General features: G+C 30.9%; 3 protein-coding genes across 5 annotated transcripts; all 3 read left to right on the plus strand.

Moving 5' to 3' along the window:
• Positions 1–646: 646 nt before the first annotated feature.
• On the plus strand, positions 647–2,380 carry LOC107944551 (cytochrome P450 94A2). The gene has a single exon (XM_016878366.2). The coding sequence runs from the start codon at positions 791–793 to the stop codon at positions 2,309–2,311; it is 1,521 nt and encodes a 506-aa protein (XP_016733855.2). The 5' UTR covers positions 647–790; the 3' UTR covers positions 2,312–2,380.
• Positions 2,381–14,800: 12,420 nt separating this feature from the next.
• On the plus strand, positions 14,801–18,298 carry LOC121204672 (signal peptidase complex catalytic subunit SEC11A). Of its 2 annotated transcripts, XM_041074960.1 has the most exons (7): positions 14,801–15,213; positions 15,851–15,904; positions 16,215–16,370; positions 16,778–16,823; positions 17,155–17,243; positions 17,473–17,508; positions 18,078–18,298. In XM_041074960.1, exons 1-7 carry the CDS (start codon positions 15,202–15,204, stop codon positions 18,084–18,086), a joined length of 402 nt encoding a protein of 133 aa, XP_040930894.1. In that variant the 5' UTR covers positions 14,801–15,201; the 3' UTR covers positions 18,087–18,298. The 2 variants fall into 2 exon arrangements, with proteins under 2 accessions (XP_040930894.1, XP_040930895.1); XM_041074961.1 differs by lacking the exon at positions 16,215–16,370.
• A 24,905-nt stretch (positions 18,299–43,203) lies between these two features.
• On the plus strand, positions 43,204–47,004 carry LOC121204673 (general transcription factor 3C polypeptide 6). 2 transcript variants are annotated; one of them, XM_041074964.1, is made up of 5 exons: positions 43,204–43,601; positions 44,069–44,188; positions 44,974–45,024; positions 46,307–46,358; positions 46,720–47,004. In XM_041074964.1, exons 2-5 carry the CDS (start codon positions 44,069–44,071, stop codon positions 46,917–46,919), a joined length of 423 nt encoding a protein of 140 aa, XP_040930898.1. In that variant the 5' UTR covers positions 43,204–43,601; the 3' UTR covers positions 46,920–47,004. The 2 variants fall into 2 exon arrangements, with proteins under 2 accessions (XP_040930898.1, XP_040930897.1); XM_041074963.1 differs by having other exon boundaries at positions 43,216–43,601; positions 44,029–44,188.
• Positions 47,005–72,089: the final 25,085 nt, after the last annotated feature.

Raw genomic sequence — 72,089 nt, forward strand, 5'->3', positions numbered from 1 at the left:
ATCGAACCAATGCCCCAATTGGTTCTCGATCTAACCAATTCAATCGGACTCTAACAACATGAAATCGAACTTAAACGATCAAATATACACTGCATCAACTTTTGCCAACAATAAATAGAAGTACCATGGAGGCAATTGTACTAGGAGTCAAATTGCATTTTACCCCAGTACTAAAAAAATTGACAAAGTAGTCTTTGTTTGTTAGATCAAAAAGCAAACTAGTCATTTCTATTGACAATTTCATCTATTTCTACTACTAAAAACTAGCGTAGATAAATGAATAATAAAATAGGTACACGTGGCTTGCTAATATCAAAATACTAATGCAAGGACCTCTATAGTACTTTTACTATTACTAATATCAAAATAACATAATAATTTATTTGCCTCTCTAACTTTAAATATATATATCTCATTTCAGCCTTCTGTTTAATTTTTCGTATTTTTTTTAAATTATAAAAAACAGAAATTTAAAAATTAAAAAGACTAAAATGTATTATATACCCGTTAACAAGATTAAGCGATGTTATTTTTTAGTCATTTTGAGTGATTCAAGAAAAAAAATGAAAATTAACTAATATTATTTTTTAAAGTTGGAGGGGATCGTTGTTATCACTTACCGTTATCACGCATTTATATATGTATAAATAATATATAGTGGTAGAAGTGCTTCAAAGGTATTATGCTTATCTTCTAAGCAAAAATCCATTTTTCTTGAAAACTATAAACTGGGAACCTGTCTCTGTACTCACCTCCGATTTCAAGACACCATTAATCACAGCTATTCACCATGTTTATCCAGGTATTAACCTTATCAATCATCTTCTTCCTTACTCTCCCATTTTTCTTCTTGAGTCTCATCAAAAGCTCCAGGTCCAAGAAACCATCAACGCCCAATATTTTGCCCAAGCGTTACCCATTAATCGGTTCTTATTTCGACATCAAATCCAATCAAAGCAACCGCCTGGAATGGATCACGAGGATCCTCAAGAACTGCCCTTCTGCAACTTACACTCTTCACCACATCTTGGGTTACCGTCAGATCTTCACGGCGAACCCCGATAATGTCCAGCATATACTCAAAACCCGTTTTAATAATTACCCAAAAGGTGAGTTCTTCATTAATGTTTTCTTTGATTTTCTCGGCAACGGAATATTTAACGCCGATGGGGAAGCTTGGAAGTTCGAGAGACAGGTTTCGAGTCACGAGTTTAATACTAGGTCTCTTCGTAAGTTTGTAGAAACCGTCGTTGATGCTGAGCTTAACGACCGGTTGGTTCCGATGTTATCCGGCGCTGTTACCGGCAAGACAGTGCTTGATTTGCAGGATGTTCTTCAGAGATTTGCTTTTGATAATATTTGCAAGATTGCTTTTGGGTATGACCCAGAATGTCTTTTACCGTCTTTGCCGCAAACTGAGTTCGCCGACGCGTTTGAAGATGCTACTCATCTGAGTAGTGAACGGTTCCGAGCTCCGATTACATTGACTTGGAGAATCAAACGGTTTTTCAATGTTGGGTCGGAGATGAACCTCAAAATCGCCATCTCTCAGGTACGTGATTTCGCTAAGAAGATCGTGAGGGAAAAGAAACAAGAATTAGCTACAAAATCGTCTTTGGACTCGGTTGATATTTTATCGAGGTTTTTAAATTCCGGTCATTCCGATGAGAATTTCACTACGGATATAGTCATCAGCTTTATACTCGCCGGTCGGGATACAACATCGGCGGCATTGACATGGTTCTTTTGGTTAATACATAAACACCCTGAAGTTGAAAAGGAAATCCTTAAAGAAATTAAAGAGAAATCGGATATGCTGGTTTTTGAAGAAGTTAAAGACATGGCTTACATTCACGCTTCCTTGTGTGAGTCTATGAGATTGTACCCTCCGGTCCCGACGGACAGCAAACGAGCGGTGGCAGACGATGTTTTGCCGGACGGGACGGTGGTAAAGAAAGGGTCGGTGGTGACGTACGCCCCTTACGCGATGGGGAGGATGGAGAATATATGGGGATCCGATTGGGAGGAGTTCAAGCCGGAGAGATGGTTGCAAAGGGATAAGGCCGGGAACTGGAGCTTCGTCGGAAGAGATCCTTATACTTATCCGGTGTTTCAGGCCGGACCCAGGATTTGTTTAGGGAAGGAGATGGCGTTCCTGCAGATGAAAAGGGTGGTTGCCGGAACTTTAAGGCGGTTTAAGGTGGTGCCGACGGTGGAAGAAGGGTTTCAGCCGGTGTTTGTTTCTTATCTGACGGCTAAGATGAAAGATGGGTTCCCCATCAAGGTGGAGAAAAGGGGAAAGCTTGATTAGGTAACTTAAGCTGTGTATTAACTTAATTTAATTTTTTTTCCCAATGAAAATGTTGAAATTTAAAATAAATGATGTAACATTAAATTATTAAAAATGACGTTATTATTTTATATAATTTTTTTGTCATATAAATATTGTTATGTTTTTTTTTGAATTTATATAAAAAATTATTTTTATATATTTTTTAGAATTAAGATTAAATTAAAATTATTTATAAATTTTGAAGATGAATTTATTAAAATAATGATTAAATCAATATAAAATATAAAAATTGAGCACTACATTTATTATTATATTAAAATTTTTTAACAATTATATTAATAAGTATTAAAATAATTAAAGTTGCTTAAATAATAATTTTTTTTAGTTTGAATACCTGTAAGATGCTTGACATAATAATTTATAGGAGATTCAGTTTTGTGATTAAAAAATTAATTTATTATCACTAAAATTTATAAAAGAATCTTCTGTTTTTTTTATATAACAAAACAAACATATAAATATAAATTGCTTCTAATTTTAGTCCATGTTGGTAATAATTATTTGACATTGTCAGTCAATGTCACTTGAAGAGAAAAAAAGTACAGGTTAAATCGTTTTCAAAATACCCAACATATGGAGATTTTAGATTTTTTTTTAAATATTTAATAATTTTACAAATGAATTCTATACCAATTGGGTTATGAGAATTATTTAAAAATTATTTTTTAATAAAATTGTTCTTACTTTAAGTTATTTATTTACTCAAAATAAATATTTTAATGAAAGTATTAGTCTATAATGACCATTATGGTTTGGTATTATAAAAAATTGTGCAAATAAAATAGAAATAACATAGAGGTCTATTTACGCAATTTGATTTCCCTACTTTTGTAGAGCTTAGTTCAATGAGTAATTTCACTATCTATTATCACAAATACAAGTGAATCACACTTTATCACTCATCGAGTATAGAGATCTTACCTTTGTACCTAAATATTAGAAGACTCATCTCCAAATCCTCTTAATGAGAACTTGGACAGTAAACATTTCACTAATGTTTACAGTAACAGTTTGCACTCTCTTACAAAAATGTTCCTCGATGAACAAATTAGAATGCACTAAAACTCTCATTATATAGTCTAAACAAGTCTCAAAACATATATCAATTTTGGCTTATTAATATAGAATTTAGGTGAATACAAAATAACTTCTTGAAAATAACTATTACAATAATAATGATCAAAACAAAACCACTCAAAGATATTCTTTTCAAAATCAACAGCACTATCTCGATCAAATATCCTCATTCTAGAGACTTAATTGATTTACTCAAATCCAATCCAATCTTCAAACTCCAAGGATTTGTTTTCATAAATGAACAAAAGTATCTTGAAAATAACAACACATAACCGAGTCTAAAGATCTTCTTCATTAAATTGTCAAATCAAATAAAACAAAGTTTAGTCTAAAGCTGGCATTGCCGAGTGCCGCTCAATCATCCTCAACTCATCTTGTCTCAATAAAAGTAATGATTATTAATAGGATAATATTTTTGACTTTTTTTATTTTTATATGAAAAGCTTAAATAAAAAAATTAAGAAAATGTTTAAATATTAAACTTAAAGCTAAAAAATATTTATTCGTGATTACTTTACCAATAATTCAATTGTTGAATATAATTTTAATATTAAATTTTCCTTTCACTCACATAATAAATGTTTGGTTATAAAGAAGTAATTAGGTGGATAAAACTACAACTAAGAAAACATAAGTTGAAATTAAAATTTTATACTGTTAAAAATTTAAAATTTAAAATTTATACCGAATTATTTTCAAATGGTAAAAGGGATGAAAATTTTAGTTAATTGATATTAATGGGTGAGTTATGAAGACACAATCATGAATAGAATTAAATCAAATCAAATCTTTTCCTTTTAGAAAGTGAAAACCATTTATTTTGTTTCTTATGCTTTCGTGCGGTCCAATTTCATCTGTCGTTTTCTCTTTAAGATTGGGTGCACGTGTGACGCGTGTCACTCTCCCTATGTTTTTTTCATTATCATTTCTTTAGGATAAAATCATAATATATATAATAATAAATTTTAACAAGTACGGGAAGCGTTAATGGCCGTTCGTTGTTAACGTCGGTGTGAATGATTCCGTTATGTTGACTTTGACCCTTTCATTTCTCAGCGTAAAAGAGTTTTTGGGTTAATAAATATTTTAGTCCTCGTCGCTTCAATTGGTGGATTTGTATTTAGTTGGTACTTAAATTCTTCAAATCTAATTATTACTTGAATTTATAAATTGTTTATTAAGGTGGTACTTTTGTAAACAAAAGTTAACAATGTCAACTAGGTGTTTGAAAAATTATTAATTTAGTTAACGATTTTCAAGTTCACGTAAAAAAATTAATATCATATAGATATAAGTTAACAAGTTCAAGGACTAAAAGATATATTAACCCATTTTTTGTGTGTTCTTTCTTAATGTACAATAAAATCATTGATATTTTTTTAAAATGAATGGTTGGATGTTTTCTTGTCAAAAAAAAAAGAAAAAAGAAACAGATATATTTGAAATAGATAATTCATTAATTTGAAATTACATTACAATAGAAGAGACATGATGCCCAAAACTACAGTAGAAATATTTGAAATTCAAAGCTAACACACGAAGGTAAGGTATGTATGATGGACCTAAGTTTGGCCATATTGTAGGATGAAAGGAAGAGAAACAACTTTGTTTAAGTAGGAGAGAGAATCACAAGTCACCTTAAAACTAAACTCAATAAATCAAGCCTTTCGTTAGGGTTTGAGCCATTAGCCAAGCTAATGCATTGAAGCCTAACATCTGTAGAACTTATTGTGCTCTCTAGATGACAAAATAACAGAGAGGTTGCGTTAAATCAACGCCTATCCCTTGTAACACAAAGAGGATCATATGTACTCTTTTTTATAATTGAGGAAGGGGAATAGGGTTATATAATGATTGAATCTGAACTTTTATACGTACATCATAATATTCTTGCCATTAGACCAAGAGGTTATACAACAAAATGTTCTATTATATTGTCTGGGTTTTTTCGGTAAGTTTCAATTTTTAAAAATTTTAGATTTTTTTCTTTTAGTTTATAATACAAAATACGCTACGTTTCTATACCCATCATTTCTTTTTTGCATCTTGTTACTAGATTGATTGGATTTTTGAATAACTTTTAATTTTGGATTTTTTTAATTTTTTTTAAATTTATAAGATGAATTGCTCTTTTCTTCTTCATCTTCTTCTTCTCCAAATCCACCATTTCTTCTCTCAAATTTCAAGTCAAGAGTTTACTTTCAGCTATAAATAAAACATATATATATAATTTTTAATGATTTGAGAAGAGTGGAGCTGACATCAATTTGTATATAAAAAAAAAGGAAAAAAGAAAGAAAGATGAAAATGAAGAGAGCGTGAAAAAAAAAGAATAGGATCAAAGTAAATGGATATCTAATTTTTTTTGTGAAAGTTCAAATACTTGATTTTTTATGAGATTGGATGTGGAAAACTAGCTGCAAAATTCTTAGGTTTTTCTTGCTGCAATTGATTGTTCATATGAATTTTTTATTTATTGTTACATTTTTAATTTTTTTGACAATTATTGTTAAGAAAAATTTTTAAAATATCAAAATGATATTTTAACTATATCCTAGGTACTAAATTAGCTATTAACCCTTTGACTTAAGATGCAACGTTACTTTTTTTTATGGGAGTTAACAACCAATTGATAAAAATGTAACAATTTAATAACACTAGTGACTATTATGTAACTTTTGAAAGTTGTGTGACTGAAATGTAATTTTAAATAAAATTTAGAGACAGCTGGTGTTGTTTATCTTATTTTATTTCCTTTCCCTTTTCAACTCCAAGAAGCAATGAATGGAAGGAAAATTATATTCTCTTTTCATTTTTTTCATATTTCCATCTTTCTATTTTTTTACCCTTTTAATTTTTTATCCTTCTAATTTTTTTTTTCTACCCTATCAAGCAAAGTAAGATAAATTTATTATTTTGATCATTCTACATTAAATCTAAATAGAAGGATGATGATTCTTTAATTAACATAATGACAAATTTCATCCATTGCTTTCAACTACATTGAAACACAATCTTCAATATGATTGCCACATCTCATCCCACCATCTTTCAACACTTTGGGTGTGTCCTTATTTTTATTAAATTTAAAGTACCAACCATGCCTTCATTTGCCATGTTTTAAAGCAAATAATGGACAAAACATCAAGCTATTAGGAAATAATATATAAATAAATTGAGATGAGAAAGTACACTACCTAACAATGATTTTTTTTTATAATTTTATTATTTTTGAATTCTTTAATTATTATTAAATAAAATCAGAATTAAATTAATAGGATGTGTAAATATTTATAATTAAATTTATCATAATGTTAATTAAACAAGCACCACATCATCCTTCTGTTAAGATTTAACAGTGAAATGATAAAAAAATATAAAATTTCTCTAACGATAGTTACTAAATTAATAACTTTTCAGTAATTAAAATAAAAATATGTTAATAAACTTTAATAATTATTTGCCTTTTTGACTTTCTACTTTTGAAGTTCATCTCTTAATTTATATTGCTTCGGTTATTCATTTTGCTTCAAATATTTGTATTTTACAGTGGACAATACATACTTCGGAATGAGTATCACAATATAATTCTTAAAAAAATTCTTTTATTATTGAAATTTAATAGTATCATGGAGATCATAGCGGTCATTTAAATAGAGATTTGATTTTGCGTATCTAAGAACTGTGCAGGTATTAGTGGAGAGTAATCTTTAAGTAAGTATGTAGAGAAGTGAATTTTGTTGCTGATACTTTAATTAACCATATGAAAGATTCACCCTTTAGCACGAGTTTTTTTTTTCATGTGGCTCATCCTACGGTTGATGATCAATTATGAATTGATAGATATTTTCAGTTATCCAACTCGGATCCTATTATTAGTTTGTAATTGATGCTGTTTTTTTCTTATTAAAAAAATTACAATTGAACGTCCCATATAAGGTATATACTTATATCCAACATTTTAAACCCGTAGAAAGAGAATAGGAGATTGATCTTCATCCAACAACATGGGCAAAAGTAGAAAAGAAATATTACGGATAGAATTGATTTATAATTTATAATTTTTTTAAAGGATATTAAAAGAAATTTTACTATTTTAAAAGGTAGAGGACTTTGCCTCTGCTTGCCCAGTTGCATTCACCATATTTGGCAATTCGATTAAGGGCTAGTTCTGCATTGCTTTTTAAAAGCACTTCCGAAAGAAAAGTTGTGCAGAACAAGCTGCTTTTGGCTGAAATTTTTAGCTTTTTAGGAGTGCTTTTAAAAAGCACTTCTAAAAAGGAGAATTTAAAATTTTTAGCTTTTCTTCTCCCTTAATTACTTTTTCACCCCTCCAATAACATAGTAGTTCCCTTTTTTTTCTTGGTACTTAATTACAAATGTGTTAAAATCATTAATTAAAAATAAAAAATATTTTTTAAAATACTATTTACAAATATTTAATAGTTATATTTAAATATTTAAAATATAATTTATATATTCTAATTAAATTTTATAAATAATTAATATTTATTGCTTAAAAATATTTAAAATTTATATTTTATATATTAAAATATTAACAAGAAGTTATAATATTTTTTTTATATTCTTACTAAAATATAATAATATTAATTAATTTAAATATTATTTAAATGCATATTTGTTACTTGATAATAACATGTCTAAAATGAACATTTTGTTTCTCAAAAGCACTATTTGACAGTAATATTAAACACTTAAATTTTAAACCAAACTTTTCAAAAGCACTTCTCAAAAGCACTTTTCCACATAACTTTTCAAAAGTATTGCCAAACTAGCCCTAAGAATAAACGAGAGAAAACTATTGTTCAGTGTAATCATGAATTTTATTTCTCTACTTTACGAAAATTAAGAAATTAATTAAATTGAATAACGTAGTTAAATCTTTCCTTAAATCATTGACTTAAATATAAATAATTTAGTATTTATATGTAATAAATTAGTAAAAATTAATCGTTTTGTTATAATTGAATTAATTTTTCGATTTACGTAAAATATGAAAAATAAATCGTAATAAATTAAAGTAAAGGTAGAAAAATAAAATGATAGTTTAGAACTATTTCCAAAAAATACTTTAAAAAATCAATACGAAAGTTGAAGTATAATTTTTAAATATTTAGGTTCGAAACTCACAATTTGCAATTTTACGTGTGAGTCTCAAAGTCCTATCATGTGCGGTTGTCATGTGTGAGTTTAGTCTAGTTAGTTCAATTTGTTAACTTTAGTGTGAACAGTACCAAGTTTTAGTCTAGGCGTGTTGTAATGATTTGATTCTACATTGTGATTCATCCGATTGTTTGTTTTGTAATAGTTTAATACTTGCGATTATTTAGACATATATTTGTATATGTACTTTGATGGTACTTGTCATACTTTCAAAAATAAATATTTGTGTGCATCACATATGTTTTATGATTAAATTTAAATTTAAAAAAAAAATTATTCATTAACCTTGCACGATGTGTAATTTGTGAATTTAGATTTTGTGAATTTAGATTTTTTTCATTAATTTGATCATTTTTAATCCTATACTTTTTGAATGTTGAAATCTAATCCTGAATCAAAAGGTGGTCATAAAATTCATTAACTAAAAAAATGCATATTTATGTGAATATTATGTCGAAACTATAAACTAACATGGCATTATCTATGTAATAATATGTTTCGGTATAAAATTTTGAAAATAACATAATTTGCCTTAAATGAATTCAATGATTAACATTTAGTTGATGATTGAAATTTTAAAAATTCAAAAACCATAATATAATGATTAATAACAAAATTTAATCGATAATAACATTTGGTGAAAAACTGATAGCAGGTTGGGTTCAACAAGCACTAGGTGAAGCCCAAATATTCTGGGCAAACAGGAAACGGGCTTTGTCTGAAGAAAAGGGTCCAAGCAAAAATCCAGAGGAGCAAAATGATAGTTTTCTTTCTCCCATATGATTATTTATTTCCGCATTTTAGAGATGACAATAGGATGGGACGATACACATGTTATTAAATTTATCTCTATTTTTTTTGGCACGTTTTGTTTTACCACTTGTCTCATTTCAATTTCAATATGAATGTGTAATTCAGAAAAATCATTACTATCTCTACAAATATATTAGATATAATTATCTTTGCTCCACCCTTCTTCCTCCTGTCTCGATTTGATTTTTGTTAATTATTTTTAATATTTTCAATCTATTTACAGGCAAGCAAATATTTAATATAATTCTTCAAAAGAAATATTTTTATATTTTTATCTTTTTAATAAGGCATAATATTAGATTTAGTCTTTACCATTTACTATGTCAAATTTCAGTTCGTATGTTTTTTTTTAAACTAAATTTGACTTTCAACTAAGGATGAATTCAGGGGGCTAGTAGGGCCCTCGACCCTCCCTAAAATGAAATGTTTTTTATTTAGGCCCTTTAAATTTTTAAAATTCTAAATTAATAAAGATAAAATTATACTTTACCCCCTAAAAATGATAAAATTTTGATTTAGTCTTTAAAAATTACATTTTTACTATCATAAAAATTATAATTTAATTTTGCTCTCCTAAAACAATTTTATGGCTTCGTCATTGCCTTCAACCTTTTAAAAAGAATCAAATTTAACCATCAACCTTTTGAAAAATATTTAATAATTTTTTTTAACAGAAATAATGACTAAAATATTTAATTTTTAAACATGATAGCTTATATGGCAATCCACGTGTAAATGTCAAGTTGAAAAAAATATGTAAACGTTGAAGACTAAATTTATCATCATAGATTATATATTATGATAAAATGATAACTTGTAATTTGGAGAGAAAAAAAATATTATATGTATAGATTAACAAAAATGTTTGTCAAAAATCATTGCATGTAGGGGTGAGCATTCGATCAAATCGAGTGAAAAAATTTAAGTTGACGAGTCCAATTTTATCATCCTAACTCGATTTTAAATTTTTTCGAATTGAGTCGAGTAAAGTGAAATTTGAGTCCAGTCGAATCGAGGTAAATTAAAAAGTTAAATATGTCAAATTAAAATTATTTACAGTATAACTAATTATATGTTAGAGCACATAAATTTGAAACAATATATATTTGAAAACCTTTTCAAAGAAAAATAAAAAAATACTTTAGTATGAAAAACTTGAATCATTAATCAACTTATATAGATCCCAAAATTATTATTCTAGAAAATTTTTAATTTTTTAACTTTCTTTATATATATTTTTATAATTTTTTTATAATTTTTAAAAAATATAAAATTTGAAATTTTTATAAATATTTTGAATTTTTGAAAATTATTTTGATTTTTTTTTGTAATTTTTGTTGAGAGAGATCAATTTGCTTATTTTTAAACTTGATAGAGACCAAAAGGGCATTTATACTAATCTGTTATTTCAATTATAAAATTTAATTCGATTCAAACTTAAAAATCAAATTACTTATTGGAGTTGACTCGAATAATTCGAATAACTCGATTCGATTAATTCAAATTTCAAACTTATTTTTTATTTTTTTGAATCGAATCAAATTGTACTCGCCTCTAATGATAGTATGAATATATATTATGCATGCATAAAACATATTCAATCACATGTGTAATATTATTGAAAAGAGCAACTTTAAATATAGACCTTAAAACTAAACTAAAATGGGCAAAGTCATTAAAACTTCACAATTACAATTAAGCCAAAACTTCATTAGTGGCTAATCTTTATTAGCTTTAAATAGACCCTTATTAGTGGTAATCTTTATCAGCTTTGAAGTGTGCCATACATAATCTCATTAAAGCAAATTTGTGGACCTACAAAGCGCCGCCTTCGACATAAAGGGTGTAATCATCTATTAAAAAAAACAAAAAGAACCGATGTGGGACATATCTTTCAACTCCTCAGCTATAGGAAAATGCTTAGCTTTTCACTTGTTAAAGTTGTAAGTTATATTTTGAATTTGTATTTTTTTATTTAATTTTTTTTACATATTACAAATCATGAAAGAAATGATTTTGATATTTTATTTCATTAATGTAAATTTATATACATTAATAATACATATAAATTTATATTCATTTGATTCAAGCAACTTTAGTAGAATAACATCACTCAACTGTGTTACAAGTTATTAAAGATCTATTCTAGTTATTTTGGATGGTTCGATTTACACATGTATGGCGTCTTTAAAAGCCTCTGGATAGATACATCTACATACAACCGTCAGATAAAATTCTTCAACTGCAAGCTATTAAAGATCTATTCTAACTATTTTGGATGGTTCGATTTACACATGTATAGCGTCCTAAAGGTCTTTCAATAGATATATCTACATGCAACCGTTAGATGAAATTCTTCAACTGCTACACTATGCTCTATAATAGCTTAACCATCCAAAATAATATAGTGGAAAAATTCAACTGCTACACATTATGATTTTAATCCTCTTTAAAAAAAAATCCATTAACATTGAATCACATGCTACCACAACTTTAAAATTCCTTAAAAATAAATTAAAATAATATCACATCATTCACAAATAATATATACATTTATAAACTCACAATACATTATATATATATCACTACACCAAACCAGGCTTTTAGCGGCGTTTTTAGCGGCGCTCGGGCAAAAAACGCCACTAAAAATCAAGCATTAGCGGCGCTTTTATAAAAACGCCGCTAAAGGTCAAGCATTAGCGGCGTTATTTGGAAAACGCCGCTAAAAATAGCATTAGCGGCGTTTTTTGAAAAGCGCCGCAAAAAGCCTAAACCCAACGACGCCATTTTTTGGGTTTTTTGGGCCTTTAGCGGCGTTTTTTGAATAAGCGCCGCTAATGCTCAGCCTTTAGCGGCGTTTTTGAGGAAGCGCCGCTAATGCTCGGGCCTTTAGCGGCGTTTTTGAAGAAGCGCCGCTAATGCCCGTTTTTGATTATCTCATTCTTTGATATATTCTCAAGTAATGTTTCAATTATTTTTTTATTATAAATTGAAAAATTGATATTTCGTTGTATTTATTATATATTGGTCTAATTTACATTTAAATGATAACAAATAATATTGTTTAATACAAAATGTTTTTATTAAAGAGAATTCCTAACTCCTAACTATTTATTATTATTTTTCAATCACAGTTTATTTAAACTACTTTACTAGAAAAATATATTAAATTATGAGTAAAATAAAATATCATAAAACTTAAATTGTAAAAGATACAATAGTATAAATTTTAAAATATTTAAATAATTATCATTATAGTTTAGGGTTTAATATATATGGTTTAGGGTATATGGTTAATTTAGGATTTAAGGCCGGTTTAGGAGTTATAATTTTAATGTTTATAGATTATGAGATTAGTGATTATGGATTAGGAATTCTGGTTTAAGGGTTGTAATTTATGGGTTAGGGATTATAGATTAAGAGTTAGTGTTTTAAGGATTATGAATTCAGTGTCAGGTTAGGGTTTAGGGTTTAGATTAATTAGTGTGTTCTAATTTATATTGAATAAGGTGTAGGGGTTAGGGATTTGGGTTAGGGTTTAGGGTTTATGGTCTAGATTAATTAGTGTTTTTAATTTATATATTAAATAAGATTTAGGGGTTAGTAGTTATGGATTAGGGGTTAGTGGTTAGAGATTAGAGGTTAAGAATTAGTGATGTAGGGTTTAAAGATTTGAGGTTAGGTTAAGGTTTAAGGTTTAGATTAATTAGTATTTTTTTAATTTCTATATTAATTGTGTTTTTATATAATTGTAAAAGAGGGGTGAGGGGTTTAAGGTTTATGAATTCAGTGTGAGGTTAGGATTTAGGGTTTAGATTAATTAGTGTGTTCTAATTTATATTGAATAAGGTGTAGGGGTTAGGGATTTGGGTTAGGGTTTAGGATTAGAGGTGCTCATGGGCTGGGCCGGGTCCATAAAAAAATTTCGGCCCGGGTCCTAGGCCCGAGCCCGACCCGGCCCGAAATATGGGCCTAAGATTTTGCCCAGGCCCGGCCCGGGGAAAAAATCATAAGCCCGGGCCCGGGCCGGCCCGACCCATTTTTATTTTAAAAATTTTAAAAAATTAAAAAAAGTATTTTAAAAATATTTTAAAAATATTTTAAAATTTTAAAAAAAATTTAAAAAAGTATGTAAAAAATATTTTAAAATTAAAAAAATATATATATTTATTGAATCGGGCCGGGCCGGGCCGGGCCCGGGCCAAAAAAGTGGTGCCCGAGGCCCGGCCCATTTTCTAAACGGGCCTCGTTTTTTTGCCCAAGCCCATATTTCGGGCCTATATTTTTACCCAAACCCTCCCATATTTCGGGCGGGCCGGGCCGGGCCGCCCGGCCCATGAGCACCTCTATTTAGGATTTACTGTCTAGATTAATTAGTGTTTTTAATTTATATATTAAATAAGATTTAGGGTTAGTAGTTAGGGATTAGGGGTTAGGGGTTAGAGGTTAGAGGTTAAGAGTTAGTGATTTAAGGTTTAAAGATTTGAGGTCGGGTTAAGGTTTAAGGTTTAGATTAATTAGTATTTTTTAATTCATATATTAATTAAGTTTTTATATAATTGTAAAAGAGGGGTTAGGGGTTTAAGGTTTATGTTTTATGATTCAGGGTTAAGATTAATTGGTGTTTTTTAATTTATATATTAAATAATTTATTATATAATTATAAAAGAGATAATTTTAATTTTAATATATTAAAATTATGATTATAGTTTAAATTATATAAGAGATAATAGATCAATTTTATACATATTAAATGGTTTAGGATTTAAGGTTTTCTTTAGATTTGTTAAATGATAAAATTTTATACAATTAATTAATGTTTTTATATTTAAAAATAGTTAATCTAAATTTAGATTAAATGGTTTAAATCATTTGATATATTTAAATATAAATTTTAAAACAAATTGATACATAAATAAATTAATGTAACAAATTAATGTAACAGATTGACAATAAAAGAGATAATATGAATTTTAATTTATTAAAATTATCATTAATATAGTTTTTTAAAGTTTTTTTTTCATATTTTAAAATTTTTTGTTTTTGTTTTTGTTTTTGTTTTCTTACATAAAAAATTATATAAAAAATTTAAAATTTATCTAATTCTTTTAAATATTACTTAAATTTTCAAAATTTATTTATTTAAATTTGACATGAATTATATAATAATTAAATATAAAATTGTAAGAAAAAGTCAATCATTAGCGGCGTTTATGAGAAAAACGCTGCAAAAGGTAAGCCATAGCGGCGTTTTTCATAAAAACGCCGCAAATACGCATTAAATTTTCAATAAAAATTTAATTTTATTTTTAGTGGCGTTTTTTATAAAAACGCCACAAAATTCATTTTACTTAAAAAAAATTGGAGCTGATTTTTTCCCAAATTTCCCCCTAAAACCCAAAAACGAAAAAACCCCAAATTTCCCCCCAAATTTTTTCTTAGTTCTCTCATCCAAAAGCACAAATTTTGAAGACCAAATGGCAACAATTTCAGCATTTTCAACTCCTTTGCATTTAATCTCCAAAACCCATTTTAAATCTCCCAAAAACCTTTTCTTTTATCCAAATTCTATCCATTTTCAGACCAAAGTTTCCACCTTTTCTTCCAAAAACTTAACCTTATCCTTCAAAAACGGTAAAACTCTTTACGGTACTTAGAAACTCAAGTCTGCAGAAGAAGAAGAAACAACTGTTGTTGAACAAGAACGAGAAGAAACAACTGTCGCCGAACAAGAGTCTGTTTCTGTTCCTGTTTCTCCTTCAGACACTCTCAGAATGTACTTCCAAGTATGTTCCTTTTTTTCAATTATTATAATGTTTATGTTATTTTGGTCTGGCAAAAGGAAAATTGAACCATTGTTCAGAGCTGGCTTCTTTTATTAGTGAACTATCAAAGTACCTCTTTTGATGCAATGAAATATTGTTTTGGTTGAGTGATGATATAAGTTTGGGATCTAACTTCTATTTTACTACTTAATTATGTAAAAGTTCAAATTGCTTTGTTAGTTTTTTTATTAAGTAATGGTGAATTGTTATGTTTTTCAAATGGATGATGCTGGGTCTTGAACTTCTTTCTGAGTTTATGTTTGTTACTTAATTCTGGAAATATGTATAATGTTTTATAGCACTTAAAAGAATCTCCACTGCTAATTCACATTGCACCCGAACTCGAGTTCGAAATTTAGAGACATCATTGTCATGAAAGGCAGCCACCAACCCTAAAAGGACTAGTCTCTAGGGATGCATCTTTGTGTTACGTATTCCATAGAGTTTGAATTCTTGAAATCAAGCAAAAAATCGATTCTATTTGACTAGTATTGCTTGAAATTGTATATATGGTTAATATGTATATTTGTCTGTGAATTTCTTCCCTTGAAACTATTCATTAATAGGTCATTGATAATTGATCTTGTTTGTTTTAAAGGCAGATGGAATGTTGAATGAAGCTGAAATTCCGAAGGTGACCAAAGCATTAGAGGTATCAAAATGATCATTTTGATAGGCAGCTGGTTAGATTTATCTTCAGATTGAATGGAGGCGGGAAATCTAACTTCTTATTTATGTTCTTCCTATGTCCGGAACCCTGAGTGTAGTCTAGTGTTTCACTCAATCCCTTAGTTAAATTCTTGTTCTATATACGGAGCCCCCAGCTTAGTATAGTGTTTCCCCCAATCCCTTAGAATGGCTTATTGCAGAGAGAAATATTTTACATAATCTTTTTGTATTATCCCTCACTAAAAACAAAACTGTAAAAATCTAATTATATGTCTGTTTAATGGCACAACTAGGTTTCCGTCGATATTCTTTATTGCAGAGAGAAATATTCTAATGGAATGGTTATTTCATCGGCACTGATAATATGGAAAGGATTGATTTGCATTATTGGGAGCAAGTCGCCGGTGGTGGTTGTGCTATTTGGGAGTATGGAACCCGGTTTCAAACGAGTGAGCCAATTTTTTACACGTATTTAAAATAAGTATTTAAAAATTTTGAGCTTTGATTTGTGATAGTCATATAAATTTAAATTTGTTAAATGCAGGGAGATATATTTGTGATAGTCATATAAATTTAAATTTGCCAAATGTTGAACTGCTTGAACGACAAGTGACAGAAGGTTCTCATGTTCTGATGTAGAAAATCTCTAGAAAGTAGAAACAAATAGTTTTGATAAGGTTAACACCATGGTCAACTCTAACAGTCTTGTTCATGAGCTGTGTACTAGTGGTTGAACATTTTCTTTCTGAAATTTATATAGGTGTTATGGCTGTAAATTATTTGAATTAACGGGTCCCCGCCTGGTTATTCTGTATGCTGGATTTAGTACATTGCATGTTTGGTTATGCTTTGTCAGGTTCATGAGCAGCGAAATAGCAAAGAAGCTGATATACTCACTAAAGGTAGCATATCCTTGATATCAAGCTAGTTGAATGTGAGCAAATACAAGTTGTGGTTTGTTTGTTTGTTTTCAACGAACTTTAAACTCTTTATTATCAATCATGAAAATATTTTCTGACTATTAAAATCTCTTTCCTTACCAATGAAGTGGAGAGTGGACACTTCCAAATAATTTTTTTGTTTACTGGTGGAATGGTCTTAAATACATTCCAAGTTCTTCTCGTTTTTTCATGTGTGTGTGTGTGGTTGATCATTCTTTAAATATCTTCATATGTACAGCTACTGCTTGAGTATGCTAACCTTTTTAATCTTTTGACTGGACATATTCATCAGGAGACGCTAATCTTTACGATGACAGAATGTTGTACACATCTAGTAATCGTTGGTTGCAAAAAAAAATACATCATGGGCAGAGCTGTTGGGTAAATCAAACACCTATATATTTCTCAAAGTGTTAACAAGTTCTAGAAGTGAAAACATTTGTAAAACACTCTGATTAGGAGTTTCTTGCATCACTATTTGTGCTGTATGCTTTGAGTTTCAAGTTCATCACACTTCAATAGTAAAATTACTCTTCTGTTTTATTATTTATTGTATTTTTAATTGTATATATCTTCTCTGAACTAATGTTTTATGTTTTCTGCATGGCAGGAAGGATCCCATAATGTTCACTTATGCTTACCTGAGGTTTGTTCTAAATTTTTCCAAAAATTGGGCTGCCCAGAAAAAAAAACTTGAAATAGGTTTACTTAGTACTAGTTAAATCGGGCTTGATTTTAGATAAATCTAATTATTATCTTTAAGCATGATATGTTCTAATACTTTGATTTAAGCTGTTGATGTATATGTATTCTGACTATGGAATATCATGTTCAAATATTCTACAAATAAGCTAATTAGGAGATTTTGCAATTGTTGATGGTAATTGGAATTTAAGAATATAGGCTTAAGGGTTTAATTGGAATTTAAGCATGATATGTTCTAATATTTTAAATTTATATTGATGAATACTTTCCACCTATATTGACTTAAGTGAGTAGATATATCAGTAGTGTACATTTTTTTATTCCACAAACAATCTTAAAAAGTTGAGATATATTTTTTTAGATGTATTTTTTAATAATTTATTATAACATTATAAGACACCTAATTTACTATAACATTATAAAACAATCTTAAAAAGTTGAACTGATTTACTTATCTTTGCCATGTTCACTATGGTTTGAACAAATTAAGTTACTCTTATTTTCATGCAGAGCATGTAGGAGCCAAATTTGCGGTTCAAATTCGAAGCCATGCTCAAAAGTTTTTCTCTAAGGGTCATTGCTTTGAGTTCATTACAAGATTTCTTTGATTAAGTAAATGTATTATATCTTTTATTACCAAGATTTACTTGATTAAGAAAATGCATTGTATATTTTATTACCTTGCATATGTATTATTTATTTTAGTTTTGATTCTAAATTTTTTATTTTTACTTAAGTGGTCTAACTTTTAGATTTTAATTGTGTTATTAATTTATTATTTTAAATTCTAAATTTAAATTCATTAATTTTTATATTTATATTTAGTTTTAAAGTTAAAATTTTCGTAAAAAATTTAATTTAAATAATATTTTTATTTATCCTTAAAACATAATATAATATTTATCATAGAAATAAATATTATTTAAAAAAAAATTATTTTTTAGAAGATATATTTTTAACGGCGTTTGTGTAAAAAGCGCCGCTAAAGGTCTATTTTATAGCGGCGTTTGTGGGAAAAAGCGCCGCTAAAGGTCCTGGTCTTTCGCGGCGTTTGTGGGAAAAGCGCCGTTAAAGGTCCTAGTCTTTAGTGGCGTTTGTGGGAAAAGCGCCGCTAAAGGTCATGGTCTTTAACGGCGTTTGTTGGAAAAGCGCTGCTAAAGGTCATGGTCTTTAGCGGCGTTTATTTATAAAAACGCCGCTAAAGTTAGCGACGCTGTCATTAGCGGCATTTTTGGTGGCGCTTCTCAAAGCGCCGCAAATACTTTTAGCGGAGTTAAAAAACGCCGCTAAAGGCCTAAAAAAGCGCCGCTAAAAGCCTGTTTTGGTGTAGTGTATATAGTCATTAGTGCCAAATTTGGTTATTCCATGATAGTTAATTATCTTAAAGCAGAAGGCACAACGCAGTTTCAGGGAAGGCTCTCGTCTTTCATTGCAAGAAATTTTCGTGATGATGAGATAAAAAGGTAGCCATAATCTGCAGACATTTTCAGATTTGCTTACTTTAACTCTATATATATATGTGTGTTAATGAATGAACTTGTGGAATATAATCAAGCTGTGATTAGTGTAATCAAAGATTCTTAAAAAGTTTGCTGTAAATCCCATCACAGCAAAGTTCATCAGTCAATAAACTTTGTTGGCAAGGCAGGCACCCAAATGATTGGGAAAATGAAATCCATAAACAATAATAATTAATTTATAGAAAAGGAGCAAAAAAGCCTTAATCACAGCCGGCACATACGATTAATGGAGAAATAAATGCTTAAACTAACTTTTAATCTGAACAACTAAATGTAGTAACCATCATCATCATCATCATCACTTCCCACCATTAAACACTATTTCTTGTCTGCAATTAATATTTTTTTTTATTATAAATCACAAAGCATGCTCTACCCTTTTTATTCTCGATAATGGCTGTTAATAATCTTTCAGTTAATCATTAATGATGATAATTAGTATACTTTAACACTAGTGACAAAAAGAGATTTGAAAATGCATGCACATATTCGAGTTAAACTCTTGGCCTTTCCATGTGGATCATCTTCGATTCTGCAAGGTTATCAATTTATGGGAGAGTTGAAGTAAGCTCAATTTAGTGCATCATAGGAACTTGTTATAGTGCAAAATAGTTTGCAAATAAATTATTTTCATGCCAAGGGAAAATTTTATCGAGAAAGTGAAACTAGATAAATGTATAGAAATGAGATTATAATTTGATGAATAAGTTGAGCATAAATCATTAGAAAGATATTCCAAACTACATAACTAGTTCTTATGTTCTTAATTTTTACTTTCCAATCTCAATTATATCTTTAGTTACAAATCATAATACAATTCACGAATGAATTAAAATTTTAAAAACATTAACTTTGGCTAAGAAAAAAAATGTTAAAATAGCATTATCTCATATTGGTTAAATCATGCTTCACTATTTATAGTCTTATATTGAATTTAGACCTCTTATTAACAATTGATTTAGTTCTTGAATAATACTACTTTTGAATTTTGTCACATGATGGGTTTCTTTATTTCTGTCTAGAGTTTATAAAAGTGGTGTTATCCCACATCGATTAAAACCTACATTATTCGTGATCATAACTAAATCAAAAGAATTGAATGTGCAATGAGATTGTGTTTATACTTTGGTATAATAAATTAAGTTAGATGATGTGTGCGTGTGTAATTTTTCCACTATATTCACATACTTAAAGTCAATCCCATCCCAAGTTTTTTAAAGATAAAAAGTAGTATAGAAAGTTGAATGACGATTCCACATTGCTAAAAGCTTTATCACAACAAATCTCTTTGAACGGAAATGTTATAGGGCACTCCGATATCCGACTAAAGATTCATGTTCGACCCGACCCTTTTCACTTTGCGCCTCTCTTCTTTTGGAATCGCTTAATTCACCACACCCTTCTTAGCTTGCCACCCAATTCAGTTCGCCAAGTTCCCCTCGACTCGTCACGTCTAGCTCGCCATCCCCTTGCTCACCTACATTCAGCTCATCAACTTAGTTCCTTAATGAGTATCACTCAGGACACGTGCTATCAGGAAACTGCATATTATAAGTATGAGGAATGGACTCCAAGAGAAGGGAGAGAGAACTCGATAATCAACAATGGTTATAATATATTATAAACTAATTTTATTTTAATTTTTTTGTACAAAAAATGAAAAGATATTCAAATATTAAAAATCAAAATTTAAATTTATTGGATACTGATTGTATGAGAGTTAAATTTTGATTATGCTTGTTTTTAGTTTTATTAATAATAAAATAACTTTGCAATTTTTTGTTAATACTTAAAAAAAACCTTAATGTGAAATTAAGATATGGAATCAACGGTTTCTATAGCATCCGTTGAATTAAATAGGTATAGAAAAAGGTGCAAGAAGGCAAACCTACCAAAGGGTTGTTTATAAATTAATTTCTTGACCCATATTAATGATAAACTTCATTTTAATCATGACCATCAAATTTTATTACATTAATTATAACCATTGGATGAAGCACCATGCTGAGAATGAACTATATATTTCTTTTTCTTTGGGTGGAAAATAAAAATTAATTTTAAAATTTATAGCTATAATAAAAATTTTGGTTTTTTCGATTTATTTGAAAAAAAAATTAATGAAGTTTTTATTTTATTTTACAAAGAAAGAGTAAGCTAGTCTTGAGTTTTGAAAGGTTCCATATAGAGGAAATGAAAATTGTGGAAATTATTATTATTATTACGGGGAGAGGTTTTCTTCCATCAGTGTAAAATTTAAGTGATTTACATATTATTTTATAATTTTTTATGATTAATATTTTAATACTCCATTTATATAGATCATGCATATTGAATTTGGTATAGATTATTTTTTTAACTATTTATTTTATTTTTTAAAAATTTAATATAATGTATATGTATTAATATTCATAATATTTTAGATTAATATAAGAACATAAGATTGATTAAAAAAATTATATACATCACAAGTACAAATATCTTGATAAATTGAATGTTTAGATTTTAAATATTAATTATATAAAACGTTAGGAGAGAAAGCTTTATAATGGATAGAATTTGATGGTCAAGCAACAACACATATTGAAGAAATTTGAGGTCAAGTAATCCCTATGCTTCCAAGCACCAGTAGTCATGCTTAGTATTTTGCCTTCTCAAAGTTTTTGCTTTATCTTTTCTGGTTTTTTTTTATCCGATAATAATATTAAATTTGAGTCAATCAAATTCTTAAATAAGAAATAAAACTTTCTTAATATTATTTTATTTATCTACAATATTCGAATTTGACATCTTAATTAAGAATTATCGATGTCTTTAGTAACACATGGCTCAACTATTCAAATCTTGAAAAATTCAGCTAAAAAGTTTGCCATGCATATATATATACATGTATATATATGCATCAATTACGTTAGACATATGCATCAATTACGTTAGAAACTTTTGAACAATATTAAAAAAAGGATTATGACCAAACCATGATATTGTAAAAGGAAGATGGAAATATAAAGACTTTTAGTTATTTTATATTATATATACTTGTGGAGTATTGCAAGCTGGTTTTCACATGGAATACGTCCCTTTGGAAAGGGAATTGATGTTGGGGGGTACTAAAATAATAAAAAATAAATGAGGAGCGGGGGATTTCGAAATGCAGATCTCATGCAGTCATTTCCTCCCCACTTCCCAATTTGCCTTTCAGCAATAAAATTTCCAAGTAAAGTGCATGCCTGTTTTTTAAACTTTTAAGCAGTTGCACCTCATTATTATTTTGTATATACTGTATATATATTCCATTAGAGAGTGTAATTGTTGAAATAAATAGTTGCTAATTACTTAGAAAATAGAGTGTTTGAGAGGAAGTGTTTAGCTGCAGCGATCAGTTCGATTGGGCGATGAACAAAAAAAAAAAAAAAGTAAAACAATTACATGAACGATTATTTATGTAGTTTGGTTTCTTTACATTTGTGAAACCTAGTTTAATGAGTAAATCTACTATCTTTAATTTTTAATAAAACAAATGATTCAAATTCTATCACATCCCTAATATAATAATCTTACTTTTGTATCTTAAGATGTAGATCAATCACCTCTAAGTTCTCGGGTAATAAACAAACTTGTTTACTCTCTAAAATACACTCAATAATGTTCCATTATGAATAGATAAGTGCTCTCAAATCTCTCTACAAAACTTATAGAAGTCTTCCAATATATAAGAGTGTTCAAGACTTGCTAACATACTAGAGATCAATTACAATTCAATTCCTTATTAAACAACACCTAAAATAGCTAAATACAATATAAAGACTAATATAAAGTGGACTCTTCGGAGATATGTCTTCAACACTATCTCAATCCAATTTTCACAATCCAAAAGATATAATTGCTTGATTCGGTGCAATCTAATCTTTAAGATAAATTGCTTCAAATGAATTGATATTCAAAGTTAAGCTTGCATACTTACACAATATTAGCATCATTCAAAGCTCAAAAACTTGTAAAAATTACCAACTTCAAATATGATATAAACCACTTTCGTTCACACTTGCACAACCACCTCAAAAACTATTGCCTCAATATATTAACTTATCATATATATATTTATATGTTATAATACGTGTGATGTTATAGTCCAATATAGATTGTGGCTTTGAGAAAGGTGTAAGATTTTTCCACCATTTTATCTAGAACGAAAGTGTCAAGCATGATTCATCCTAAATTCTAAAGCTTTTAGTTTTATTGGTTTATTATCAGTATTTTGAGGGATTCGATATTGGTGTTTTTGTCGTTTTCCCCTCACCCCATAGCCAAAAGCATGCAAATTCTCTTTACTTAAACTATATTCACTTTTTCAGATCCATATATTTTTATTTATTTAACTATAATTTCAAATTAATGTTAAGAAAATAATTATTGAGTTATTAATAATAAATTGATGCTCAAATTAAATAATTGTATCTCTTGGTTTAATATTTTATTTTTTTATTTCACTGTCTCTATTCACTTTTATCTATTAATTTTTTAACAAAACTCTTCATGAATTGGTATAAATCTCCTCATTCATTTTCTCTCCTCTATATAAAACTAAATTAGGAGATTTCAAAAACACATAAATCACCATCAATATAGAAAATTCCTTCTAAATCCATTTCTCCTGGTGATAGAGAAAGATAAGATTGTGTTCGATTGATCACTGTTGTTGTGCTACTACTGTGATCGTTTGTTGTTATATCTTGGGAGACAGACATCTAACGTTACTCAAAGCACTGAGAAGAGATCGAATCTATCTTAAGAAAACTGTTCATACAGGCCTCAACAAAATTCTTCTAATTTTCAACTCTGTCTGATTACAAGTATTCTGTTGTGTTACTGCTACTATATTGTATTGCATTATTATTGTTACTGACATATCAATACTACATACCATATTATATTTTCTTACAATACATATGATGAAGAATAAATAATAATGTAACAACCCAAAATCCGTGGGCACCAGAAAAGTGTGTTATCGGGCCTCCGTCTTAGTGAAATAAGTTCGAAAATAATTATTAAAAATATTTATGAGTCTAGTAGTGTGTTTAATTAGGTTTTAATTAAGTAAATTTAGCTTAATTTAGAGTAATTAGTAAAAAGGATTAAATTGAATAAGAGTAAAAGTTTAATTATAGATTAAAGAAAAATTAGAAGGACTTAAGAGGAAATTAAACCATTTCCTATAGCTGAGGCGGTTTAACGTGGAAAATATCAAAGATTTTATTGATTAAAAAAATATATATTTATTTAATAATTAAGTATATTAAATTATATTATATTATTATATATAAAAGAAACAAATAAGTTAAAAGAAACAGAATGAAAGCAAACGAAACAGAGAAGAACAGGGGAGAAAGAAAGGAAAGAAGAAAGAAAAGGGGAAATAAGGTTTATGAAGCTTGGAGTTAATTGGTAAGCTCAATCAAGTCCTTTTCTCATAATTTTGATATTTTAGAAGTCTTAAAACAAGTTTTTGATGAAATTAAGTTGTTAGTTTGGAAGTTCTTAGGTTTTTAAACAAAGTTCATGTTGAATAAAATGATGAAATAGGGGTTTAATTGAACGAAATTCAAGTTAGAATAGATATAAGGATTGAATTGCAAAGTAAGCTATAAGTTTTGTGTTTTAGGGACTAGATTGAGGAAAATTCGGAATTAAGAAAATATGTTGAAAATTTAATAGTTAAATTTGAGTTTAAATGAAATTTGAATAGGAATAAGGTGTGAATTGGTGTTATAAATTTGGTTATTAACATTTTTCATCAAAACAGTTTTGGGAAGTAGCAATGGTCTGACTTTGAAAATTCACTAAAAATTTTATAAATTGAACTAGAGAATGAACAAAATATGGAATTAAAGCTTATTGAGTCTAGTTTCTTATAGTAGAAACAGTGTAAGCAATTAATTGATGAATCAAGAGATATTTGAAATTTTGTAATACTGGTTCGGGGTGATTTCGAGATGCCCTGTTTTAACTTTGGAAAATCACTAAAAATTTTACAAAAATTATTATGGAGTGTAATTTATATATGTGAACTCTTTATGAATCTAGTTTCAAAATAAATAAACAAGAACCTTATTCGAGTTCTGTACAATGAGATAATTTAGTTTTAGTAGAGAGAGGTCAGAACTGTCAAATGAAATAACAGGGGAGTATTTAACGAATAAACTGTATTAAATGGCTAGACCAAAAATTCTGAAAATTTTATGATTAGAAGATATATGAGTCTAGTTTTAAGGAAAATTTACGGATATTAATTTGGAGTTTCGTAGCTCAAGATATAAATAATTTAGTAACAATGATTCAAGTAGACAGCTTAATGGTGAAATTATATATATACATTAAAAATGGTTAAATTTGCATGTTTAGGCTCATGAATTAAATTGAATCATGTTGTATTGATGATTATAAATTATTATCTTCGTAGCCAACAAAGAACCTGAAGCATCAGCATCGAAAAGAAAGGAGAAAGTCATCGAGTACTAAAACGGGAGAATTACGGTGTGTATTACTATAATTCGAATTTTAATTATTATTGATTGCTGAATTTTTTTATTGTTATGTATGGTAAGTAAGACTTGAGGTAAGTATGTGAAATTGATATGAATATTGAGTGAAAATGAAAGTGATGCAAATTGAATCAAATTGAATTGAATAAGTGAATTATGGAAGATGTAATTATTTGAAAAGCGTATTGATTGAAAAATGATTGGTGATTTGAATTGTGAATTGAAAGTGATATAGGATTGAGAAAGTGAATTGAATACCCTATTAACTAGTCGGGCTGAGTCGGATATAGTTGGCATGCCATAGGATTGGAAGTGTTCAGGGATACTTCGACCTCGAGTCGATGAGACACTGGGTGTCACTATATTTCTTCGGATAGATTCGATGAGGTACTGGGTACCAACTTTACTTCGGCTAGGCCGATGAGACACTGGGTGTCAACTATTGCTTCGAACTATCCGATGAAGCACTGGGTGCCATATTGGTGTGTTTGGTTGGATCCGTGTATCCGCCAAAGTCCGAGTTACGTTAATAGGGTGAAAAATTGAAATGTGAATTTGAGGCATTGAAACGAGAAAAATAAATTGAATTACGAATTGAAATTGGAATTGTGATAATAAGAGAAAAGTATGAAATGTATATTCATAAGTGATATAAATTTAAGTTTGAGAAAATATATTGATTTATGAATTAGTACATATGACATTAATTGTTAGGTATTTTAATATTTATGTTTTTACTATTGTTGATATAATTTGAATTATGGTAATATCACTGAGTATATCCATACTCAGCGTACGGTTGTTTCCGTGCGCAGGTTAGTAGAAGTCAAGTGTCCCGGTTCAGCATCCAGAACATTCCCGACTCCAACACAAATTTGGTGATGTATATTTTTCTTTTGGGTAAAGGTGGCATGTACATAGGTGTTATATAGTCACTTGAATATGCATATTACTTTGGGTAGTGAAGGTTGAATTATAAGATTTAGATGGTTAAATGAAATGGTAAGAAAAATATATGATATTTTGATACATGAACATTAAGTTGTTAAATGAATGAAGTTTTTAATCAATTTTGAATGATGCTATGATAGTTATTAAGTTGAAATTATGTTAATGATATAAATATTAGTTATATGAATGTGAAAAATTGGTGCTGGTTGTTTTAGTTTGAATTTGCAGAAGGTTTTAGGTAAAAATAAGCAGACCGAAATTTTTATATAAAAAAAAATTCAGAGTATTCGAACAAGTTCCGTTCTACTTTTAACACGTGCTTGAACTTTGAGAGTTCAAGATAGGGACTCAATTATTATATTATACCATAAAAGTTATATTAATTGTAAATTATTAGTAAGTTGTCTGATATGTCCGGTAATGCCTCATAACCTCGTTTCGGTAACAGTTTGGGGTTAGGAGGTGTTACAATTTTTGGTATCAGAGCTATCAGGTTTAGCCGATTCTCGGGCTAAATTGGGCTCGGAAGTGACTTTAGAAGTACATGCCACTGTCGAGTCGAAATCGAGTCGGGATTTCTGGATGCTAATGTATTTATTTGATTTTGTATTATAGATAAATTGTCAGATGAAAGAATGGATAATGTTGAACAGGAAATGTATACTGGAAGTCGAGAATTAGAAGAAACTGAATCTGTTACACCTGGTGTGGATCCGTTAAATAATCAATCTCCTAACGTAGGGAGAGAAAGAAATACCTCACAAGTGTTAAGAGATATAACTGATGCATTACAGCATATAGTGAGAGCTATACCTGCTACTACATCTGTACCTACTGTCAGACAGGCCCCGATTAAAGAGGTACGAAAATATGGTGCCACGGAATTTCAGGGATTAAAAGGAGCTAATCCATCCGTTGCTGAAAATTGGATAGAAACAACAAAAAGAGTTTTGCAACAATTAGACTGCACCCCCCGAGAGAGTCTGATATGTGCTATATCACTGTTACAAGGAGAAGCGTATCTCTGGTGGGAATCTGTGGTTAGACATTTGCTGGATGATCAGGTAACTTGGGACTTGTTTCAAAAATAATTTCAGAAGAAGTATATTGGGGAATTGTACATCGAAGAGAAAAAGCAAGAGTTTTTAGTGTTGAAACAGGGGAATATGTCAGTACTGGATTATGAGCGAGAGTTCTCTAGATTGAGCAGGTATGCTTTAGAACATGTTCCAACCGAGGCTGATAGTTGTAAACGATTTCTACGGGGACTACGAGATGAAATCAAGATTCAATTGGTAAGTCTCAAAATTACTGAACTTGTTGATCTGGTCGAGCGAGCAAAAATGATTGAACAAGTACTGGGCCTGGATAAAAAATCAGAAATTGGTAAATCAGCTGGGAAACGTATGGGAACTACTAGTTTTAATCCATTACCGAAGAGATTCAAAGAATCAAGAAGTGACTGGAAATCTAGTTTTAGTTCAGACAGAGGTGGTAGAAGCAGAGGTAAACAGATGACAGTAACTACTAGCAGTGTGAGAGGTCCATCTCGAGGTGTAGAAATTCCAGACTGTGAGCACTGCGGAAAGAAACACAGAGGAGAATGTTGGAAAGTAACTAGAGGTTGCTTTAGATGTGGTTCTACAGACCATTTTATCAGAGACTGTCCGAATACTGATAGTGCTGCACCTGTATCATCACAAAGATCAGTATCTACTGCTAGAGGCAGAGGGTCAAGTAGAGGTAATTCGGCTTCCAGAGGAGGTGCTGGTAGAAGGAGCAGTGATATTGCTACTCAGCAGTCTGAAGCCAGAGTACCAGCTAGAGCTTATGTGGTCAGAAAATGAGAAGAAGACGATGCACATGATGTTGTTGCAGGTATATTTCTATTGTATTCTGAGCCTATTTATGCTTCAATTGATCCGGGTTCGTCACACTCTTATATAAATTCAAAACTAGTCGAATCGGGGAAATTAGAATCTGAAATGTCTAAAGTTTCTATAGAAATGTCTAGCCCTTTGGGACAAACGGTGTTAGTAGATAGAGTATGTCGGAGGTGCCCGTTAATAATACATGATAAAATGTTTCTTGTGGACTTGTTGATCATGCCTTTTGGTGATTTTGATATCATTTTGGGTATGGACTGGCTATATGAACATGGGGTAGTTTTGGATTGCTATAAAAAGAGGTTTAGTATTCAGACAGAAAATGGGGATAGAATTGAAGTGAATGGCATCCGTACTAGTGGTTCGACACGCATTATTTCCGTGATGAAGGCTAATAAATTACTGCAGCAGGGTTGTCCAGCATACTTGGCATATGTTATTAATTCTGATTCAGTTGGGAGTCAGTGCAGTCAAATTAGGACTGTACGTGAGTTTCCAGATGTATTCCCAGAAGAATTACCGGGCTTACCACCTGACAGAGAGGTTGAATTTGCTATTGAGGTGTATCCAGGTACAACACCAATTTCTATACCTCCGTATCGAATGCCGCCCACTGATTTGAAAGAGTTGAAGGTGCAGTTACAAGATTTACTAGATCGTGGATTTATTAGACCAAGCATTTCACCCTGGGGAGCTCCAGTGTTGTTTGTTAAAAAGAAAGATGGTTTTATGCGGTTATGCATTGATTATCGACAGTTGAATAAAGTGACGATCAAGAACCAGTATCCGTTGCCTCGTATAGATGATTTGTTTGATCAGCTTAATGGAGCTTCAGTATTTTCAAAAACTGATTTGAGATCCGGGTATTATCAGCTAAAGGTAAAAGAAAGTGATGTACCGAAGATAGCTTTCCGTACGAGGTATGGCCATTATGAGTTTTTGGTAATGCCATTTGGGTTAACAAATGCCCCAGCTGCTTTTATGGATCTTATGAATCGTATCTTTCAGCCATATTTAGATCAATTTGTGGTAGTTTTTATTGATGATATATTGGTTTATTCAAAGTCAGAGTCAGAACATGATCGGCATCTAAGGATTGTGCTACAGACTTTACGAGAGAAACAGCTATATGGAAAGCTCAGTAAATGCGAGTTCTGGTTATCAGAAGTGGTATTTCTGGGACATGTAGTATCTGCAGATGGAATCCGAGTTGATCCGAAAAAGATTGAAGCAATTGTTCAATGGAATGCACCGAGGAATGTATCTGAAGTACGTAGTTTTCTTGGTTTAGCTGGGTATTACAGAAGATTTGTAAATGGATTTTCAAAGATAGCTTTGCCGATGACCAAGTTGCTGCAGAAGAATATTCCTTTTATTTGGGATGATCAGTGTCAGAAAAGTTTTGAAACATTGAAGCGAATGTTAACCAAGGCACCAATTTTGACATTGCCAGAATCGGGTAAAGATTTTGTAGTGTATAGTGATGCTTCTTTGAATGGTTTGGGTTGTGTATTGATGCAGGATGGGAAGGTAATAGCCTATGCATCTTGTCAATTGAAACCACATGAAAGGAATTATCCCACTCATGATCTTGAGTTAGCAGCTGTGATTTTTGCATTGAAGATTTGGAGACATTATCTTTATGGTGAAAAATGTTACATCTATACTGATCATAAGAGTTTGAAGTATCTTTTTTCTCAGAAGGAATTGAATTTGAGACAAAGGCGTTGGATAGAGCTTCTGAAAGATTATGATTGTGTTATAGATTATCATCCGGGAAAAAGCTAATGTTGTAGCTGATGCATTAAGCAGAAAAGCTGTAATTGAATTAAGAGCAATGTTTGCACGGCTTAGTATCAGTGAGGATGGGAGTCTTTTGGCCGAATTGAGAGTAAAACCGGTAATGTTTGATTAGATTAGATCAGTTCAGTTGGAGGATAACAAATTATTGAAGAAAAGAGAGATGGTACAGAATGGCACAGCAGAAAATTTTAGTATTGATGATTGTGGATACTTGAGGTTTCAAAATCGGATTTGTATTCCAAATACTTTTGAGCTTAAAAAGTTGATTCTACGAGAAGCTCATGATAGTTCATTTGCTATGCACCCCGGAGGCACGAAAATGTATCGAGATTTAAGATAATTATACTGGTGGCCAGGGATGAAAAGAGACATAGTAGAATTTGTAAGTAAATGTTTGACTTGTGAACGGGTAAAGGCAGAACATCAGGTTCCTACTGGATTGCTTCATCCTATTAATATTCCTGAATGGAAATGGGATCGTATCACAATGGATTTTATTACGGGATTACCGTTGTCAGCAAGCAAAAAGAATGCTATTTGGGTGATAGTTGATAGACTTACCAAGTCAGCACATTTTATAGCAGTCAGGACTGATTGGTCGTTGCAGAAGCTTGCAGACGTGTATATTCGAGAAATTGTTAGACTACATGGCATTCCGATATCAATAATTTCAGATCGAGATCCTCGGTTCACATCGAGATTTTGGAGACAGTTACATGAGTCGTTGGGTACTAGACTTAGTTTCAGTACAGCTTTTCATCCCCAAACTGATGGACAGTCTAAACGGGTAATTCAGGTACTAGAAGATATGCTTCGAGCTTGTATTATTGAGTTTGAAGCAGGTTGGGAGCGATATTTGCCACTAGCTGAGTTTGTCTATAATAATAGTTTCCAATCTAGTATTCAGATGGCTCCGTATGAAGCGTTATATGGTCGAAAATGTAGATCACCAGTATGTTGGACGGAGTTGAATGAAAGAAAAATAATTGGGCCGGAATTGATTCGTGAAACAGAAGAAACAGTCAAAAAGATTCAACAGAGATTAAAAGCAGCTTTTGATAGACAAAAATCTTATGTTGATCTGAAACGTCGGGACATTGAATATTCAGTTGGAGATAAAGTGTTTCTCAAAGTTTCTTCTTGGAAAAAAGTATTAAGATTTGGCCGAAAAGGAAAGTTAAGTCCTCGGTTTATCGGACCATATGAAGTTATAGAGAGAGTTGGACCAGTTGCTTACCGATTAGCTTTACCTCCGGAATTACAACAAATTCATGATGTTTTTCATGTTTCCATGTTACGAAGGTATCGATCGGATCCATCTCATATTATCTCTACTGAAAACATTGATATTAGACCAGATCTGTCATATGAAGATGAACCAGTTCAAATACTAGCTCGAGAAGTGAAAGAATTAAGAAACAAACGAGTCCCTCTGGTAAAAGTACTGTGGAGAAGCCATAGTGTAGAAGAAGCAACGTGGGAGCCAAAGGAAACTATGAGATCGCAGTATCCTCACTTATTTTCAGGTAAAATTTCGAGGACGAAATTCTTTTAAGGGGGGAGGAAATGTAACAACCCAAAATCCGTGGGCACCAGAAAAGTGTGTTATCGGGCCTCCGTCTTAGTGAAATAAGTTCGAAAATAATTATTAAAATATTTATGAGTCTAGTAGTGTGTTTAATTAGGTTTTAATTAAGTAAATTTAGCTTAATTTAGAGTAATTAGTAAAAAGGATTAAATTGAATAAGAGTAAAAGTTTAATTATAGATTAAAGAAAAATTAGAAGGACTTAAGAAGAAATTAAACCATTTCCTATAGCTGAGGCGGTTTAACGTGGAAAATATCAAAAATTTTATTGATTAAAAAAAATATATATTTATTTAATAATTAAGTATATTAAATTATATTAAATTATATTATATTATTATATATAAAAGAAACAAATAAGTTAAAAGAAACAGAATGAAAGCAAACGAAACAGAGAAGAACAGGGGAGAAAGAAAGGAAAGAAGAAAGAAAAGGGGAAATAAGGTTTATGAAGCTTGGAGTTAATTGGTAAGCTCAATCAAGTCCTTTTCTCATAATTTTGATATTTTAGAAGTCTTAAAACAAGTTTTTGATGAAATTAAGTTGTTAGTTTGGAAGTTCTTAGGTTTTTAAACAAAGTTCATGTTAAATAAAATGATGAAATAGGGGTTTAATTGAACGAAATTCAAGTTAGAATAGATATAAGGATTGAATTGCAAAGTAAGCTATAAGTTTTGTGTTTTAGGGACTAGATTGAGGAAAATTCGGAATTAAGAAAATATGTTGAAAATTTAATAGTTAAATTTGAGTTTAAATGAAATTTGAATAGGAATAAGGTGTGAATTGGTGTTATAAATTTGGTTATTAACATTTTTCATCAAAACAGTTTTGGGAAGTAGCAATGGTCTGACTTTGAAAATTCACTAAAAATTTTATAAATTGAACTAGAGAATGAACAAAATATGGAATTAAAGCTTATTGAGTCTAGTTTCTTATAGTAGAAACAGTGTAAGCAATTAATTGATGAATCAAGAGATATTTGAAATTTTGTAATACTGGTTCGGGGTGATTTCGAGATGCCCTGTTTTAACTTTGGAAAATCACTAAAAATTGTACAAAAATTATTATGGAGTGTAATTTATATATGTGAACTCTTTATGAATCTAGTTTCAAAATAAATAAACAAGAACCTTATTCGAGTTCTGTACAATGAGATAATTTAGTTTTAGTAGAGAGAGGTCAGAACTGTCAAATGAAATAACAGGGGAGTATTTAACGAATAAACTGTATTAAATGGCTAGACCAAAAATTCTGGAAATTTTATGATTAGAAGATATATGAGTCTAGTTTTAAGGAAAATTTACGGATATTAATTTGGAGTTTCGTAGCTCAAGATATAAATAATTTAGTAACAATGATTCAAGTAGACAGCTTAATGGTGAAATTATATATATACATTAAAAATGGTTAAATTTGCATGTTTAGGCTCATGAATTAAATTGAATCATGTTGTATTGATGATTATAAATTATTATTTTCGTAGCCAACAAAGAACCTGAAGCATCAGCATCGAAAGGAAAGGAGAAAGTCATCGAGTACTAAAACGGGAGAATTACGGTGTGTATTACTATAATTCGAATTTTAATTATTATTGATTGCTGAATTTTTTTATTGTTATGTATGGTATGTAAGACTTGAGGTAAGTATGTGAAATTGATATGAATATTGAGTGAAAATGAAAGTGATGCAAATTGAATCAAATTGAATTGAATAAGTGAATTATGGAAGATGTAATTATTTGAAAAGCGTATTGATTGAAAAATGATTGGTGATTTGAATTGTGAATTGAAAGTGATATAGGATTGAGAAAGTGAATTGAATACCCTATTAACTAGTCGGGCTGAGTCGGATATAGTTGGCATGCCATAGGATTGGAAGTGTTCAGGGATACTTCGACCTCGAGTCGATGAGACACTGGGTGTCACTATATTTCTTCGGATAGATTCCATGAGGTACTGGGTACCAACTTTACTTCGGCTAGGCCGATGAGACACTGGGTGTCAACTATTACTTCGAACTATCTGATGAGGCACTGGGTGCCATATTGGTGTGTTTGGTTGGATCCGTGTATCCGCCAAAGTCCGAGTTACGTTAATAGGGTGAAAAATTGAAATGTGAATTTGAGGCATTGAAACGAGAAAAATAAATTGAATTACGAATTGAAATTGGAATTGTGATAATAAGAGAAAAGTATGAAATGTATATTCATAAGTGATATAAATTTAAGTTTGAGAAAATGCATTGATTTATGAATTAGTACATATGACATTAATTGTTAGGTATTTTAATATTTATGTTTTTACTATTGTTGATATAATTTGAATTATGATAATATCACTGAGTATATCCATACTCAGCGTACGGTTGTTTCTGTGCGCAGGTTAGTAGAAGTCAAGTGTCCCGGTTCAGCATCCAGAATATTCCCGACTCCAACACAAATTTGGTGATGTATATTTTCTTTTGGGTAAAGGTGGCATGTACATAGGTGTTATATAGTCACTTGAATATGCATATTACTTTGGGTAGTGAAGGTTGAATTATAAGATTTAGATGGTTAAATGAAATGGTAAGAAAAGTATATGATATTTTGATACATGAACATTAAGTTGTTAAATGAATGAAGTTTTTAATCAATTTTGAATGATGCTATGATAGTTATTAAGTTGAAATTATGTTAATGATATAAATATTAGTTATATGAATGTGAAAAATTGGTGCTGGTTGTTTTAGTTTGAATTTGTAGAAGGTTTTAGGTAAAAATAAGTAGACCGAAATTTTTATAAAAAAAAATTCAGAATATTCGAACAAGTTCCGTTCTACTTTTAACACGTGCTTGAACTTTGAGAGTTCAAGATAGAGACTCAATTATTATATTATACCATAAAAGTTATATTAATTGTAAATTATTAGTAAGTTGTCTGATATGTCCGGTAATGCCTCATAACCTCGTTCTGGTAACGGTTTGGGGTTAGGAGGTGTTACAAATAAAGATAATGTAATGAAATATAATTAATTTAATTTATATACATATATATATGAAGTAGGTAAAATTTATTTAGTATTTCCTAATCTTGTTTCATTGAGAATATTAATTAATTAAATGGTCACTGAAAGTATGTCTCTAATAATAATAACAACTTAACTCTAAGAAATAAGGAAGTGCAATTGATAATTAAAAAATGTAGTTTTCTTTTAAGACTGTATTTTCTTTTACAAAAATTCTTACTCCTAGGCCAAAAAAGGGTTATATATACTAGTGGTAGAAACTTTTATACTAGTGCTCTAGCCTTTTTATTCTCGACAATGGCTGTTAATAATCTTTCAGTTATTCTCGATAATGATGATAACTAGTGACAAAAAGGATTTCAAAGTGCATGCACATATTTCAGCTAAACTCTTGGCCTTTCCATGTGGATCATCTTTGAAGGTGTTTTTCTTTTACCTCCGACGGGCCGAAATCAAAATAGGGTCACAAATGTTGTTACTAGTGCAAATCGAACGAGGCTATAATTCTTCCTTTTTTATGTCGTTAAGGGATTGTGAAGAGAGTGATGCGTTTAATGTCATTTGAGGTATTTTTACCATTAATTTTGTCTCATATTTCGACTTAATTGATATAATATCTACTCACTCTTATGTATTTTGTGATTTTTTAAATTTTTTTACAATTAAATCATTCATACTTTTTAAAGTAATATTAAAAATTTTTTATAAGAAAAAAATATTTGAAAAGAATTAACACTTTTTATGTTAAAAAAAAGATCTTTTAAATTTAAAAGTTTCACCTCTTAAAGTAAAATCCTAGATCCGTCTATGTATGCACATATTTGAGTTAAACTCTTGGCTTTTTCCAAGTGGATCATCTTTGATTCTGCAATTTTTTTTTCTTTTCTTTTTGTTTTAAAAAATAATTTTGATGTATTATGGGTATGTTACCTTTGTAATTAAATATAATATGATATACTATTGGTAGAATTTTTATTCTCGATAATGGTAGTTAATAATCTTTCAGTTAATCATTAATGATAATAATTAGTATACTTTAGGACAAACTATTAAAATAGTTATTTTTGTTTGTCTTAGGTTCTATTTTAATTATTTATGTTTGAAACGTTACATTTTAGTCACTTACATTATCGTATTGTAACATTTTAGTTACTGAGCTGTTAAATGTCGTTAACAGTATAATAATAAGCTAATGTAGCACGTTCAAACAAAACTTGTAGGTTAAATTATACAATTGGTCCCTATATTTTTTCGCTTTGAGCAATTTGATTTTTTTTTCTTTTATGTTCTTTAAACTTTCCTTTATTTTCCATTCTCTTCTGCTTCTTTCTCTATTTTCTTCTACTCTCCATTTCTTTTAACGTAGTTTTTCTATGTTTTTCATTTGCTAAAATTTTTTTATGTGTATGGAAAAAAAAGTGAAAGTTGAAACCAAAATAAAATTTGCTTCATATATTCTCACCAACAATTACAAATCATCATCATCCATCACCGCTTTAATGAATCAATTTGGATCTTTTAATGACTTAGTCTACAATCTCGCCTCACTTAAAGACCTTGCCAGTCGTGACTTATGGCAACCTACGACCACGTTATCTACCTTACTTGCAACATTCTCGCACTCTAGAAACTACATTATTTCATGGATTCTTCAAACGGGCTCTATACCCTCAATTAGTAAAATGACCACCATATAAAATTTACTCTCAACTTTACGCAAACCTGTTTGGTTCCATGCTCCCATTCTCTCTTCAGTTCATCCATGTTCGGCTTCCAATCAAGCTTTCTTGGGAATGTAGTTAGTGCATTCCCTTAGAAATTCTAGGTTCAAGCTACACTCTCCCCATTTTTTTTCCACGATCAAGGAACAAAATCATAGTAGAATATATATTAAATGTGGTCGAAACATAACAAGTATGGCAGCAACCCAAATGGTTAAGCATCTATTCCCCTTTATTTCTCAGGTTCAAATCATGTCATTCTCCCCTTCCATTTCATTTAATTTCAGCAAGAAGGGGAAACCTCTTAACATTTGAAATACTAAGTATTTAACCATTTTTCCTACTTACATTAGAACTTTTGCTTTCTTTTTTTCAAACCTAAATAGAAGTTTGCATCTTATTTCCCTATTTCTCTTATCTTTCTTTTTCATTCTCATCGTTGCAAATTTTTTTCGTCCATTGCTGAGATTATCTTCTTCTTCTTTTTCTTTGCAAACCCGAATCAAAGTTGCTGAGATTATCTTCTTTTTCTTTTTCTTTGCAAACCCGAATCAAAGTTCATCCCCGATATTAACTCATTTTCTTGTTTGAATTGAATTGTCGTTAATTTCATCCCTAATTTCGCTAAGAAACAGTAAGTTCATTTCAAACCAGATAAATAATCCCAAATTCTCATAAAATTTACATCCAGTATTAATTGTTCATCCAAATTAATGGATCTTTTACGAATCTTGCCAAAATTCTCAATAATCTTGATTTTTCCTGAAATTCGTTATTAATTCTCTCGTAATTATCGGATGGAAGACTCGTTGCAGGTATTGTGAATCAGGTTTGGACGTAAGGATTATCGTTCGGTCCTTTGGTAATAGGTGTGTGTTCCTTTACAAACAAATCGAGGCAAATCGAGCTTTAAAATAAGGCCATACAGCCAGCCACACGGTGTGTAGGCCACCCGTGTGAATCACATGACCCTTTTACATAGCTATGTTCACCTTGAAACCCTAAGAAATTTGTTTCTCACACGGTCTAGGACCTTCCATAGAGCTTGCCACACTATCATGTCTTCCTTGTAGGTTGAATTTGCGAATGCCACAAGGCCATAGTCTATCACACAGCCTAGCCGCATGGTTGTTTACCCCTCTACACGGTTCAATCACATGGCAGTGTGTCCTCTGTAACTCAGATATTACAGTTTTGACTCAAAATTTTATGATTTGTTTAGATTAGTCCCTGATTGGTTCCTGATCTATTTTTAGTGTTTAATTTATTTAATTAAACCTCAGATAATATGATTAATGATAGAATCCATGACCTGTTAACTGAATTAATTGTATGCTATTATATATTTGCAGGAATTGTGAATAAATATGTTTATTGTATTTGTATTTATATTTGAGATTGTTTGGGCAATATGCTTTTCGATTGAAATATGAAATTTAGTTAAATATGCATGAACTCTAGTTTTTATTAAAACTTAAACTATTATCACTTTTTCGCTGCTAAATTTTATTAGATATTTTAATAATAAATAAATGGGAAGTTAACTAAGTTTTAAAAGAAAAGAAAACAGTAGTACATAATTAATCCAAATCGATTTTTCCTAAACTCGCTAGTTTTTCTGAAAATAGACTAAGGTTTCTTCTAAAAAAAACAAAAGTTTTAAAATGATTATTTCAAAACTCTGATAAGCTCACTAGGTCACTTCGGTGACTAATGTAATCTTCTAAATTCGAGTCTAACATCTAGGCCGGGTTGGGGAGGTTACATTTGGTGATATCAGAGTCATGTTTTCTAAACTCAAACTATAGGAATTTGAATAAGTTGCATGCATTAAAGGATTATTTTAAGAAAAACCATGCCACAAGATTTCTGAAAAATTGATTTTTTGCAGGAAATAAAATCCGAGACTCCAATGCTGGTCATATTTTAATTATTGTTAAAATTTTAGATAGACTGTGAACTTTAGATTATGAATATTTTGGAAGATAACTGATGTTTGAACTTTTGCATGAAAATTATAGATATACTTTAGCTTTTTAAACTTTCAAGAACACTATGAATACTCAAGGTAGACATGGAAAGGGTAGGCCATGTAGGGCTGCACTAGTAGAGCTGCCTACCATTCAGGGCGAAAACCTGATTTTTGAGAATGAGTATGTTGAGAAATCCACCACCAATGGTGGCGAAGGCTATGAGAACGACGATGATGTCATGACACAGGCAAAGCTGAAAGTGCTGCAAATGGTTGTTGGACCCCAAATTAGATTAGGGAGCAGTGGATCTATCACGAAGAGACTCCGATTGAATGAGGTGGCAATGTTCAAAGGCATTGCTAGTACGACTCTCACTCTAGTTGAATATTGGATGGAGTAAAAAAAAAGATTCTGGAGGATTTAGACTGTATTCCGGAACAGAAGCTGAAGGGCACTGTGTCCTTACTTAGAGAGGAGACCTATCATTGGTGGTAATCTGTTGTTAGGGCATATTGATTGATCATATTAACTAGTAAAACTTTTAAGAGGCCTTCCAGAAGAAGTATGTTGGCACGAGGTATGTGGAGGCCCGCAGGCTCGAGTTTATCGAGATAAAATAAGGAGAAAAATCTATATGGAATATGAGGCTGAATTTCTGAGGCTTAGCCGTTATGCTCAGGGAATGGTTGTTACAGAGTAGGATAAATGCGTAAGATCTGAAAATGGGCTACAGTTTTATCTTAAGATGCAAGTTGCTCCACACCAAGAATGGGTGTTTGAGATCCTAGTGGAGAATGCCAAAATCGTAGAGAAAATTAAGCAAGTGAATCACAAATATCATGAGAAAAGTAAGGACTCGCCTAAGAGAGATTTTGGGTCCACTGGTTCAAACTCTTGTCTTGCAAAACGTATTAGAGAGAATAGACCGCAACAAGAGGATGTTGTGGCTAAATCGGGAGATAAGACTACCAATTGTGCGCACTGTAGTAAGCGTCATATGGGCGAGTGCTAGAGAAATTTGGGTGCTTGTTTCAGTTGTGAGTCGGTTGAGTACCAATTCGGTCCAATTCGATCCAACCTTCTAAATAAGCTTTTCTAAGTGAACTGATTTTCATTGATAGGCTTGATTCATTCCACAATATCAACTTAGCCCAAAAATATGATTCAATAAATTTTCAATCTTCCAAATATGACAAGTTGTTATTTTGTCGTAACTTTAAATATTTTATCACAATAAATGAGGCACCACTTGCTAAATTAAAAATCCTTTCATATTTTTTAAGATTTAAACTTGTATACCCATTCACATAAAAATGAAATAACCATTAAAATAGTTACAAGTCTCACAAATTATATGTTAGTATAATGATAAAATTGTATTTTAGTCCTCAATACTTTATAATTCATATCTGATCCCCTTAAAGCAATTTTTTAACTTCGTTATTGTTCATAATCAACCATTACTCTACATGCAATAACATTGGCCTCAAAGTTTCTTTTGAAAATTATGAAATTATAAATTAGTATAATGTAATCATTCCAAAAATTTATGATCAAGTTTAAATTTTTTAAAACTTTTTTTTTACTTTAATTATTATAGTGCATAAACCTTGTACATTAACAATTAATCAAATATTATTCAATATATTGAACGCAGGCATGCAAATACAACTCTTTCAAGGAAAGATTTTGTCGGGTATGAAAATAATAGTCATCGACAATAATAAATGCGTCGATCGCTATGCTATCGTCTTGCTTCCCACTTCTTACTTTACCTTTACACTTTACGAAATAATATTTTTGTTGACAATGGACATGCTTATTTTTTTTTAGGAAATAAACTTATCATTTCCATATATATATAGAGAGAGAATATTTTTGCTCGATCAAATATTTTGATTAAGAAATCAAAAGGTTATAAGATTATAAAAAATGTTAGTTGCAATAATAAGATACATTATACTTCTAATTAGAGGATACGTAAATTGAAATTTTAAAAATAATATTATTAAGAAAATAATCAAACACGAATAAATTCTAAATATTAACAATAATATATATTTACATTAATGAGACTCGGTCACTATTTATTTAGTTTAATGAATTTATGCAAGAAAGAAATTAGGCTTAACAACCTCCTCCCTCTACTGCACCATCTATAGAGCCTTCGGTTGCTCCTCCACCTCCTCTGGTAATTGAATCCAGTAAACGTACCCTGATAGAAAAACATAGAAGATATGGGGTTGAAGAATTTAGGGGTAGGTCAGATGATGATCTTGTGAAAGCTGAATATTGGCTTCAAAACAAAATAAGAGTTTTTAAGGAAATAGCTTGTTCTACTGAAGATTATCTGAGATGTGCTACGTCACTACTGAAAGAAGAAGCTTATAACTGTTGGATGACTATAGTGGTCGTGGTACCGAAAGAGAAAATCACTAGGGAATTCTTTCAAAAATGAATTTAAAAAGAAATATGTTGGCAAGAGGTATCTAAACAAAAAGAAAAGGGAATTTCTTGACCTGTGCCAAGGAAACAGATCGGTAGTTGAGTACGATAGAGAATTTGTATACCTCAAAAAATATGCCTGAAAAATTGTACCAATCGAAGAAGAAATGTGTATTCGGTTTGAGAATAGATTGAACGATGAAATTAGAATGATGATTGGGGGTAATGAGATACGGGAATTTGTTATTCTATCTGTCGAAACCCTTTTTTATTTTGAAAGCAATGGGGATAGACTTTTTAAAATCGAGTGTGGAGTCGCCACCAACCTTTTGTTTAGGTGTGATTGGATCACCTAATAAAACATTTTAAAACAATTCTGGTCCACAAAAATTTTAAAAATGGGTTCGGGAGCCGGTTACGTATGAGGAAGGGTTAACACCCTCATTACGCCAAAAAATTGGTACCAAATTGATTTGATGCTGTCCCTATATCAAAAGGTTTTTCTTTAAAGAGAAGATTTTCTGAAGTATATAAAAAAATGTTTGAATAGCTTAAATTAGTGGTCAAAAATCTCTCGTTCCAAAGATATGCGGTTCCATACCCAGTACGATTGGATACGATCCCTTATACCTTTAGGATGCGATCGATTTTCGATTTTTAAAAAACCATACGTTAAAATTATAAAGGGTTATCCAAATATTTGATTCTCCGGAAAAGTCATACCCAGTACGATGGAGCACGATTTTCCGAATTCCCCCAAACATTAGATATTACCTTATTTCAGAATTTTTTAATAACAAAAATTTAGAAATTTGCTTAAAAAACATGTTTATTGAAAATAATTATGATAAAAATACAAAGTTCAAATCAAATTATATACGAAATATTTAAAACACAGATTCATTCGAAAAAAATTGATAAATTCACAGGATAACTTAAATAATGTATAGAATATAAAAGACAAATACAACACATGATAAGATATAATGTACATAGCAAATTTGTAAAACATGCATAAATAAATTTGGAAATAATTACTGGTAGAAGATGTCATGAAATTAATAATGTATATAAAAAAGGTAATTATACATGTAACGAATCTTAAAAAAAATCTAATCATTCACACAAAAAGGTAAAAAAAAACTATATTTACAAAATACATAAATTTAATGGTGTATATTCATAAAGCTATATTTATAAAGAGAAATTTTAAAACAAATAATATATAACATAATTTTACATGTAATAAATTAATTTGGATTGATGAAACATATAAATAGTACATGTATAAGGATAATAAAATATGAGAGTATATACAATAAATAAATTATATGATTTAAAATATGGTTCTTAAAAAAATATTATATACATAAAAAACTTTAAAGGAAAAAAATATATATTCATAAAAAATATTAATATGAAATCAATAACGTAGATTATAAAAATAATTTAACATGAATTATGTATAATAGTAATTTAAAAAGACACAAAATATGTAGGACTTTCCTCTAAACAACGTAGACGTATAGGAATAAATTTAAAAGAAATTATGTGTATAAAATAATACAATTTTAATAACATACATAGAATAAAACTAATTTTATCATGAATTACATATATAAATAATATAAGGGTAATTTAAATTAAAGATTATACCAAAATTTAAAATGATATGATACAAAATAGAATAATAATTTTATACTTTAAAAAAAACAAAGAAAACTTATCTAAGTAACTTAGAATGCATGTAGATAAGATTTATAAGATAGATGTTAAATGCATAGAAAACGTAATGAATTATATGAACGGAAATAAAAACTTAATTGAACTAAAATCAAATTAAAAGGTATAATTAGTAAACAAAATAAATCATTAAAATAAGAATAAGGACCAAAGTGCAACGCGCGTGAGCATATGGGGACTAGAATTGAAAATCTCCCCGAGCTCAAAACGCAGCACTGTATTTTGGGCTAAAGTGAAAGCATGCACAAATCAAAGAACCAAATTTTAAAAAAAACAAGGCAAAATGAATAACGCGCGATTGAATAGTCCAACAAAGTACAAGGACCACGCACGCAAATTGACCATTCAAGGTCAAAAGCGCGGATCCGGGTCGCAAAATGGGTCAATGCGCGGATCTACTTCCCATAACCGACACCGTTTAGTGTTCTGCATAAAACAAGATAAAAAAAAACCTAAAACTAACATTTAGAGCACGTTTAGTTCAGTGTAATAGGTAATCCATTACGCCCCGATTACGCGCCTATTACATTACGCCCCTATTCCGACGTTTGGTTCGCTGTAATAGATATTACGCGCGTAATACAATCCCGACATAATCCCCAAATTCTCTGCTTTTCTATTCCCTTCCTAAATCTCAGATTACCTATTACGTCCGGCTTCCCTTCCCAACTCTCTGTTTTACCCTCCCTCCCTACCCGAAATCGACCTATACCCTCTCCTTTTTCTGTCCCCATCATTTCTCCTCCCATTTCCCACTGCTTCATTTTTCCTCTCGGAGCACGTTTGGTTGTTGAATCTTACCGACGGCTGGGGTTCCTCTCCCTCGGAAATCCTTAACTCTCGACTAAAATCGCAAGGTAAGGATAATGGGTAATATATTTTGTTTTTCTTTTGTTTACTATGCTTTTGAGGTAGAGTATGTTTAGGTCTTAATAGTTCTCTATTTATGTTGATTGGAATTATTTAGGGTTAGCTTAAAATCACTACAAAGTTAAATGTCTCCATCTCTGCAAGTCCCCCCAATATATATATTTTTTACGAAAAATTTTGAACTTGGGAGAAGATATCTAATTCTTATAGATTGGTTTAGTTTTCTATATGGAATGGACATTGTTATCAGTTAATCCTAGCTGCTTGATGAATCTTTCTTCTTCTTTGACTTCTCTTAATCTGTTTGGGTGTCGTATGCAATGGAACTTCTCTTAATCTATCTCGAATACAACTAAATAAAAATTCATATTTTTTCAACCATTCTTCTGAAAATTTATTTTGTTTGTTTTGCAGTATCTTTGAAGTGTAATGTTTTTTTTCTGGGTTTGATTAGATGGAGAAAAACAAGGATGATGATTATGGAGAGGAAGAAGATTCAGAGTATGTATTACTTGATCTTGAAGCTGTTCGTGGGCAGATTGACATCCCTCCAAATGCACCTTATACTCTTTCTGTAAGTTCTAAATTTTTGTATGTTACAAATTTGTTAAGGTTTTTTTTTGGCAGTTATGTGAAAATTAGAATTTATAACTGAATGAGTATTTAGGAAGTTTAGTCTTGAATACATATGACAGATACAAATATTTTTAAAAAAACTAAGAACCCGAGAAGAAAGCTTTGCCTTTGGTTTTTGTTGCTCGATGTTCATTTTATATTTGTTAATTCATGAAACGAAAGCTCTCATATTTTTACTGGTCAGCTTATGAGGATTAGGGAATTTTAATGTGTTGATAGAGATCTTCATCTAGATATATAATACTAGCTATCCGTGTGATTGCTTTAACTATGGAGAACTTAATCTAGATAAACCTTGTTTAGATTATGTATGTACTTGCTTTGGACTTGTTGGATTTAATAAACATTAGATTCAGCAATCTACATTTCAGCATTTATGGTGTTATATATTTATATAAAATTTGGCAAGTTTATAATTTGTATTATATAAAATTTCTTACATTTGCGTATTCATTTAGTTTGCAATATGATTAATCTTAATAAAAATCAACCTATATATGTTTTTGTTCTTTGATTGGAGCTCTGCATAGATGAATACGGATTTGATTTTGGTGTGTAATTGTAAGCTTCTAATTATTTGTTTAGCGATATTTTTGCCTGGAAATATTGCTTACTTGATTTACTGGTATTTTGCTGTCAGTTTTGAACAAGGTTTGATTGTTGTTTTTAACCCTTTTTCTTTGATTTATCATAGTGTGATGATCAGATTGTTATGAATGTCAGGGTCTGGATACGATGAATCCAATATTAATCATAGACAAAAAAGTTAAGCTGGTGAGTTGTTAACTTTGCAAATCTTGCTATATTATTTAAATCAAGGTCAGTGTCAGATGTGGATCTGTACGTGACATGGATTTACCAAAATTTTCTATGTTTTTCTCTATATTTGGAGGACCATTCCTCCACACTAGTGTCTGAATATGTTATGTATACATAAAGAAACTGAAAAGTCCGAACAATATTAAATCTAGTATTTACCTTGAACAGCTAAGGTTCCAACTTCCAGGTTATTTATGTTTTGAAAAGTTTATTTCCCTTGATGACCATATTTACTAAATATCTTAGGACTACCATTATTTATTTATTTATTAACTTTGATTGGAGCTCTGCATAGATGAATACGGATTTGATTTTGGTGTGTAATTGTAAGCTTCTAATTATTTGTTTAGCGATATTTTTGCCTGGAAATATTGCTTACTTGATTTACTGGTATTTTGCTGTCAGTTTTGAACAAGGTTTGATTGTTGTTTTTAACCCTTTTTTCTTTGATTTATCATAGTGTGATGATCAGATTGTTATGAATGTCAGGGTCTGGATATGATGAATCCAATATTAATCATAGACAAAAAAGTTAAGCTGGTGAGTTGTTAACTTTGCAAATCTTGCTATATTATTTAAATCAAGGTCAGTGTCAGATGTGGATCTGTACGTGACATGGATTTACCAAAATTTTCTATGTTTTTCTCTATATTTGGAGGACCATTCCTCCACACTAGTGTCTGAATATGTTATGTATACATAAAGAAACTGAAAAGTCCGAACAATATTAAATCTAGTATTTACCTTGAACAGCTAAGGTTCCAACTTCCAGGTTATTTATGTTTTGAAAAGTTTATTTCCCTTGATGACCATATTTACTAAATATCTTAGGACTACCATTATTTATTTATTTATTAATGTTTATTGCTAGAAATTTTAAATGGTGTATGAATGTCTCTGTTATGCATGAGAATGACGTAAAGAATTCAGGAAGCCATAGACCGAATATGGTATTATAAATGGAAAATATTATCTAGAGATCATTTTCCAAATCATTATCATTCAAGTCTGGATAACTGGATAGGTATTCATATCTGACATTTGTTTCCAATTCCGGTAATATAAAAGTTTGCTTTGATTTGAACTAGGGATTTGGTGGTCCGCTATAGGCCTAAGCTATCGCTTTTATAGTTTGCTTTGATTTGAGCTTTAATAATCACCAACTGATTGCTGAGATGAGGGTTTTTTAATTCATGAAATTTTCATGTTTTAAGTTAATTTATTTTCCAAATTACAGATCGGAGAATATGAAGAAACAATTGGGACTTGCTTTGTTTTCTCTGAAGATGGTGAGCAATATTTCCTGTTATACTTACTTTGAGCTAAACCGGGACTTGGTTAACTTACTCCATCCTATTCTCTCTTTGTTATCATCTTCTTGCCCCTTGCATAGCGGAATAGCAAGTTACTTGTACAATCAGGCATTCTTGTCGTGTTATTATTATTTTTCTATGTCGTATTGCATTTAAGGTGTTATATAGTTTGTAACACGATAAATCCATGATAGATTTTGGCATGTTCGTGCATACATGTTGTGTTCCAGTAGTTGAACTTCAGTCCGTAACATAGGCTGCCTCTTGGTTTATTCTGTTTCTCAAACATTTTGCATTGCATGAATTAATAACTTGTGTGTGAAATTATGATTTACAGAAGCTTCACCTGTAGTACATGAAGAGACAGGTCCATCAGAGGCAAATCTCTTCTCAGGCAAATATATACTAGATCCAAATCAAGCTCCGAGAAAGCAAGTAAAACCGGTCGCTCGACTTCAGAAGATTCTCAAGTTCAGATTGTTACTCGACGAGGATGTTCAAGTCGAAACAAATTCCCAAAATAATTCAATTTTGTAAACTAGCAAACTCAAAATTTGTAGTTAAATGTTGATCCTTAACTTTGAAAGTAATTTAATGAAATTTTGAAAGTAATTTAATGAAATTCAAGCTTAGTTATGCTCTGAGGAAGAGTCCATATTTTTAAGCGGTGGATCTTGTATATAAACTATTTCAGCAGATTGCGAATTATAATGCAGCAAATGTAACTTTTTAGTAATGAAGGTGTGATTGATCCGAATTATTTTAAATTGTATAAATTCATATAAGAAAATTTATTATTAAGAATTTTATGAAATTATATATTATTATTAAATTATATGTAATAATAATTATTTTAAATTATACAAATTCATATAAGATAATTTATTAGTTATAATTATTTTAAATTTTATTAAATCATATATTTTAATTAAAATATATTTAATATTAATTATTTCAAATTATCTTTTATAATATCATATATTATGATTTGAGTAAATTCATATAAGATAATCAATTATTAAGAATTTTATTAAATTATATATTTTAATTAAAATATATTAAATAATAATTATGTTTAAATATGATTAAATTATTTATTTTTGATAATAAATAATCTTATTAAAATTTAAATAACAATAACAATAATCATTTACCAAAACAAATTTATGCTAAGGGTATTCTGGTCATTTTAGTTTTCTCCATTATGCTATTACACCTCTATTACATTCAACCAAACACAGTTTTACTATTACGCCTCTATTCCATTACATTCAACCAAACAGTTGATTTGCTATTACACCTCTATTCCATTACACCTCTAATCCAATACACCTCTAATCCAATACAGCGAACCAAACGTGCTCTTATTACTTGAAAACAAATTAAAACAAAGAAAAACTAAAGCCTATTTCCCTTCTCATTCGGCAGAACCTAAAGCATCCTTCAACCGTCGTTTTGCCTCCGTTTTCGGCAGACGATCATCACACGAAGGCTAATTGACTCCGCTCGTCATGAATCTGAAAGTTTTACCATTCCTAGACCTCATAATCCTTATTTAAGCTTTGATTTCTTCAAAGCAAACAAGGATTTGAAGGCTTTTATCAAGATAAGTTCCCTCCCCTTTCTTTATTTTTTTATACTCATATAATAAATATTTCAGAAAATAAGAGTAGAATCGAAAGAATAATCAAATCTAAATCTCCTTTTGGAAACAAAATTCTCTGGAATTGATTTCTATTTTTCTCTCATATGCGTGTATATTTCTAGGAAAAAGATGATGAAGACCCCTTTACATTCCATTTCATTCGGTTTTTATAGCCGAAAATAATAAAATAAATAAAAAGAAAAATCCTAATTTCATTACTGTAATCTATTATCCTTTGCTGTCAATTTGTTGTCCATTTGCGCTGCTGTTATTCTATTTTGCAGGTGTGCATGGCATGGAGAGGAGGCTATGCACGCATGAAAGCTTCAGCGCGTGTGGAAGAATCGATTGGAGGCTACTACAGCTGAAGCTTCTAGTGACCTAGGGTTTCTGCCGAAAAAATTTATTAGTGTTTTGGGCCATTGGGCCTGTTTTGTTTTATTCGGGTATGGGGTTTGGGTTGTTTGTTAATTGGGCTAGTTTTAGTAGTTGGGCTGAGTTGTAAAAGGACTTGAACATTTTATTTCATTGGTTTTAATTTTGGTGTAAGCCCGGGCACAAATTGGGTGTTACAATCAGATCGTGCTCAAAAGATAGAAGATGTGTACAATAGAAAAATTCAAAGAGATAGACGAAATAGAGAATCTTAGAAAAGAAGCTCATTCAAATCATTTTTAGCATTTTCGGCTAAAAAGTCGAGAGATGATTTTAGTCGAGCCATTCCAATGTCGGAATGATCAAATAAAAATAAGGTGACTCGACTTGATTATGGAATATTAATTAGACCCGCTGCTAGTGTGGATATTATGCAAAATATTCCTAAGCCCAAATGCAAATATTGTGAGAAAAACCATCTCAGTAAATTTAGAGGTAAAACAGGAGCCTGTTACAAATGTGGAGCCACCGATCATTTTATCCGAAATTGTCCTTAATTGCAAAGAAAGAAAAAAAGAACAAAAAGAGAAATAGTTGGCCACTTTTGAAAGCAGTAAATGTTCGGGCCAAAACAGTGCTACAGGAGCAGCTCGTTTAGGTATGAGAGATTCTGCTGCTCGGTCAGAGGCTAAAGCTCCTGCACGTACTTATGCCATTCGAGCGAGGGAGGAAGCTACGGCTCCAGACATGATTGCTGGTACATTCTATCTTTTTGATGTTACTATATATGCATTAATTTACCCTGGGTCTACACATTATTATGTTTACACTGCACTAGCATCAGAAAAGTAATTGTCTGTTGAACCTATTGATTATGATGTTTAAGTCACTAATCCATTAGGCCAAAGTGTAATAGTTAATTTAGTGTTTTGTGATTGTCTACTAAAAATAAAAGGATGTAAATTCCCTACTGATTTGATGTTACTACCTTTTTGGGAATTTGATATTATTTTAGGAATGGATTGGTCGACAAAGCATGATGTTGTAGTAAATTGTAGAGAAAAATGAATTGATCTGAAATGTTAGACAGGTGAAATGATTACTGTTAAGTCAGAGAATCTGAAAGAAATTGTTAGAATTATTTCAGCTTTTTCAGCTCAGAGACTAATGCGAAAAGGTAATAAAGTATTTTTATCCTACATTCTTGATACCCGGGATTCTGAATCAAACCTAAAACAATTACCAGTTGTTAATGAGTTTGCTGATGTGTTTCTTGAGGAGTTGTTGGGTTTCTAACCTGATCGTGAAGTTGAATTTGTAATTGATGTAATTCTAGGAACAACTTCGATATCAATAACACCATACCGTATGGCCCCAACTGAGTTAAAAGAGTTAAAGACATAGTTACAAGAGTTATTGGATAAAGGGTTCATCAGATCGAGTATGTCTCCCTAGGATGTACCTGTCTTATTTTTGAAAAAGAAAGATAGTTCTTTGAGACTGTGTATATACTATAGACAGTTGAACAAGGTCACAATTAAAAAAAATATCATTTGCCTCATATTGATGATTTGTTTGATCAACTGAAAGGTGCTGCAGTATTTTCGAAGATAGACCTCAGATCCCAGTACTACCAGTTGAAAGTTAAAAAGTGTGATGTGTCGAAGACTGATTTCAGAACTCGGTATAGTTATTACGAGTTTTTGGTAATGCCATTTGGTTTGACTAATGCTCCTGCTGCTTTTATAGATCTAATGAATCAGATTTTTCAACTTTATTTGGATAGATTTGTGGTTGTGTTTATTGATGATATACTGATCTATTCCAAGACAGAATCCGAGCATATACAACACTTGATAATTGTGTTACAGATTTTGAGAGAAAAATAGTTATATTTAAAGTTTAATAAATGTGAATTCTGGCTTTATGAGGTCAGATTTCTAGGTCATATTGTATCAGCCGTAGGGATTCGAGTAGACCCGAGTAAGGTATCTGCAGTGGTGAATTGGAAAACTTCAAAAAACATAATAGAAGTGCGAAGTTTTCTGAGTTTAGCAGGATATTACCGTAGATTTGTCAAGAACTTTTCGATGATTGCTTCACCAATGACCCAACTGTTATAGAAAAGCGTAAAATTTTTTTGGTCTGAAGAGTGTCAATACAGTTTTGATCAGTTGAAAAAGATGTTGATAGAGGCTTCAGTTTTGACTTAGCCAGAATCAGGTGTACCATATGTTGTTTATAGCTGTAAGCGGCCCAATTTGCCCGGGCCCATCAGAAGCAATAAAACAAAATAATAATAATAAACCACAAAATTAAATAGTCTAAAAACAATCTGTTTACAATCTTTACTAGTCCATACAAAATAAAACCAAATAAATAATCTAAGTCCCTTTAAACGGTTCATGACCCAATAACAGACCAAGCCTTAAGACCCAAAACATTAAAACCCAAATCCCAGCCCACTCCTAAAGCAGCCCAGATGGCCCAAATTTCGGCGCCAGGAGCTGAAACCCTAGGACCAAGTTGCGCCGCAGCCTCGCATGGAATCGATCTCCACGTGTGCCACCACCTCCAGCTGGCTCCTCCTGCAACAGATTAACAAACTATAGCAAACAACTCATGGACAGCAAAAAGAGAATAGCGGAAGGATTTAGGGGGTTTCATTTTATTTTCTTCTTTTTTATTTTTTTATTTTTATTTTTCTTGACTCGGTTATAAAAGGGAACCGATTGTAATTTAAGGGGGGATCTTTTTTTTGGGCAGAAAAATACACGCATATTTTCGCATACAAATCAGTTCCAAAGAGTGTGAATAAAGAGCAGTTTCAAGTGGTAATTTGAAATATCATTTTTCTTTTCATTTTGCTTTTATCTCTTTGATTTTTGTTATTATATGAGTAAAAAAAATAAAGGAGAGGGAGGATACTTATCGTGATAAAGGCCCTTGAATCCTTGTTTGCTTTGAAGAAATCGAAGCTCAAATAGGGATTGTGTGGTTTAAGAATGGCAAAACCCTCGGATTAGTGGTCGAACAGGGTCGATTAGGCCTTTGTGCGCTGTCGTTCGCTGATTATGGAGGCGAAGTGGTGGTTGAGTGAGGATTTAGGTTTGGCCGAATGAAGAAAGGAGATAGGCTTTAGGTTTTTTTTTATTTGCTTTTAAGTGGCTGAATGTTAGTTTTAGGGTTTTTTTTGTACAAAGTATGAAACGACGTCGTTTAGGCACGAGAGGATCCGCGCACTGACCCATTTCGTGGCCCGGATCCGGGCCTCTTTACATTAAATGGTTAATTTCGCACATGGTCCCCTTTATTTGTTGATCTGTTCAATTAAAGCCTGTTTAGATTTCTTTGTTTTTTTAATTTTTCTTTGGAATTTGCACGTTGCTTCAATTAAGCCTGCGCTTAAGCCCTGTGTTTTGTGACCTGGATTATTTCCAGCTTTGGTCCCTTGGAATTTGTGCGCATTGTGTGTTAGTCCTTAGTCCAATTTCAAAAATTTATACATTATCCCTATTCATTTTAAATTTATTTTAATTAGGTTTTCTATTTGTATAACTTATTGTTTTTGAGGAAATTCATTTATTTATTTTTTATGTATTGAAAATACTTTAATAATTTTTAGTCAGTTCAAAGGAATCATTGTTTTGAAGTTTGTATTATATTATTTTAACATATGTATAAAAATTTATTTAAACATTTATATATATATACACACCTATGCATACCTAGTGTTTTAATTAAGCTTTCTATTTGAAACACTTATTATTTTTAAATTCATTTAATATTTTTATATATGTGTTAATCTATTTTATTAATTTTGTTTTGTTTTTTTTATTTGTATAATTATTTTAAGATTGGTTTTATCATATTGTTTTAACATGTTATATAATGTCCTATTTAAATATTTTAGTGAATATTTATACATATATTACTTTAATGGAGTTTTTTTTTAAAATACACCTTGTTTTAAGATTCATCTAATATTTTTATGTACATGTAAAATTATTTAAGAACTTCATTTTTGTATTTATAAAATTATTATTTTAGAATACTTCTTTATATTATGTTATTCTGTTATTTTGTATAATGGTATAAATATAATTTATAGACTAACTTAATTTTATATGCATTATTAATTTCATGCTATTTTTACAAATAATTATTCCTAAATCTATTTATATATGCATGTTTTGTGAATCTATTATGAATATTATAACTTATCATGTATTTTTATTATTCTTTCATATTTTATATATTATTTAAGTTATCATGTATATTGTCAATTTTTAAATGAATTTATGTTTAAAATATTTTGCATATTATTTGATTCAAACGTTTTATTCTATAATATTTGTTTCAATAATTATATATCCCTAGTTTTTATGCAAGTTTGTCAACTTATATATCATGTATATTATGTGTTCATTAATTCATCATTATTTTGAAAATGTCTTATACCACATTGATTTCTAATTTCCATCTTGTTTTGTATGTGTTCTGTTGATTATTTTATATTATGCCATATTTATTGTTGTTGGACATTATTTATTCATAGTTTTATTGGTCATATTAATTGTCCTCCATCCATGCTTAAAAATTTGGTCACATTTTGCTTAGAATAGTTGTATTTCATTGTTGAATTTATTAATTGTGGTTCATTGCACTTTATGTGTGCATGTTATTTCATGTTTATTAATTTTTTTTTTCATATCAATGTTTTCCTTGTAATCCATTTAAGTGGTCCCATCGTATTTTAAAACAAATAAATGTGCTTAGAGCTAATTCCCGATTTTCTTTATTCAAAGATTCAAAAATAAGGCAATATTCAATATTTAGAAATTCGGGGAATCGTGCCCTATCGTGCTGGGTGTGATTTTTCGTCGGACTAAATATTTGGATATCATTTTATAATTTTTAGCATACATACAAACTTTTGAAAGTCAAAAATCAATCGTATTTTTGAAGGTATAAAGGATCGTGTCCAATCGTGCTGGATATGATATTGCATACCTTTAAGACGAGAGAATTTTGACGTCCAACTTTAACCACTTAAATGTTTTAATAAGAATCATGTTTCAATTTTTTTTTAAATCTAGACATAAGGATAGCATTTAATCAATCTGGTACCATCTTCTGGTGTATTGAGGGTGTTAACCCTTCCTCATACGTAACCGGCTCCCGAGCCCATTTATTTTTACGTGGACCAAAGTTGATTTAAATGGTATGAAATGTTTTAGTAGGTGACCCAATCACACCTAAACAAAGGTTGGTGGCGACTCCGCATTTTGGTTTTAAAACGTCGATCCCCATTGTTTTTTTCCAAAATAAAAAAAATGGTTTCGACAATAGCGATGCATCTCTGAATGGTTTGGGTTATGTATTAATGCAGTAAGGAAAAATGGTGGCCTATGCTTCTCGACAATTAAAACCACACGACAAGAATTATCCTACGCATGATCTTGAATTGGCTGTAATTGTATTTGCTTTGAAAATCTAAAGACACTATTTATACGGTGAGAAATGTTATGTGTACACATATCATAAAAGTATGAAATACTTAATAACTCAAAAAGAGTTGAATTTAAGACAGAGACGGTGGTTAGAGTTACTAAAAGATTATGATTTGGTTATTGACTATCACCCGAGAAAGGCTAATGTGGTGGCTGATGCACTTAGTCGAAAATCGTTTTTGTTTGCACTTCAAGCGATGAATTCTTATTTATCTCTTAATGAAGATGGTTTTGTATTAGCAGAGTTGAAAGCAAAACCCGTGTTCCTTCAACGAGTTTGGAAACTGCAAGATGATTATATGAAATTGGTTCTGAGACGACAGATGGTTCAGGACAATCTAAGTTCGGAATATAGCATTGATGATAATGGTATGTTACGTTATAGTAATAGAATTTGTGTTCCAAATAATTCAAATTTGAAAAATGATAATCTTTCTGAAGCTTACAGTAGCATGTAGTCCATCCATCTAGGTAGTATGAAAATGTATTGTGATTTGAAACGAATGTATTGGTGGCCAGGTATGAAAAGGGAAATTTGTGAGTTCATAGCAAAATGTTTGATTTGTCAGCAAGTTAAAGCAGAACATCATTACCAATGGGTTTATTGCAACATGTTATGATTCCTAAGTGGAAATAGGAGCATGTCACGGTGGATTTTACATCTGGATTACCTGTGACTTCGAGAAAAAAAGATTCAATCTGGGTTATTGTTGATAGATTGACTAAATCAGCACATTTTGTCCCAGTTAGAACAGACTTTTCACTTAAGAAGTTAGCGGAATTGTATATATCAGATATTGTGAAGTTACATGGGGTCCCAACATCTATTATTTCAGATAGAGATCTGAGGTTTAAATCGAGATTTTAGAGTAAATTTCAATAAGCTCTGGGTACAAAATTAAATTTTAGCATAGCGTTTCATCCTCAGACTATCGGGCAATCTGAACGAGTAAATCAGATTTTGGAAGATATGTTGAGATGTTGTATACTCGAGTTTGGGGTTAGTTGGGAAAAATATTTACCATTGGTTGAGTCTGCATATAATAACAGTTCTGCATATAATAACAGTTATCAATCCAGTCTTAAAATGGCATCGTTTGAAGCTCTTTATCGAAGAAAATGTAAGGCTTATATTAGTCTGAATCGAGTGAATCCAAATTAGTGGCAGTTGACTTGATCCGAGAAACTGAAGACAAGGTTTGAATCATCTAGGACAGTTTGAAGGTTGCTTCTGATCATCAGAAATCATATGCAGACTTGAAAAGAAAAGAAATAGAATTTGATGCGAGTGATCGAGTGTTCTTAAAAGTTTCATCGTGGAAGAAAGTATTGCGGTTTGGTAGAAAAGGGAAATTGAGCCCAAGATTTATCAGACCGTATGAAATCATTGAAAGAATCGATCCAGTAGCTTATAGATTAGCTTTGTCTCCAAAACTTGAGAAAATTCATAATGTGTTTCATGTATCAATGTTGAGACGGCACAGATCTGATCTTTCACACGTGATTCATCATAGTGAAATTGAAATACAACCAGACATGACGTACTTGGAAGAACCGGTGAAGATTTTGGCTCAAGAAGTTTAAGAATTACGAAATAAATGAGTACTGCTAGTAAAAGTATTGTGGCACCATCACGGTTCGGAGGAGGTTACTTGAGAAATAGAGGAATTGATGAGATCACAGTATCCGAACTTATTCCCAAGTAACAAATTTCGAGGACGAAATTTCCTAAAGGGGGAAGAGTTGTAATAGCCCAGTTTTTAGTGGTGTTGGAAACAGTGGTTTGAGACCATTAAATCTGACGAGTGAGTTCGAAAATTTTATTATTTATTATTTATGGGTTAAATAATACCATAATTGGGTTATGGCTTTATGAACATAAGACCATGGTTGGACGATGGCAGTGTTTATATGTAATACCATAGCTGGGTTATGGCATTCTGGTGATAAGACCATAAATGGGTTATGGCACTACGAATGTGAGACCATGGCGGGGCCATGGCAATGCATATGTAAGACTATAGTTGGACTATGGCACAAAGAAAGCGATGTACTCATATTTGTAAGCCGTTCTTCGATTCAATAAGAATTGCTAAAAGACTTATGTGGTTGAAATTGAAAGATTTGTCGATTTTTATTGATATTGATTTGAAGGAAGTGTGTTCATCGATTTATGTTGTGTTTAACAGGGAGAATGTATGATTTATTTACAATTTAATTTATTATATTAAGTTCGGTAACATCAATATTTAACGTAATGAACTTACTAATCAGTAAGCTTATTTATGTTGTTTAATATTCCTTGTAGATTTACGAGAAGTCAGGAGGTCGGATCAACACATCCAATCACACTATCCAACTTGCTGGTAGAATTTTGCTAAGCTTACTATGTTTTATATGGCATATAGGGTTTGAAATGGTTATGTAAATGTTAAAAATTACATTTTGGTTATGTTTCTTATCAACTTATATATGTGTGGTTTGTCATGTTTGGTATAAGTGTTAGTATGGGCAATGAATGAATTAATAAAGCATGTTAATATAGGTGGTTGTATATGTGAATTAAATTATGTTCTAGCTTAGACTGTTAAAATATAAGTGATTATATGATCAAAATATCATAAAAATTGGTTGTTTAAAGATTTAGTTATAGCTTATACATGTGGAATTGGTTGTGCATAGGTTGATACCAAGATGGGGTGAGAAAAGCGGCCCTAAAATGGCCTATTTTCGTCCACACGGGTATGTGGTTTGGCCGTGTGTCCCTTGCACCTTAAAATTTCGAAACAGAATGCCCAGGTTTTAGCACACGGCTTAGCACACGGGTGTGTGACTTGGCTATGTGGCCCCTACACTTTGCACATGGCCTAGCACACGAATGTGTGGTTGGCTGTGTGACCCAAGTCAGAGAGTTACACAGGTAAGGACATGGGCTGCAACACGGTCGTGTGCCTCACATCGAATGCCCGCACGACCTAAAACACGGGCATGTTTCCTGGCCGTGTGAGCCACACAGGCGTATGTCCCCTGATCTTAAGAAAAATTTTAAAATTTTGGAAAAAATTCACTGAGTGTCCGGTTTAGTCCCGATTCACTTCTAAGGTGTATTTTGGGCCTCCAGGGCCCATCTAAGGGACGATATGAGTTATATGGTTGATTCTTGATTTGTATAATAAAGGTAATGAAATATTCATAATTAGTCCGTAAGGTCTGGTAATGCTCGGTAACCCTGTTCCGGTGACAGATAAGGGTTAAGGGTGTTAAACATTGTGTCCTTACTTAGAGAGGAGACCTATCGTTGGTGGCAATCTGCTATTAGCGGCACATAGGTTGATCGTATTAGCTGGGAATATTTTCAAGAGGCCTTCTAGAAGAAGTATGTTGGCACGATCTATGTGTAGGCCTGTAGGCTCGAGTGGAGGCAAATCTGTATGGAATATGAGGATGAATTTTTTAGTCTTAGCCGTTATGCTCAGGTAATGGTTGTCACGGCACAAGATAAATGCGTAAGATCTAAAAACGGGCTACGGTTTGATCTTAAGGTACAAGTTGCTCCACACCAACAATGGGTGTTTGAGACCCTAGTGGAGAATGCCAAAATCGTAGAGAAAATTAAGCAAGTGAATAACAAACAACAGGAGAAAAGTAAGGTCTCGTCTAAGAGAGATTCTGGGTTCACTGGTTCAAACTCTCATCTTGCAAAACCAACTAGAGAGAATAGACCGCAACAAGGGGATGTTGTGGCTAAACTGGGAGATAAGGCTACCAACTGTGCGCACTCTGGTAAGCACCATCTGGGCGAGTACTAAAGAAAATTGGGTGCTTGTTTCAATTGTGAGTCGGTTGAATTAAAGATTGTCTTCATAAAACTAAGCAGACGCAAGCTGCAACCCAAAATCAGGCCCAGAATCAAATAGAGGGTCAGTTACCTCGAGAGGCCAAAACCAAAATAAGGCCACAAATGTTGTTGCAATTGGTGCAAACCAAATCGAGGCTAGACAACCCGCTCTTATTATGTTGTTAGGGGTTGTGAAGAGAGGAATGTGTCCAATGTCATTGCAGGTATCTTTACTATTAATTTTGTCTCATACTTCGTGTTGATTGATATAGAATCCACCCACTCTTATGTATCTTGTAACTTTTTTATTTTAATTTTTTACAATTAAATTGTTCATGCTTTTAAAAATATTAAATTGATTTATTTGATAAAAAAAAGTATCTGAAAAAAATTGACACTTTATTATTTAAAAAAAAATCATTCAAATTTAAAAGTTTCATACCCTTAAAGTAAAATCCTGGATCCATCCCTGCATGCAATATTTGAGTTAAACTCTTGCCTTTTCCAAGTGGATCTCATCTTTGATTGTGAAAGGTGTTTTTCTTTTCTTTTTTCTCTTTTAAAATAATTTTGATGTATCATGGGTATGTTATCTTTGTAATTAAATATAATATGATACGCTAGTGGTAGAAGCTTTTATACTAGTTGTAGAATTTTTATTCTCCATAATGGCGGTTAATAATCTTTAGTTATTCTCGATGATGATGATAATTAGTACATTAGTGACAAAATGGATTTGAAAGTGCATGTACATATTTGAGTTCAACTCTTTGCCTTTCCATGTGGATCATCTTTGATTCTACAAGGTGTTTTTCTCCTCCTCCTTTTTCTTAAAAATAAATTTGATGTATTATGGCTATGTTATCTCTGTAATTAAATATAATATGATAATATGTACCAAGAAAAATATAATGTGATATACTAGTGGTAGAAACTTCTATACTAGTGATAGAATTTTTTAAGTGTAATTAAAAAGTTATCATTTATCTTATTTATTAAATAGCAATTAATTATAGATAGCAATTATTTTTACAAACCTTGTCATCATCAACATATATACACATGCATAATTGCATTCACATGTTTAAAATTTGGTGATGAGTATTAGTTTTGATGTCGAGTATTTGTTTTTAAATTATAAGAAATGTTTCATTGTGGTGTTTGTAAGTTGTTCCTTTGAATGTTGTTTTTGTTTTGAATAAAGCAAAAATAAAATAAAATGCATTCACATGAACTATTATCTAATACATTAGTGATATAATTTTCATCGGTATGAAAGTTTAATTTCTATCCCAAACAACTCCATTCCTCTCAATTATCAAAAATAAAAAAATAAAAATTATCACATGTCTTAGTTTTGGCTCTTTAAAATTTATAGATTTTTAAATTAGTACATAACAAAATTACACTTTGCTCCTTTCAAAATGATAAAATTTTGATTTAATTTTTTTTAAAAATTACAAAGATATATATTATTAAAATGTTGAAATTATATTTTAAATTTTATAAAAATATATAACTAATTAAAATCTGTTCCTCAAAAAATTTTCTAATTCAGCTCTGAATGAATGATGATCTTAACCTAACTTATAAAATTTAAAACTTCTATCCTTGATATATTAAATAAATATCACATATATAGTCATCTACGAGACAAAGACAACACTAGGGGTCAAAGAAGGCCCTAGTCCTCCCTAAAATAAAAAATTCTCATTGTAGTCTTTTAAAATTAATTTAATCTCTTTAAAAATTTTAAAATAACAAACATATACAAAATTATAATTTTAATTTTTTTAAAATTTTATAATTAAATTTTGAGCTTCCAAAAATAAAATTCTTACTTCGTGCTGAAAGTCATTATATATATATGGTCACAGATAGGAAAGTTTTACCGTTTATGACATGCAATAGAAAAAAAAAGGAGCCTACTTCATCTTTCTTCCTTTTCGTGTTTCTTTCTTCGAAGCCTTGTTAATTGGTTCTAAAACCTGAGATTAAATAAACGGTCAAAGTCGCCCATAAAGGTAATTTTCCATAAATTCAAAGGTCAAAAAATAATCTCCAAAAAAAATTGTATTTGACTTTTTCATTCCAAAAAACTTGCATTTCATATTCATGCATGTTCACCCTCCTTTTTTTGTTTCTCTCTCTATATAAACCCTAGTTTCCTCCTCCGTTTTTCATCCCACTCTAAAAAACCCTAGGAACCCAAAAATATACTTACAACTATTATATATAAACATTTTCTTCCTTACATATTCTTCTCATCTTATCATCAACCTGCTCCAATGGCGGCTTACCGTTCCATAATGATCTTCAAAGTGTTTTCTATGGTTTTGCTAATGATCTTTGCTTGGCAGTTAGCTGCTGCTGGTCGTGTGGTTCCTCACGATCATTCATCGGCACCAGTCATAGGCTGTAACCATAAAGGAAACATCCCCGTAACTGGCCGTTGCCCACCACAAAAATGAATCAATCTTTTCTAACCCTATCTTCAATAAATTTGCTATACATATCTATATATGGTATATCTATATCCATATATATATATATGTTCGAGTGTTCATTAGGAAGTGATGCTTTAACTGTTATGTTATTTTATCTCACAATATATATAGTTCATGTAGGGTTAATTGTCACCTTGGTTTGAACTTACATTGAACTTTGTTCTATGCTTTTTCAAGCTTTTACCAGTATGTAACCTTCTTCGTTAATAAAATGCTCAGCAAAATAAATAGTTTGTTTGTATAAATCATGTATGTAAGTAATTATTCTTTTATTTTCTGGCTTTAATTATTTGATTCTTTGGGAGATTTACTTGCACCTGTGTAAAACTAAATTACTATATATTTTTAAACCAATTCAATATATCTATCATATTGATCTAAAATGCTATATATTTTAATATGTATTAAACGATTGAAAGTTTCTTTACATGAAACAAATAGTCAAGATTTTAAATTTACGTCAAATTTAGCATGCATTATCTATGTAAACAGAATATGAAATATGATAGTTAGATTATTTAAACCAAGGGCAAAGCCAGAACAATTTTGTAGGGAGGCCGAATGAAATTTTAATTTTTTATAGTCTATATCTTTATAATTTTTAAATGATTAAATCAAATTTTTATAATTTTGGGGGGCCAAAGTATAATTTTACCTTTTATTAATTTAAAATTTTAAAAAATTTTAGAGAGCCTAAATGGTAATTTTTTATTTTAGGGAGGCTGGGGCCCATGCCAGGCCCTCCTAGAATTGCCTTTGATTAAAATATTAATAGTATAAAAATATTTGAAAGGGTGTAAAATTAAAATAGTTTTACTTTAGTGGTTTTATACCATTTCATATCTCTTTATACGGTTGATATTTTAATAATCTAACCATCATATTTCCTGATCCATTTATGTAGATTGTCAAATTTGACATAAATTAAAATTTTTTACTATTCGTTTTAGATTAAAAAAAAAATTCAACTGTTGAATATTTATTGATATAAACAAAATTTTAGACTGTTATGATAGAGATACAAGATCTATTCAAAAAATTACATGCACGACAAGTACAAATATTTTGATAAATTCAAATGTTGAATTGTTAAAATATCAATCGTACAAAAAGTTACAAAAAAATGCAAAAACTACTTATATTTTACACCAATATAAGCGAGTTACTCCCTTATACAGAGGCGATTCCGGGGGACTGGCATGGGCCCCAGCCCCTCCTAAAATGAAAATTTATCATTTAGGTCCTTTAAATTTTTTTAAAATTTTAAATTAGTAAAGGTAAAATTACACTTTGGCCTCCTAAAATTATAAAAATTCAATTTAATACTTTAAAAATTATAAATATATAGATTATAAAAAATTAAAATTTCATTCGGCCCCTCTAAAATATTGTTTTGACTTCGCCCCTGCCCATATATATCAACAATGTATTTTCAAATGAAATTATAGGGAATCTTTATATAAGAAATTACTAAAGTATAAATTATCTGTATCTAGCCAGGGTTTGTTGCTTTATTTGCAATATAATTATGTGATTTAACAAAGAAAAAAATGGAATAAACTAGATTCGTATTTCTTTTCACAGCTTTCATTGTCATGACTATTTCACCATTACTTTTGATTTACAAAATCTAGACCGCTAAAACTATTGATAATATATATTTGTTCATATTTGGAATTCAGATTGTCTCTACTAATATCTATATTCTTTTTTTTAAGAATACAATATTTTATCACTGCATTCAACATTTCTCAATAATATATTATATATGGGTTATATTTCATATATGTATGTACTTTTCTTTTTAACTTTAATCTCATTAGACATTAGTGCCAGATATTGGATTTCCATGATAGTTCTTTTAAAGCAGACGGCACTTTCCATTTTCACGGAAGGATCGTCTTTCATTTCAAGAAATTTCGTGATGATGACAAAAAAAAAGTTCACTTTAATCTGCATACTTTTTCAAGTTGAAACAACTTCCAAATTCCAATGATCTAAATCATCAGGTTTGTTTACTATATATATTATATGTTAATGATTGAACTTGTGGAATATAATTAAAGCTGATATTAATTTAATCAAAGATCTTTAAGCAGTCTTAAGCACCCAACTGATTGAGGAAACTAAATTGATAAACAATGATTATTTAAGGAGAGCTTTAACACTCTGATATTGAAACAAAAAAAAAAAAGTGACGGAAATGAGTGGTTGACCCTATTTAGTCTAGCGTGGAGATTAAGAGTAAAAGGTGGAGCTTAGAGTGTGGTGGTAGGAAAGATATATAGGGTTGTCTGTCCTTGACCTTAGGCCTCAAACCCTATATATATGTTGTCCTTTTTTTCTGATGTGCCATGTGTATTAGTGGGTTAGGAGAAAGTGAACAGGTGATCTGATGCTATAGGCTTGTAAAATGATGCGATAACGTGCCTTGATAATTTTAGATAAGATGTGATAATTGAGACTTAAAGAAACGATCAATGAGTGGGTTTATTTATCAGACAAGTTGCAGACATAAGGATTCTTTACAAAGGGTTTCTCTAGGAGGTTAGCATATATTGCTCGCAGACTTGGCTGTTTGGCCGCTCTGACATCTAAACGGGATGTAACGTTAAGAAACCATAAAACGACCTTGTAAAAAAAAAAAAAGCGTCAGTTTCCTCTATTAAACACCAACTCTTGGATGCTAATCATAGTGCTTCCACTAGCCTTTTCTCATAAGCATTAATGATGATCACCATGCTTTAACACTAATCAGTGACAAAGACTCGAATGTGCATTTACGTCGTTGAGTTAAATTCTTTGCCTTTTCCATCTTATATGGATCGTCTTTTATATTTTATATAGCAATATTATAACTTATCATATGTTAACTTTAAATTTATTCTTAATATTTAAGGATGCAGTGTTTTAATTTATTTGTTGAATTGTATCTATTATCTGATCATTCACATGAACTGATAATATCTAAACTCAACACTAATGGATATCGAGGTGTTGTCTTGATAATTTTCCAAAATCTCTCTCAAGAATCTTGTATTTTACTGTTACAAATAGGGAGTAGACATGATACAACAGTAACTCAACTCCTGTGTGTTGAGTTTTTTTTCTTTTAAATGAATATGTTGACACCCACGGGCGACGACTTCAAACAAAAACCTGTTGGCCAGTTCCCTTCACATTTTCTATAAATTCTAAGGTATGGTTGAGGAAGAAAAGGGGAAAAATCATTCATGAGCCATTGTTGAATATATTTACATAGGGTATGAAATAATTGTGTTATTGCATAATCTAAAAGAGCCATTATTGACTGAAGTCAGGATGGACACCAACCTCAATTAAACTCTTTATTACTCGTAAAGCTAATTTTTTTAAGACAATATTTAAAATTACTCATAGTTCTTCCTTAACTCATAAATAGAAGGATAATGCGCTTTAATACACGCGAACTCACACCTTCCTATATTGACAACAATAATCATATCAATCAAATTAAGACTCAATTAACAAATTAATATATACATCACACATAAAAAGAACAGATTACAATTTTTAATCCATTTATGAAATTAAAATTATATTAAAATAATTATCTTTTTATAATAGGATCATTTTTATAATAGAAAAATCTTAATCTGTGAGTTTTTTTTTTAGAATAATTACCATTTATAATATATACCATTAAAAAAAACAAAATCAAAGTCGAAAGTTTGATGTCAAATTGGACACGACAGGTTTGATTTATTAACAATAAAGAGATTGAGTGGTCCCACAATCCAAATGCTTTTAGTCACATCGAATCTCTTCTAAAAGTTCCTATAAAAGAAAAACTCTTCCAAACTTAATTCATTTGCTTATAATCAGACACGCTAGGTGGGGTGGTTGGTCGCCTCCTTAAGGCCAATGAAGGGGTATTTATAGGCAAGGTTGATTGCCTCCTTGCTCCTTGAATCCCCATTTTATTTGGGTAAATTATGATTTATTTCCTTATACCATTTATTCAATTTTGTTTCCGTTTATAAATTTTGTTTATAAGGATTTTTGGAGTATTTACAATTTTGGTTTTTCAACTTTTTTGTATTTACAGTTAACCCCTTAGCTTTTGAATATTCACATTTTGACCCCATCACTTTTCACTTCAATACAATTTAACTGGTACCTCAAATTTATTTCTCTCAATAAGCAAGTCTTTTCAATTTCTTCTAGTATCCAATTACATTCTCTACTGACTCTAATAATTCCTATTTTATTTCATTCGAAAATTCTAACACATGTCATCTTGTATTAGTACTATTATTTTCAAGGGGTTTTAGGGACGTTACACTCACTCTTGTACCTTCGATGACTAGATCACTACCACTAAATTCTCCCCCTAAGAACTTAGTCTGTAAAACCACAACACAAAGGTTTTACAATCACAAATGTACTCTCACAAATAATGTTCATCACTTGAATAGATAAGTGCTCTCAATAATCAATACATCAACCTATACAAGTCTCTCAATTATATAGAGTTTTCGAGACTTGCTAACATAATGAAGATCTATCACAATCCTTACTAAACAACAATTAAAATAGAATAATACAATATAATATTAACAACCAAGGTAAACATGAATTGTTGGCAGCTAAGTCTTCAAAGTTCCAATCCGATCCAACCTCCTTAATCAAAGAGATTTAATCCACACGATCTAATTCGATCCAACCTTCTAAATAAGCTCTTCCAAGTGAATTGGTTTTCATTGATAGGTTTGATTCATTCCACAATATCAACTTAACCCAAAGATACGATTCAATAAATTTTCAATCATCCAAATATGACAAGTTATTATTTTGTCGCAACTTTAAATATTTTATCACAGTAAATGATGCACCACTTGCTAAATTAAAAATCCTTTCATATTTTTTAAGATTTAAACTTGTATACCCATTCACATAAAAATGAAATCACCATCAAAATAGTTACAAGTCTCACAAATTATATGTTACTATAATGATAAAATTGTATTTTAGTCCTCAATACTTTATAATTCATCTCTGATCCCCTTAAAATAATTTTCTAACTTCATTATTGTTCATAATCAACCACTACTCTACATGCAATAACCTTGGCCTCAAAATTTCTTTTAAAAATTATGAAATTATAAATTAATATAATGTAATCATTCCAAAAATTTATGATTAAATTTAAATTTTTTAAAACTTTTTTTTACTTTAATTATTGATAGTACATAAACCTCGTACGTTAACAATTAATCAAATATTATTCAATATGTTGAATGCAGGCATGCAGATACATCCCTTACAAAGTAAGATTTTGTCGGGTATGAAAATAATAGTCATCGACAATACTAAATGCATCGATCGCTGTGCTGTCGTCTTGCTTCCCACTTCTTACTTTGTCTTTACACTTTACGAAATAATATTTTTTGTTGACAATGAACATGCTTATTTCATTTAGGAAATAAAGCTCCCATTTCCATATATATATATATATTTTTTTTGCTCGATCAAGAAATAACAAAAATCAGCATTTGCAAGAATGCTGACATACTAACAAAATGAAAACATTCCCCCAACGGAATGACCCTTTCCCAAAATCCAAAACCCAAACACAACATGATAACAGCAAACTATCTCCCACCACAACCCCAATATCCCCATCTGTTAAACAAAGCTCAACACAAAAAACAAAACCAGCATAAAAGCCTCCTAGCTCCACATAAAAGCTTACCAACTCCCTGAGGAAACACATCAACAACACACCAAATTCCCTTCCAAAAATCACCACCTTGCCTTAAACAAACCAGTCCTTTTCAAACCTGTAACCGTAATTACAAAGTCCATCATGTAACCGAGCATATCCGCTTTCTAAACAGAGACAGATCCATCTCTGGACATCCTAATTTCAATTCTCTTGAAGAATGGTGCAGCAACCACGGACATTTTTATCTTTATTTGAACACCAAACTTTAAACAATAACTCCAAAAAAAACTTCACCGCGCTACTCTCAATCATAACAGAAACATTTGATGCAGCAAAACCGGAAAAACCACTACCAAACTCATTTCTCCTTTGCAACCCCACATACAAACAACCATATGGATAATACCAACCAAAAGTTGCATCTGAATGGAATTACATAGAATTAAATCAACTCTAGATCGACCAATTCCACCAAACATCACATGCAAACATAACATCATCATAACAATCTGTTTTCTTAAAAAAAACAATCCTCCCACTCAACAGCACAAAAACCTCATTTTCTTGAAGACAATCGCATACTTCCTTTTTCAAGTTATGCAATCAAAGAAGCCTTGTGAAACCATCATCAATATGACCAGTGCCACACCACGAAACATTCCAAAACAGCGATGACAAGACATTCCTTGTCTCCCATCTCGATGGCACAGAAGCTGCCCATATAACAAGTCTAAAATCCAATGCAATTTCCAATAACTCTCCAAACAATCAGCATTTCAATAAAATTTGCTGTCCATACTCTCCCAAAAAGCACTAAGGTCCCATACATCCTTGAAACACCTCCCTTCCCTGTCGCCTTCAATAATAACAGCTTTAAAAAACTCCACCCAATATTCATGAAGGCAAAAACTGTTACGTCGCTCCTTCAACTCGCCCTAAAATACACTTTGATCAGAGCAAGCATACGATGCAAAACACATTAATCAATGACTCTTACATAACATCCCCCATCCACCTACTTACCACTACTAACAACTTGACTTCACAATTAATTCAAATTGCCTCAAAGCATTCCTTAACCCATAAAGACATTACCCCACCCAGTTGATCACTAACAGACAAGAAAACAAACATTCAAAATTATCAAACACCAAAACCTCCTGAATAGTACCTTCAACAACAAACTCCAATTTTCTCTCCAAAATCTGGACGAGGTTCATCTTCACCTAGTATTAACCTCCATTACCTAATCTCCTCTCTCTCCATGACTTCGAAACTTTTTTATTAAATCTCCGCTCCTATAATTTCCTCGATAACATCTTCTTCATCACCACGAACACTGAACCCCAATTTCTTTCCGATTGCCCAAGTGTTATTTGCTTCCCTAATAAATCCCCTCATTCTGATACTAATATCTAAAACTGATAGAGATAAATTTGCAATCCTCTCATCATCCTTACTAACTTTAGAGATAAATTTGCAATCCTCTCATCATCTTTACTAACTTCCTTTCCTTTTTCCTTCTGCCTTGCTTTAACTCTCTTTTTCTCACTTTAATCGTTAAACTGCTGCTTTGAATTTCATACATAAACTGTCCCTTCTTATTCAATGTTTTCTCTTTTTTTTTTCTTGATATTGCAATGGTGTTTTATGATCCTATGCCTCATTTACTACTGATCTTCAAGCCGCATAATGTCTTCAATAACATCTCTTTCGTCTCCCCTCACACTAAGCCCCAATTTCTTCCCTAATTCCCAAGTCTGCTTAGCTTCCCTTAGAATTACCTTCCTCCTGTTACTGATATCCGAATTAGACAATGAAAGGTTCACAACTTTATCTTCTTTTCTTGACGCAGCACTGCTTTTTTCCTTTCTCCTACTTCGATCCCTCCTTTGTTTTTCTTTGGAAGACAACACCCTGTCCTGAATTACTCGCATGGAACTGATTCTTTTATTAAATTGTTTCTTCTTCCTCCTACCTCTGACCGTATTTAAGAATTCCTCTTCAATCTCCTGGCATAAGCCCCTACCCTCCGTTTCTGGGATTCCATGATTATTTGGGTAAATCTGATCTGGTAGCAGAGTATTACCCTCTCTCAAATGTTGCCCTTCCATATCTAATGAGCCCAATCCTTCATCAAAATCCACCGAACCATCATGACCCCCACTTGGGCCCAAAACCAAGGCCAACCCCATATTAGCCACATCCTCACATGCCCTATCCATTCCACTATTAAGTCTACAAGCGCCAAAATCATCTTCTGTTAAAATTCCCACGTTAAGAGCATCATGATCACCTTCATTTAATTCCCATAACATCTTCTGACAATCTTCTCCTACACTTTCATTTTCAATGACTTTTTCCTTTATTATGTCCGTCGAGACGATTAGGTTACCATTCTGCAACTTCTCCGATTCCAGGCCAATCGCTGATTCCGACTCCGACACACTTTCATTGGCCACCACCTGACTTCTTTCCTTCTGCGAAAATTTATTTTTAGATTCCTCTGACCATCTTTTCTCCCTAACACTGACCGAGAATCTGACATCTCGCACCTCTAATAATACAATCTCATCTAACTTTTGAACTTGTGAGATTGAAATCAGCATCTCAATCTTCTCAAAGCTGTTGACAAGTTTTCACCCATCGACACCAGAGTACCCCACTTTCCTGCAATCCTTTTGAACGTTTCATAATTCCAGCAGTGCATAGGAAGCCCAGATACTTCAATCCATGTAACCCTCTCAGAGAATACCATCTTTTCTGACCAAGGTTTAATGTTTACAAAGAACTCCTTCAAATACGACCATTCTCTTCGTTTCAATATATCTAAAAGTTCTTCGTCTGGAATCTCAATAAGAAAATAATTCCCTTGAATTCTCTTCACGCATATTTCACCAAGACCCATCCTCACAACTCTATCAGTTAAACTCTTCAATTCACAGAAAGAAGCCACTTCCCCTGCCAGACATTTCTGTAATTTCCACAATTGCTCATCTTCTACGTGACCTTGAACAACTTTTTCTATGTACATTTCCCCTACACCCGAACCATCACCTGATCTTCTTTCCCTCGTATTCGATTTTTGAACTGCCTCCATATCCTCTTCGACTTCCTTACTTCTTAACACATCTTCCACACTTTTCTGATTTGTTTCCTTGATAAACAATGGACTTCGTTGCTTGATAACCCTTCTCCATATTGTCCTCCTACCTTTATACCTTGCTATATTCACCCAAATTCTACTCCCAAGAATCACAAAGCCATTTAATCTTTGATATCGCCCTTTGAGCATCCGAGAAATTAGAAAATCTCACGAACCCGAATCTCTTACCACCTTTGCTTTTTTTTTCCGGGATGAAGGCATCTACCACCTTGCCGTGGTAACTGAATAGAGTCTATAACCCTTTCCAATGCATAGTCATGCATAGTCACCGGAATATTAAACACAAACAGCGTTATCTGAAAACCTCTCGATTCCATCGATCTTGCACAAATCAAAATGATATACAAATAACCCTTTGAAGACTTCTCCGAAGAGAGAATCCGACCTCTCTTCAACTCTCGTATTTGAATTTGAGTTAAGAACTTATATATATATATAATATTTTTGCTCGATCAAATATTTTATTAAGAAATCAAAAGGTTATAAGATTATAAAAATTATTAATTGCAATAATAAGATATATTATATTTCTAATTAGAGGATACGTAAATTCAAATTCTAAAAATAATATTATTAAAAAAATAATCAAACACGAATAAATCCTAAATATTAACAATAATATATGTTTACATTAATGAGGCTCAGTCACTATTTATTTAGTTTAATTATAATCTATTCGAAATAAATTTAAATTTTGTGATCGTGAAGAATTTTACTTCAATATTACTCTTGAATCGAATAAAATTAATCGAAAAACAATTGTGATTAGGGCCTTGACCCCCTTACGGAATGGTGAAATTGTTATATAAAGTCCTCCAATAATGAAAAAATTTCAAATTTTGTCCCCTCTAAAAAATAAATAATTTAATTTAAATAATTTTTACACTATTTATTTTGTCCTAAAATTTTATAATTTTATTTCGACCACCTAAATAAAATTCTTGGCTTTGCCCCTATATCTTCCTTCTTTTCTTTATTGTTATTTGGGTTTAAAACTAGGATTAAACTTCCAAGTAACAAAAAACTAATGATCAAACTTATAAAATGGGCCTCAATTTCTTTTTTAGTTTTTCATGGATTCATAAAGAAATTTTAATTGTTGAATCCAACTCGTTGTCAATTGTATTTCTAACGAGACTACAATATCAAGAAAATCTAGTTTTTAACTTGTGGTGAATTAAAATATATCTTGTTATATTAAAATTTAGTAAAATAAGTTATTTCATTATGAGAAAATTTTATATAATATTAATAAAAAAAGACATATAACAATATTCGAATTTGAATCCATAATATTTTAAACTTTCAATTTTATCACTTAAATCAAAACTTCAAAAAAATTTTATGAGATTTTAATAAACAATTGAGTATGTCACATACTCACAATGTGCGTGAGAGAAAGTTTTTTTTTCTTACAACTATAATTCAAACCAAACTATTTATGGAATAGATGAACACCTGATCAATAAACTACAATTTGGGATTCGAGAGAAAGCTTTTTGTGTAAAAATTTATTTTATTTTAAAAAAGGGTAAACAATCAAAATAGTCACTTTTGTTTGCCTCAAGTTACATTTTAGTTACTTATTTTTAAAATGTTACGTTTTAACCACTTACGTTATCGTATTGTAACATTTAGTCACTAAGCTATTAATTTTAGTTAACAGTGTAACAGTAAGCTGATGTGGCATATTAAATCATCATTTCAAACAAAAAATTTAGGTTAAATTATAAAATTAGTCCCTATATGTTTTCATTTTGAGCAATTTAATTCTTTTCTTTTATATTCTTTTAACTTTTTTTTCTCCCTTTATTTTCCATTCTTTTCTACTTCTCCTTCTATTTTCCTCCTTTCTCCATTTCTTTTAATGTAGTTTTTCAATATTTTCCATTTGTTAAAACTAGTCCTTATACTTTTATTTTTTTTGAACAATTTAATTTTTTTTCTTTCTATTTCTTTATTTGTTAAAGCCAAAAATCATTGATTACATACTCTGTGAAACCCAAAGACCATTCTTGATCACTACAAGATGAATAAAATTGATCTTATTAAATTAATCAATACTGATTCTTCTTCAATATATAATCGAACACCAAACTATATTCTACCAAAGACATTCGTAATAGGCCCATTTCTCCCGGGCCCAAAAAATTATACCAGAACCAAAAATAGAAAATTGTACACTTTTAAGAAGTTGGTCGAGAGATTTATTCAGATGGGCATTGTGAAGTTTGATAATACGCCTATTGCAGAAAATCCGTTACCTAATCATACTGATAGTGAGGTAAACATGATGGATGGAGGTATGGGAAAAAGAATCAAGGCAGATATTACGGAAGTAAAAACTTCTTTGAAATGGGTCTGGAAGGAGATGGTAAGAAGGGATTTAATTATTTTGAATACAGAAGAAAGTTGGAATGAGATAGAGAATTACTGCGAGTTTCATCATGAATGAGGGCATGAAATTCAAGAATGTGAAGATTTCAGAGCTGTTATCCAAGGCCTGATGGACAACAAGGAAATAGAATTTTATGAAGAGACTAAGGAGGAAGAGTATAATATGCGCGTCAGAATCCACGTCGAGTGTCCCGAAAGTCAATTATGCTAGTGGTTTTCTCTTACAAGGATAACAAAAGGGTCCATTGGAATTATGTTTGTAATGTGACAGTCCTAGGAAAGGAGAGTTTGGTCAGCCTGTTAAAGGAGGATCAAAACATAGGTTCTCACACACGCAGTAGAAGACGATATGATTTGACAAATGCCCAAACAGAGCCTGTAAAAGGAAAAGATGTGACTGTTGAACAAAAAAGGGGAAAAGTGGTCGAACCTGGGGTGTCTGTTAATGAACCAGTAAATGAAGAGGAAGGTAGGGAATTCTTGAAATTTTTGAAATATAGTGAGTACAGTGTGGTGGAACAGTTGTATAAACAACCAGCCCGCATATCTATATTGGCTT

Source organism: Gossypium hirsutum, chromosome A08 (assembly GCF_007990345.1).
Source record: "Gossypium hirsutum isolate 1008001.06 chromosome A08, Gossypium_hirsutum_v2.1, whole genome shotgun sequence".
Lineage (NCBI taxonomy): Eukaryota > Viridiplantae > Streptophyta > Magnoliopsida > Malvales > Malvaceae > Gossypium > Gossypium hirsutum.

Bases quoted from the DNA above. Each gene is read 5' to 3' on its own strand.
- LOC121204673 (XM_041074964.1), top strand. From the start codon at position 44,069: ATGGAGAAAAACAAGGATGATGATTATGGAGAGGAAGAAGATTCAGAG. The intron at 44,189-44,973 runs GTAAGTTCTAAA...TATGAATGTCAG, and splicing joins ATGCACCTTATACTCTTTCT to GGTCTGGATACGATGAATCC. The intron at 45,025-46,306 runs GTGAGTTGTTAA...TCCAAATTACAG, and splicing joins TAGACAAAAAAGTTAAGCTG to ATCGGAGAATATGAAGAAAC.
- LOC107944551 (XM_016878366.2), top strand. From the start codon at position 791: ATGTTTATCCAGGTATTAACCTTATCAATCATCTTCTTCCTTACTCTC.
- LOC121204672 (XM_041074960.1), top strand. The intron at 15,905-16,214 runs GTATCAAAATGA...TGGCACAACTAG, and splicing joins AGGTGACCAAAGCATTAGAG to GTTTCCGTCGATATTCTTTA. The intron at 17,244-17,472 runs GTAAATCAAACA...TCTGCATGGCAG, and splicing joins ATCATGGGCAGAGCTGTTGG to GAAGGATCCCATAATGTTCA.